Source organism: Nerophis lumbriciformis, linkage group LG28 (genome assembly GCF_033978685.3).
Source record: "Nerophis lumbriciformis linkage group LG28, RoL_Nlum_v2.1, whole genome shotgun sequence".
Taxonomy (NCBI): Eukaryota; Metazoa; Chordata; class Actinopteri; order Syngnathiformes; family Syngnathidae; genus Nerophis; species Nerophis lumbriciformis.
Window position 1 is genome coordinate 13,126,686 of NC_084575.2, and position 72,089 is coordinate 13,198,774.

The following is a 72,089-nucleotide window of genomic DNA, read 5'->3' on the forward strand; positions in this document are numbered from 1 at the left end:
TTACGGTAGACGAAAACGTGACTGCTGTTGTTTTGTGTTGTTACCGCGCTGGGAGGACGTGAATGAAACTACCTAACAATAAACCCACATAAGAAACCAAGAACTCGCCCTCGATCATTCTACAGTTATAACGTGATTGGTCAGGCATGCTGTTTATATCGTGGGAAAGCAGACGTGAATACAGGCTGTCCTCACTCAGATCAGCCTGAATTTCGGGAGATTTTCGGGAGAAAATTTGTCCCGGGAGGTTTTCGGGAGAGGCGCTGAATTTCGGGAGTCTCCTGGAAAATCCAGGAGGCTTGGCAAGTATGCCTAAACTACACATAAAAAATGGCTAATAATGCCTGAAATAAGGCATTCTTGTGAGAACATATGCTTTTTTAAGGCTTGCAAACACAAAAAGTATTTGTTTTCCTCAATATGACAGTAAAGTTCTTAAAATCCTGAGATAATGCGAAATAAGCAAAAACAATGTATTCCATCATAATTCCTACACCAAATAAGCAAAATGTCTAAAAATGCCTGTAATATTGAATCTGTGTGAGTTTTACTAAAATCAGTTGTTTTGGTAAGGTTTACAAATACAAAAATTAGGTTTTACTCTTTATGACTGTTATTTAAACATAACTCCATCCATCCAGCCATCCATTTTCTTCCCCTTATCCGAGGTCGGTTCGCGGGGGCTGCAGCCTAAGCAGGGAAGCCCAGACTTTCCTCTCCCCAGCCACTTCGTCCAGCTCCTCCCGGGGGATCCTGGGGCGTTCCCAGGCCAGCCGGGAGAGATAAGCTTCCCGTTTCCTGGGTCTTCCTGGGCCTCCTACCGGTCGGACGTGCCCGAAACACCTCCCTAGGGAGGCGTTCGGGTGGCATCCTGACCAGATGCCCGAACCACCTCATCTGGCTCCTCTCGAAATGGAGGAGCAATGGCTTTACTTTGAGCTCCTCCCGGATGACAGAGATTCTCACCCTATCTCTAAGGGAGAGCCCCGCCACCCAGCGGAGGAAACTCATTTCGGCCGCTTGTACCCGTGATTTTGTCCTTTTGGCCATGACACAAAGCTCATGACCATAGGTGAGGATGGGAACGTAGATCAACCGGTAAACCGAGAGCTTTTCCTTCCGGCTCAGCTCCTTCTTCACCACAACGGATCAATACAGCGTCCGCATTACTGAAGACGCCGCACCGTTCCGCCTGTCGATCTCACGATCCACTCTTCCCTCACTCGTGAACAAGACTCTGAGGTCCTTGAACTCCTCCACTTGGGGCAAGATCTCCTCCCCAACCCGGAGATGGCACTCCACCCTTTTCCGGGCGAGAACCATGGACTCGGACTTGGAGGTGCTGATTCACATCCCAGTCACTTCACACTCGTCTGCGAACCGATCCAGTGAGGGCTGAAGATCTTGGCCAGATGAAGCCATCAGGACCACATCATCTGCAAATAGCAGAGACCTAATCCTGCAGACACCAAACCGGATCCCCTCAACACCCTGACTGCGCCTAGAAATTCTGTCCATAAAGGTTATGAACAGAATCGGTGACAAAGGGCAGCCTTGGCGGAGTCCAACCCTCACTGGAAACGGGTCCGACTTACTGCCGGCAATGTGGACCAAGCTCTGACTCTTGCAAAGGGAGCGAACCGCCACAATAAGACAGTACGTTACCCCATACTCTCTAAGCACTCCCCACAGGACTTCCAGGGGTAAATGGTCGAATGCCTTCTCCAAGTCCATAAAGCACATGTAGACTGGTTGGGCAAACTCCCATGCACCCTCAAGGACCCTGCCGAGAGTATAAAGCTGGTCCGCAGTTCCACGACCAGGACGTAAACCACACTGTTCCTCCTGAATCCGAGGTTCGACTATCCGGCGTAGCCTCTTCTCCAGTACACATGAATAGACCTTACCGGGAAGACTGAGGAGTGTGATCTCACGATAGTTGAAACACACCCTCTGGTTCCCCTTCTTAAAGAGAGGAACCACCACCCCGGTCTCCCAATCCAGAAGTACCGCCCCCGATGTCCACGCGATGTTGCAGAGTCTTGTCAACCAAGACAGCCCCACAGCATCCAGAGCCTTAAGGAACTCCGGACGGATCTCATCCACCCCCAGGGTGTTGCTATTGAGGAGCTTTTTAACTACCTTGGCATCCTCAGCCCCAGAAATAGGAGAGCCCACCACAGATTCCCCAGGCACTGCTTCCTCATAGGAAGACATGTTGGTGGGATTAAGGAGGTCTTCGAAGTATTCCCTCCACCGATCAATAACAGCTGCAGTAGAGGTCAGCAGCGCACCATCCTCACCATACACGGTGTTACAGTGCACTGCTGCCCCCCCTTGAGCCGGCGGATGGTGGTCCAGAATCGCTTCGAAGCCGTCTGGAAGTCGTTTTCCATGGCTTCTCCAAACTCCTCCCATGTCCGAGTTTTTGCCTCTGCGACCGCTGAAGCCACACTTCGCTTGGCCTGTCGGCTGCCTCTGGAGTCCCAAGAGCCAAAAGGACCCGATAGGCTCTTTCTTCAGCTTGACGGCATCCCTCACTGCTGGTGTCCACCAGCGGGTTCTAGGATTACAGCCACGACAGGCACCAAACTCCTTGCGGCCACAGCTCCAATCAGCCGGCTCGACAAGAGAGGCACGGAACATGGTCCACTCAGACTCAATGTCCAGCGCCTCCCTCGTGACATGTTCAAAGTTCTTCCGGAGGCGTTCCCAGCAAACCCTCACAATGCGTTTGGGCCTGCTAGGTCTGTCAGGCATCCTCCCCCACCATCGCAGCCAACTCACCACCAGGTGGTGATCGGTAGAAAGCTCCGCCCCTCTCTTCACCCGAGTGTCCAAAACATGAGACCGCAAATCCGATGACACAACTACAAAATCGATCATGGAACTGCGGCCTAGGGTGTCCTGGTGCCAAGTGCACATATGGACACCCTTATGTTTGAACTTGGTGTTTGTTATTGACAATCTGTGACGAGCACAAAAGTCCAATAACAAAACACCACTCGGGTTCAGATCCGGGTGGCCATTCTTCCCAATCACGCCTCTCCAGGTTTCACTGTTGTTGCCAAGATGAGCGTTGAAGGCCCCCAGTAAAACGAGGGAATCACCTGGTGGAGCAATTTCCAGTACTCCCTCGAGTGAATCCAAAAAGGGTGGGTACTCTGAGCTGCCGTTTGGCGCGTAAGGCCAAACAACAGTCAGGACCCTTCCCCCTACCCGAAGGCGGAGGAAAGCTACCCACTGGTCCACTGGGTTGAACTCCAACGTGCAGGCTTTGAGCCGGGGGGCAACAAGAATTGCCACCCGAGCCCGTCGCCTCTCAACGCAAGCATTATAACTCCAAAACAACAAATGCTAATAATGCTTGGAAAAATGTATCTTTGTTAGTTTTACTAGAATAATAATCTTTTGTAGGGTTTGAAGACACAAGTTTTTTTTTTTTAACTCAATATGACAGTATAACTGTCATACTAAATATGAAAGTTGTATAAACATATCTCCAAAACCAAACATGCAATCCATCTAAAGATGCCTGTAATATTGAATCTATGAAAAATAGTTTTTTTTACTCAATATGACAGTATAACTGTGATACTAAATCCATCCTTTTTCTTCCGCTTATCCGAGGTCGGGTTGCGGGGTCAGCAGCCTAAGCAGAGAAGCCCCAGCCACTTTGTCCAGCTCTTCTCGGGGGATCCCGAGGCGTTCCCAGCCCAGCCTGAGACATAGTCTTCCCAATGTGTCCTGGGTCTTCCCCGTGGCCTCCTGCCGATCGGACTTGCCCTAACGAAAAAAGCAATAAAAATGTATTCAAACATGTGAAATGTCTAAAAATGCCTGTAATATTGAATCTAAGTGAGTTTTACTAGAATCAGTTGTTTTTGTAAGGTTTGCAAATACAAAATTTGGTTTTACACATAATAACAGTATAACTGCCACATTCATATGACAGTTATTTAAACATATTTCTTAAACCACACATGAAAAATGTCTAATAATGCCTGGAAAAAATAATTTTTGTGAGTTTTACTGGAAAAACATAGTTTGTAATGTTTGTAAAGACACAAGTTAGTTTTACTCAAGATGACAGTATAACTGTCATAATACATATGAAAGTTATATAAACATAATTCCAAAACCAAACATGCATTATGTGTAAAAATACCTGTAAAATTGTATCCATGTGAGTTTTACTAGAATCATTTTTTGTTGTCGTTACTAAATCCATCCATTTTCTTCCGCTTAACCGAGGTCGGGTTGCGGGGGCAGCAGCCTAAACAGAGAAGCCCAGACTTCCCTCTCCCCAGCCACTTCTTCCAGCTCTTCTCGGGGGATCCTGAGGCGTTCCCAGGCCATCCGGGAGACATAATCTTCCCAATGTGTCCTGGGTCTTCCCCGTGGCCTCCTGCCAGTCGGACTTGCCCTAAACACCTCCCTCGGGAGGCGTTCGGGTGGCATCCTGAGCAGATGCCCGAACCACCTCATCTGGCTCCTCTCAATGTGGAGGAGCAGCGCTTTACTCTGAGTTCCTCCCGGATGACAGAGCTTCTTATCCTATCTCTAAGGGAGAGACCCGCCACCCGGCGGAGGAAACTCTTGTCTTTGATCTTGTCTTTTCGGTCATAACCATGACCATAAGTGCAGGATGGGAATGTAGATCGACGGGTAAATTTAAAGCTTTTAATTCTGGCTCAGCTCCTTCTTCACCACAATGGATCGATATAGCGTCCTCATTACTGAAGACGCCGCACCGATCCGCCTGTGGATCTCATGATCCACTCTTCCCTCACTCGTGAACAAGACTCCTAGGTACTTGAACTCCTCCACTTGGGGCCATCTAGTATGTGCCATCGCCTCCTCAACCTGGAAATGGCACCCCCACCCTTTACCGGGCGAGAACCATGGACTCGGACTTGGAGGTGCTGATTCTCATCCCAGTCGCTTCATACTCGGCCATCCAATGAGAGCTGGAGATCCTGGCCAGTTGAAGCCATCAGGACCACATCAACTGCAAAAAGCAGAGACCTAATCCTGCAACCACCAAACCGGATCCCCTCAACGCCATGACTGCAATTCTGTCCATAAAAGTTAACAACAGAATCGGTGACAAAGGGCAGCCTTGGCGAACCAAGGCTGCCCTACACTGATCATACAGGGAGCGACCCGCCACAATCAGACAGTCCGATACCCCATACTCTTGTCTTTGAGCCGGGGGGACAACAAGAATTGCCACCCCAGCCTCTCATTGCTTGCAACGCCATAGTGGAAGAGAGTCCAGCCCCTCTCGAGAGAACAGGTTCCTGTGCGTCGAAGTGAGTCCAACTATATCTAGCCGGAACTTCTCCACCTCGCACACCATCTCAGGCTCCTTCCCTCCCAGCGAGGTGACATTTCACGTCAGAAGAGCTAGCTTATGTAGCCGATGATCGGACCACCAAGTGCCCTGCCTTCGGCTGCCGCTCAGCTCACACTGCACCCGACCTCTATAACCCAGCCCATGAGTGGTGAGCCCATTGGTGGAGGGAACCACGTTGCTTCATTGAGCTGAGCCAGCCAACAGGCGCTCGCCATCGTGCCCCACCTCTGGGCCTGGCTCCACAGGGGAGCCACGGTGACCCGCGTCCGGGCGAGGAAAAATCTAGGACCTCGATTTGTACTTTTCATAAAGGTCTTTGAGCTGCTCTTTGTCTGATCCCTCACCTAGGACCTATTTGTCTTGGGAGAGCCTGTGAGGGGGCATAGAAGCCCACAGACAGCATAGCTCCTAGGATCAGTGGGCCCCGCAAACTCCTCTACCACGATAAGGTGGCGGCTCAGAAAGGAGGTTATATAAACATAACTCCAAAACCAAACATTCATTATGTCTAAAAATGCCTACAATATTGTATCTGTGTGACTTTTACTAGAATGGGTTGTTTTTGTAAGGTTTGTAAATACAAACATTTGGTTTTACTCACTATGGTAATTGGGCTATACTTGTATAGCGCTTTTCTACCTTCAAGGTACACAAAGCGCTTTGACACTATTTTTACATTGATCCATTCACACACACATTCACACACTGATGGCGGAAGCTGGCATGCAAGGCCCTAACCACAACCCATCAGGAGCAAGGGTAAAGTGTCTCCCTCAAGGACACAACGGACGTGACGAGGTTGGTAGAAGGTGGGGATCGAACTAAGAACCCTCAGGTTTCTGGAACGGCCACTCTCCCAACTGCGCCACGCCTTCCCCATGTATCTGTATCTGACAGTTATTTAAACATAATTCCGAAACCACACATGCAAAATGGCTAATAAGAGAAATGTATCTTTGTGAGTTTTACTGGAAAAAAATATTTTGTAAGGTTTGCAAAGACACAAGTCTCTTTTTTTTTTACTTAATATGACAGTATAACTGTCATACTAAATATGAAAAGTTATAAACCTAACTCCAAAACCAAACCTGCATTATGTTTAAAAATGCCTGTAATATTGTATCTTTGTGAATTTTACTAGAATCAGGAGGTTTTAAGGTTTAAAAATACAAAAATTAGGTAACTAACAGCCACACGCAATATGACAGTTATTTAAAAACTCCTAATCCACACAAGCAAAATGGCTATTTATGCCTGAAATAATGCATCCTTAGGAGTTTTCCTCGAAACATATGCTTTTTTAAATCTTGCAAACACAAAAAGTAGTTTTTTACTCAATATGACAGTAATGTTCTTAAAATCCTGAGATAATACGAAAAAAGCAAAAAAAAAATGTATTCCATTATAATTCCTAAACCAAACATGCAAAATGTGTAAAAATGCCTGTAATATTGAATCAATGTATGTTTTACTAGAATCAGTTGTGTTTGAAAGGTTTGCAATTAGAAAAAGTGTTTTTTTTTTACCATGACAATGTACACTCAATATGACAGTAAATTAAACATAACTCCTAAACTACACATACAAATGAGCTAATATTGCCTGAAATAATGCATTCTTGTGAGTTTTACTCGAAACATATGCTTTTTTAAGGCTTGCAAACACAAAAAGTAGTTTTTTACTCAATATGACAGTAATGTTCTTAAAATTCTGAGATAATGCGAAAAAAGCAATAAATGTATTCCAACATAATTCCTAAACCAACAATGCGAAATGTCTAAAAATTTCTGTAATATTATATCCATGTGCGTTTTACTAGAATCAGTTGTTTTAGTAAGGTTTGCCAAAACAAAAATTAGGTTTTACTCTTTAGGAAAGTAAACTGTCACACTCAATATGACATTTTTTTAATCATAACTCCTAAACTACTCATGCAAAATGGCTAATAATGTTTGAAATAATGGATCCTTGGGAGTTTTCCTCGAAACATATGCTTTCTTAAGGCTTGCAAACACAAAAAGTATTTTTTTACTCAATATGACAGTAATGTTCTTCAATTCCTGAGATAATGCGAAAAAAGCCAAAAAAAATCTTCAATCATAATTTCTAAACCAAACATGCAAAATGTGTAAAAATGCCTGTATTATTGAATCCATGTGAGTTTTACTAGAATCAGTTGTTTTAGTAAAGTTTGCAAAAACAAAAATTAAGTTTTACTCTTTATGAAAGTAAACGTCACACTCAATATGACAGTTTTTTAATCATAACTCCTAAACTACTCATGCAAAATGGCTAATAATGTTTGAAATAATGGATCCTTGGGAGTTTTCCTTGAAACATATGCTTTCTTAAGGCTTGCAAACACAAAACGTTTTTTTTTACTCAATATGACAGTAATGTTCTTAAAATTCTGAGATAATGCGAAAAAAGCAATAAAAATGTATTCCAACATAATTCCTAAACCAACAATGCAAAATGTCTAAAAATGCCAGTAATATTATATCCTTGTGAGTTTCACTAGAATCAGTTGTTTTAGTAAGGTTTGCAAAAGCAAAAATTAGGTTTTACTCTTTATGAAAGTAAACTGTCACACTCAATGTGACAATTTTTTAATCATAACTCCTAAACCACTCATGCAAAATGGCTAATAATGTTTGAAATAATGGATCCTTGGGAGTTTTCCTCGAAACATATGCTTTCTTAAGGCTTGCAAACACAAAAAGTATTTTTTTACTCAAAATGACAGTAAAGTTCTTAAAATCCTGAGATAATGCGAAAAAAGCAATAAAAATGTATTCAATCATAATTTCTAAAGTAAACATGCAAAATGTGTAAAAATGCCTGTATTATTGAATCCATGTGAGTTTTACTAGAATCAGTTGTTTTAGTAAAGTTTGCAAAAACAAAAATTAGGTTTTTCTCTTTATGAAAGTAAACTGTCACACTGAATATGACAGTTTTTTAATCATAACTCCTAAACTACTCATGCAAAATGGCTAATAATGTTTGAAATAATGGAGCCTTGGGAGTTTTCCTCGAAACATATGCTTTCTTAAGGCTTGCAGACACAAATAGTAGTTTTTATTCAATATTACAGTAATGTTCTTAAAATTCTGAGATAATGCGAAAAAAGCAATAAAAATGTATTCCAACATAAATCCTAAACCAACAATGCAAAATGTCTAAAAATGCCTGTAATATTAAATCCATGTGAGTTTTACTAGAATTAGTTGTTTTAGTGAAGTTTGCAAAAACAAAAATTAGGTTTTACTCTTTATGAAAGTAAACTGTCACACTCAATATGACATTTATTTAATCATAACTCCTAAACTACACATGCAAAATGTCTAATGATGCCTCAAATAATGCATTCTACGGAGTTTTACTCGAAACATATGCTTTTTCAAATCTTGCAAACAAAAAGTAGCTTTTTACCTTATATGACGGTAATATTCCTAAAATACTGAGATAATGCGAAAAAAGCAATGAAAATATATTCAATCATATTTCCTAAATCAAACATGCAAAATGTGTAAAAATGCCTGTAATATTGAATCCATGTGAGTTTTACTAGATTAGGTTGTGTTTGAAGTTTTTGCAAATACAAAAATTAGGTTTTTTTCACCATGACGATGTACACTCAATATGACGGTAAATTAAACATAACTCCTAAACTACACTTAAAAATTAGCTAATGTTGCCTGAAATAATGCATTCTTGTGAGTTTTACTCGAAACATATGCTTTTTTAAGGCTTGCAAACACAAAAAGTAGTTTTTTACTCAATATGACAGTAATGTTCTTAAAATCCTGAGATAATGCGAAAAAAGCAATAAAAATGTATTCCAACATAATTCCTAAACCAACAATGCAAAATGTCTAAAAATTTCTGTAATATTATATCCATGTGCGTTTTACTAGAATCAGTTGTTTTAGTAAGGTTTGCCAAAACAAAAATTAGGTTTTACTCTTTAGGAAAGTAAACTGTCACAATCATAACTCCTAAACTACTCATGCAAAATGGCTAATAATGTTTGAAATAATGGATCCTTGGGAGTTTTCCTCGAAACATATGCTTTCTTAAGGCTTGCAAACACAAAAAGTATTTTTTTACTCAATATGACAGTAATATTCCTAAAATCCTGAGATAATGCGAAAAAAGCAATGAAAATATATTCAATCATATTTCCTAAATCAAACATGCAAAATGTGGGAAAATGCCTGTAATATTGAATCCATGTGAGTTTTACTAGAATCGGTTGTGTTTGAAATTTTTGCAAATGAAAAAATTAGGTTTTTTTTCACCATGACAATGTACACTCAATATGACAGTAAATAAACATAACCCTAAACTACACATAAAAATGAGCTAATATTGCCTGAAATAATGCATTATTGTGAGTTTTACTCGAAACATATGCTTTTTTTAAGGCTTGCAAACACAAAAAGTAGTTTTTTACTCAATACGACAGTAATATTCCTAAAATCCTGAGATAATGCGAAAAAAGCAATACAAATGTATTCCATCATAATTTCTAAACCAAACAGGCAAAATGTCTAAAAATAACTGTAATATTGAATGCATGTGAATTTTACTAGAATCAGTTGTTTTTGTAAGGTTTGCAAATACAAAAATTTGGTTTTACTCTATATGAGAGTATACTGTTATTTAAACATAACTCCTAAACAACAAATGCAAAATGACTAATAATGCCTGGAGATGTATCTTTGAGTTTTACTAAAATGTTCTTTTGTAAGGTTTGCAAAGACACAAGTTAGTTTTTTTTACTCAATATGATAGTATCACTGTCATACTAAATAAGAAAGTTGTATAAACATAATTTCAAAAATACACATGCAATCCGTCTAAAAATGCCTGTAATATTGAATCTATGTGAGTTTTACCAGAATCAGGTATTTTGGTAAGGTTTACAATTACAAAAATTAGGTTTTACTCATAATGACAGTATAACTGCCACATTCAATATGGCAGTTATTTAAACATAACCCCTAAACCACATGTAAAATGGCTTATAATGCCTGGAGATGTATCTTTGTGAGTTTTACTAGAAAACATATAATTTGTAAGGTTTTTTAAAGACACAAGTTAGTTTTTTTTACTCAATATAATAGTATAACTGTCATACTAAATGTATCCATTTTCTTCCGCTTATCCGAGGTCGGGTTGCGGGGGCAGTAGCCTAAGCAGAGAAGCCCAGACTTCCTTCTCCCCAGCCACTTCGTCCAGCTCTTCTCGGGGGATCCCGAAGCGTTCCCAGGCCAGCCGGCTGACATAGTCTTCCCAATGTGTCCTGGGGCTTCCCCGTGGCCTCCTGCCGGTCGGACTTGCCCTAACGAAAAAAACAATTAAAATGTATTCAAACACAACTCCTAAACCAAACATGTGAAATGTCTAAAATGCCTGCAATATTGAATCTATGTGAGTTTTACTAGAATCAGTTGTTTTTGTAAGGTTTGCAAATACAAAAATTAGGTTTAACACTTAATGACAGTATAACTGCCACACTCAATTTGACAGTTATTAAAACATAACTCCTAAACTACACATGAACATTTTCTAATAATGCATGAAGAAATGTATCTTTTGTGAGTTTTACTAGTAACATTTTCTTTTGTAAGCATTGCAAAGACACAAGTTAGTTTGTTTTACTCACTATGACTTTACTGTCACACTCAATATGACAGTTATTTAAACATAAATCCTAAACCGCACATGCAAAATGGCTAATAATGCCTGTAGAAATGTATCTTTGAGTTTTACTGGGAAAAATATTTTGTAAGGTTTGTAAAGACACAAGTTAGTTTTTTTTTTACTCAATATGACAGTATTACTGTAATACTAAATATGAAAGTTATATAAACACAACTCCAAAACCAAACATGCATTATGTCTAAAAATGCCTGTGATATTGTATCTATGAGTTTTACTAGAATCAATTGTTTTTGTAAGGTTTGCAAATAGATTAAATAAATTTAGGTTTTACTCACTATGACAGTTATTTAAACATAAATCCTAAACAACAAATGCAAATAGCTAATAATGCTTGGAGAACTGTATCTTTGTTATAGAGAGCCTGCTGACCAACAGCATCTCTGTCTGGACTGGAGCCTGCAGTGCCTCAGACTGGAAGTCTCTCCAGAGAGTGGTGAGGACGGCGGAAAATATCTTCAGGAATCCTCTTCCTCCTATCCAGGAGATCGCAAAAAGCGCTGCCTGACCAGGGCTCAGAAATTTTGCAAAGACTCCTCCCACCCCCACCAAGGACTGTTTTCACTGCTGGACTCTAAGAGGTTCCGCAGCCTCCGAAGCAGAACCTCCAGCTTCTTCCCTCAGGCCGTAAGACTCTTGAACGCATTATAATTAAATTATCCCCTCAACTCCCCTCAAAATGGATTAACTCGCTGGAATAAAAAAAAAAACAATATAACATACACCCATGGGCGCATGTGGAAAAAGTGCAATATATTTATCTGCACAGTAATCTTTTTATTTATTTATATATATTTAAGTATATTTATTTATTTTATATGTATATTTATATATTATTTATATTTATTTATTTATATATGCACCTTATTGCTTTTTTATCCTGCACTACCATGAGCTTATGTAACGAAATTATGTTATCTATGCTGTAAAGTTCAAATTTGAATGACAATAAAAAGAAAGTCTTTTTGTGAGTTTTACTAGAAAAAAATATATTGTGTAGGTTTGTAAAGACACAAGTTAGTTTTTTTTACTCAATATAACAGTATACCTGTTATACTATATATAAATAAATAAATAAATAAATGGGTTGTACTTGTATAGCGCTTTTCTACCTTCAAGGTACTCAAAGTGCTTTGACACTACTTCCACATTTACCCATCACACACTGATGGAGGGAGCTGCCATGCAAGGCGCTAAACAGCACCCATCAGGAGCAAGGGTGAAGTGTCTTGCTCAGGACACAACGGACATGACGAGGTTGGTACTAGGTGGGGATTGAACCAGGGACCCTCGGGTCGCGCACGGCCATTCTTCCACTGCGCCAAACATTACTCCAAAACCAAACATGTATTGTGTCTAAAAATGCCTGTAATATTGTATCTGTGTGAGTTTTACTAGAATCAGTTGTTTTTGTAAGGTTTTCAAATACCAAAATTAGGTTTTATTTACTTTGACAGTTATTTAAACATAACTCCTAAACAACAAATGCAAAATAGCTATTAATGCTTGGAGAGATGTATCGTTGTTATAGCGAGCCTGCTGACCAACAGCATCTCTGTCTGGACTGGAGCCTGCAGTGCCTCAGACTGGAAGTATCTCCAGAGAGTGGTGAGGACGGCGGAAAAGATCATCAGGACTCCTCTTCCTCCTATCCAGGAGATCGCAAAAAGTGCTGCCTGACCAGGGCTCAGAAAATTTGCAAAGACTCCTCCCACCCCCACCAAGGACAGTTTTCACTGCTGGACTCTAGAAAGATGTTCCGCAGCCTCCGAAGCTTCTGTAGCAGCTTCTTCCCTCAGGCCGTAAGACTCTTGAACGCATCATAATTAAATTATCTCCTCAACTCCCCTCAAAATGAATTAACTCGCTGGAATGAAATAAACAATATAACATACACCCATAAACGTGGGCGCATGTGGAAAAAGTGCAATATATTTATCTGCACATTAATCTATTTATCTATTTTTTTATATATTTATATATATTTATTTATTATATATATATATATATATGTATATATATATATATATATATATTTATATATATATATATATATATATATATATATATATATGTATATATATAGTATTTATATATTATTTATATATATTTATGTATCGAAATATGCACCTTATTGCTTTTTTATCCTGCACTACGACATTTCGTTCTTATCTGTGCTGTAAAGTTCAAATTTGAATGACAATAAAAAGAAAGTCTAAGTCTAAGTCTAAGTCTTTACTAGAATAACGATCTTTTGTAAGGTTTGCAAAGACACAAGTTAGGTTTTTTTTTTACTCAATGGTAATATACAGTATAACTGTCATACTAAATATGAAAGTTGTATAATCAAAACTCCAAAACCAAATATGCAATCCGTCTAAAAATGCATGTAATATTGAATCTATGTGAGTTTTACCAGAATCAGGTATTTTGGTAAGGTTTACAATTACAAACATTAGGTTTCACTCATAATGACAGTATAACTGCCACATTCAATTTGAAATCTATTTAAACATAACTCCTAAACCACACATGCACAACGGCTATCAATGCCTGGAGAAATGTCTCTTTGTGAGTTTTACTGGAAAAAAATTTTTTCGTAATGTTTGTACCGACACAAGTTAGTTTTTTTTACTCAATATGACAGTGTTACTGTCATACTAAACATGAAAGTTATATAAACATAACTCCAAAACCAAACATGCATTATCTCTAAAAATGCCTGTAATTTTGTATCCATGTGAGTTTTACTAGAATCAGTTGTTTTTGTAAGGTTTGCAAATACAAAATATGGGTTTTACTCACAGTATACTGTCACACTCAATCTGACAGTTATTTAAACATAACTTCTAAACCACACATGCCAAATGGCTAATAATGCCTGGAGAAATGTCTCTTTGTGAGTTTTTCAGGAAAAAAAATATTTTGTAAGGTTTGTAAAGACACAAGTTAGTTTTTATTACTCAATATGACAGTATTACTGTAATACTAAATATGAAAGTTATATAAACACAACTCCAAAATCAAACATGCATCATGTCTAAAAATGCCTGCAATATTGCATCCATGTGAGTTTTACTAGAATCAGTTGTTTTTGTAAGGTTTTTGCAAATACAAAAATTAGGTTTTACTCACTATGACAGTTATTTAAACATAACTCCTAAACAACAAATGCAAAATGACTAATAATGCTTGGAGAAATGTATCTTTGTTAGATTTACTAGAAAAAATATATTTTGTAAGTTAGTTTTTTTTACTTAATATGACAGTATAACTGTCATACTAAATCCATCCATTTTCTTCCGCTTATCCGAGGTCCGGTTGCAGGGGCAGCAGCCTAAGCAGAGAAGCCCGGACTTCCCTATCCCCAACCACTTCGTCCAGCTCTTCTCGGGGGATCCCGAGGCGTTCGACAGCCCAGCCGGGAGACATAGTCTTCCCAATGTGTCCTGGGTCTTCCCCGCGGCCTCCTGCCCGTCGGACTTGCCCTAATGAAAAAAGCAATACAAATGTATTCAAACACAACTCTAAACCAAACATGTAAAATGTCTAAAAATGCCTGTAAAATTGAATCTATGTTTTACTAGAATCAGTTGTTTTTATAAGGTTTGCAAATACAAAATTAGGTTTTACACATAATGACAGTATAACTGCCACACTCAATATGACAGTTATTTAAACATAACTCCTAAACCACACATGAAAAATGTCTAATAATGCGTGAAGAAATGTATCTTTGTGATTTTTATTAGAAACGTTTTCTTTTGTGAGGTTTGCAAAGACACAAGTTAGTTTTTTTTACTCAATATGACAATTTGACACTCACTATGACAGTTATTTAAACATAACTCCTAAACTCATACTTGCCAACATTGAGACCTCCGATTTCAGGAGGTGGGGGTGGCGAAGGAATGGTCTGGGGTGGGGTGGGGGCGTGGTTGAGGGTGTGGTTAAGAGGGGAGGAGTATATTTAGAGCTAGAATTCACCAAGTCAAGTATTTCATATATATATATATATATATATATATATATATATATATATATATATATATATATATATGTGTGGGGAAAAAAATCACAAGACTACTTCATCTCTACAGGCCTGTTTCATGAGGGGTTCCCTCAATCATCAGGAGACATAAGACATATATATATATATATATATATATATATATATATATATTTAAAAAATAAAGACTTGAATTTCAGTTTTCATTTATTTACACATATACACACACATAACACTCATCTACTCATTGTTGAGTTAAGGGTTGAATTGTCCATCCTTGTTCTATTCTCTGTCACTATTTTTATAACCATGCTGAACACCCTCTCTGATGATGCATTGCTGTGTGGCACGCACAAAAGTGCTTTCATCAAATGCACGAGAGACTGGAATTTTCCATCCCTCCCGAGCATGGCCAAAAACCGGTCAATCTTTGCTTCCTGAGGAAGATCTTCACTGCCAAGCACTTGGTATTCCACTACTTCTTCCCGGAGGCTATCCAGGTCCAATCGCAGCCCGGCTTGGAACTTATAAGCGTGTTTCTTCATCTTACTCATCGTCGGCGTCGCCATGGCTGTATCTTCCGCGTTCTTCTGCTTCGTCTCGTTGTTGTGTGCGCAGTTGTGCACTGCACTCTCTAAAAGCCCTGGATGTTATTGTTACATATGCATGTACAGTAGATGGCAGTATTGCCCTGTTTAAAGTGTGTCACAACATTGCTGTTTACGGCAGACAAACTGCTTTACGGTAGACGAAAACGTGACTGCTGTTGTTTTGTGTTGTTACCGCGCTGGGAGGACGTTAATGAAACTACCTAACAATAAACCCACATAAGAAACCAAGAACTCACCCTCGATCATTCTACAGTTATAACGTGATTGGGCAGGCAGGCTGTTTATATCGTGGGAAAGCAGACGTGAATACAGGCTGTCCTCACTCAGATCAGCCTGAATTTCGGGAGATTTTCGGGAGAAAATTTGTCCCGGGAGGTTTTCGGGAGAGGCGCTGAATTTCAGGAGTCTCCTGGAAAATCCAGGAGGCTTGGCAAGTATGCCTAAACTACACATAAAAAATGGCTAATAATGCCTGAAATAAGGCATTCTTGTGAGTTTTACTCGAAACATATGCTTTTTGTAAGGATTGCAAACACAAAAAGTATTTGTTTTCCTCAATATGACAGTAAAGTTCTTAAAATCCTGAGATAATGCGAAATAAGCAAAAACAATGTATTCCATCATAATTCCTGGGGCGTTCTCAGGCCAGCCGGGAGAGATAAGCTTCCCGTTTCCTGGGTCTTCCTGGGCCTCCTACCGGTCGGACGTGCCCGAAACACCTCCCAAGGGAGGCGTTCGGGTGGCATCCTGACCAGATGCCCGAACCACCTCATCTGGCTCCTCTCGAAATGGAGGAGCAATGGCTTTACTTTGAGCTCCTCCCGGATGACAGAGCTTCTCACCCTATCTCTAAGGGAGAGCCCCGCCACCCGGCGGAGGATACTCATTTCGGCCGCTTGTACCCGTGATTTTGTCCTTTCGGCCATGACACAAAGCTCATGACCATAGGTGAGGATGGGAACGTAGATCGACCGGTAAATCGAGAGCTTTGCCTTCCGGCTCAGCTCCTTCTTCACCACAACGGATCAATACAGCGTCCGCATTACTGAAGACGCCGCACCGTTCCGCCTGTCGATCTCACGATCCACTCTTCCCTCACTCGTGAACAAGACTCTGAGGTCCTTGAACTCCTCCACTTGGGGCAAGATCTCCTCCCCAACCCGGAGATGGCACTCCACCCTTTTCCGGGCGAGAACCATGGACTCGGACTTGGAGGTGCTGATTCACATCCCAGTCACTTCACACTCGTCTGCGAACCGATCCAGTGAGGGCTGAAGATCTTGGCCAGATGAAACCATCAGGACCACATCATCTGCAAATAGCAGAGACCTAATCCTGCAGACACCAAACCGGATCCCCTCAACGCCCTGACTGCGCCTAGAAATTCTGTCCATAAAGGTTATGAACAGAATCGGTGACAAAGGGCAGCCTTGGCGGAGTCCAACCCTCACTGGAAATGGGTCCGACTTACTGCCGGCAATGCGGACCAAGCTCTGACTCTTGCAAAGGGAGCGAACCGCCACAATAAGACAGTCCGTTACCCCATACTCTCTAAGCACTCCCCACAGGACTTCCAGGGGTAAATGGTCGAATGCCTTCTCCAAGTCCATAAAGCACATGTAGACTGGTTGGGCAAACTCACATGCACCCTCAAGGACCCTGCCGAGAGTATAAAGCTGGTCCGCAGTTCCACGACCAGGACATAAACCACACTGTTCCTCCTGAATCCGAGGTTCGACTATCCGGCGTAGCCTCTTCTCCAGTACACATGAATAGACCTTACCGGGAAGACTGAGGAGTGTGATCTCACGATAGTTGAAACACACCTTCTGGTTCCCCTTCTTAAAGAGAGGAACCACCACCCCGGTCTCCCAATCCAGAAGTACCGCCCCCGATGTCCACGCGATGTTGCAGAGTCTTGTCAACCAAGACAGCCCCACAGCATCCAGAGCCTTAAGGAACTCCGGACGGATCTCATCCACCCCCAGGGCGTTGCCATTGAGGAGCTTTTTAACTACCTTGGCATCCTCAGCCCCAGAAATAGGAGAGCCCACCACAGATTCCCCAGGCACTGCTTCCTCATAGGAAGACATGTTGGTGGGATTAAGGAGGTCTTCGAAGTATTCCCTCCACCGATCAATAACAGCTGCAGTAGAGGTCAGCAGCGCACCATCCTCACCATACACGGTGTTACAGTGCACTGCTGCCCCCCCTTGAGCCGGCGGATGGTGGTCCAGAATCGCTTCGAAGCCGTCTGGAAGTCGTTTTCCATGGCTTCTCCAAACTCCTCCCATGTCCGTGTTTTTGCCTCTGCGACCGCTGAAGCTGCACTTCGCTTGGTCTGTCGGCTGCCTCTGGAGTCCCATGAGCCAAAAGGACCCGATAGGCTCTTTCTTCAGCTTGACGGCATCCCTCACTGCTGGTGTCCACCAGCGGGTTCTAGGATTACCGCCACGACAGGCACCAAACTCCTTGCGGCCACAGCTCCAATCAGCCGGCTCGACAAGAGAGGCACGGAACATGGTCCACTCAGACTCAATGTCCAGCGCCTCCCTCGTGACATGTTCAAAGTTCTTCCAGAGGCGTTCCCAGCAAACCCTCACAATGCGTTTGGGCCTGCCAGGTCTGTCAGGCATCCTCCCCCACCATCGCAGCCAACTCACCACCAGGTGGTGATCGGTAGAAAGCTCCGCCCCTCTCTTCACCCGAGTGTCCAAAACATGAGACCGCAAATCCGATGACACAACTACAAAATCGATCATGGAACTGCGGCCTAGGGTGTCCTGGTGCCAAGTGCACATATGGACACCCTTATGTTTGAACTTGGTGTTTGTTATTGACAATCTGTGACGAGCACAAAAGTCCAATAACAAAACACCACTCGGGTTCAGATCCGGGCGGCCATTCTTCCCAATCACGCCTCTCCAGGTTTCACTGTTGTTGCCAAGATGAGCGTTGAAGGCCCCCAGTAGAACGAGGGAATCACCCGGTGGAGCACTTTCCAGTACTCCCTCGAGTGAATCCAAAAAGGGTGGGTACTCTGAGCTGCCGTTTGGCGCGTAAGGCCAAACAACAGTCAGGACCTGTCCCCCCACCCGAAGGCGGAGGAAAGCTACCCACTGGTCCACTGGGTTGAACTCCAATGTGCAGGCTTTGAGCCGGGGGGCAGCAAGAATTGCCACCCGAGCCCGTCGCCTCTCAACGCAAGCATTATAACTCCACAACAACAAATGCTAATAATGCTTGGAAAAATGTATCTTTGTTAGTTTTACTAGAATAATAATCTTTTGTAAGGTTTGCAGACACTAGTTGTTGTTTTTTTACTCAATATGACAGTATAACTGTCATACTAAATATGAAAGTTGTATAAACATATCTCCAAAACCAAACATGCAATCCATCTAAAGATGCCTGTAATATTGAATCTATGAAAAATAGTTTTTTTTACTCAATATGACAGTATAACTGTCATACTAAATCCATCCATTTTCTTCCGCTTATCCGAGGTCGGGTTGCGGGGGCAGCAGCCTAAGCAGAGAAGCCCAGACTTCCCTCTCCCCAGCCACTTTGTCCAGCTCTTCTCGGGGGATCCCGAGGCGTTCCCAGGCCAGCCTGAGACATAGTCTTCCCAATGTGTCCTGGGTCTTCCCCGTGGCCTCCTGCCGATCGGACTTGCCCTAACGAAAAAAGCAATAAAAATGTATTCAAACATGTGAAATGTCTAAAAATGCCTGTAATATTGAATCTATGTGAGTTTTACTAGAATCAGTTGTTTTTGTAAGGTTTGCAAATACAAAAATTTGGTTTTACACATAACAGTATAACTGCCACATTCAATATGACAGTTATTTAAACATATTTCCTAAACCACACATGAAAAATGTCTAATAATGCCTGGAAAAAATATTTTTGTGAGTTTTACTGGAAAAACATAGTTTGTAATGTTTGTAAAGACACAAGTTAGTTTTACTCAAGATGACAGTATAACTGTCATAATACATATGAAAGTTATATAAACATAATTCCAAAACCAAACATGCATTATGTCTAAAAATACCTGTAAAATTGTATCCATGTGAGTTTTACTAGAATCATTTTTTTGCGATGAGGTGGCGACTTGTCCGGGGTGTACACCGCCTTCCGCCCGATTGTAGCTGAGATAGGCTCCAGCGCCCCCTGCCACCCCAAAAGGGAATAAGCGGTAGAAAATGGATGGATGGGCATTTTTTGTTGTCGTTACTAAATCCATCCAATTTCTTCCGCTTAACGGAGGTCGGGTTGCGGGGGCAGCAGCCTAAACAGAGAAGCCCAGACTTCCCTCTCCCCAGCCACTTCTTCCAGCTCTTCTCGGGGGATCCTGAGGCGTTCCCAGGCCAGCCGGGAGACATAATCTTCCCAATGTGTCCTGGGTCTTCCCCGTGGCCTCCTGCCGGTCGGACTTGCCCTAAACACCTCCCTCGGGAGGCGTTCGGGTGGCATCCTGAGCACATGCCCGAACCACCTCACCTGGCTCCTCTCAATGTGGAGGAGCAGCGCTTTACTCTGAGTTCCTCCCGGATGACAGAGCTTCTTATCCTATCTCTAAGGGAGAGACCCGCCACCCGGCGGAGGAAACTCAATTTGGCCGCTTGTCTTTGATCTTGTCTTTTCGGTCATAACCATGACCATGGGTGCAGGATGGGAATGTAGATCGACCGGTAAATATAGAGCTTTTAATTCTGGCTCAGCTCCTTCTTCACCACAATGGATCGATATAGCGTCCTCATTACTGAAGACGCCGCACCGATCCGCCTGTGGATCTCATGATCCACTCTTCCCTCACTCGTGAACAAGACTCCTAGGTACTTGAACTCCTCCACTTGGGGCCATCTAGTATGTGCCATCGCCTCCTCAACCTGGAAATGGCACCTCACCCTTTACCGGGCGAGAACCATGGACTCGGACTTGGAGGTGCTGATTATCATCCCAGTCGCTTCATACTCGGCCATCCAATGAGAGCTGGAGATCCTGGCCAGTTGAAGCCATCAGGACCACATCAACTGCAAAAAGCAGAGACCTAATCCTGCAACCACCAAACCGGATCCCCTCAACGCCATGACTGCAATTCTGTCCATAAAAGTTAACAACAGAATCGGTGACAAAGGGCAGCCTTGGCGGACCAAGGCTGCCCTACACTGATCATACAGGGAGCGACCCGCCACAATCAGACAGTCCGATACCCCATACTCTTGTCTTTGAGCCGGGGGGACAACAAGAATTGCCACCCCAGCCTCTCATTGCTTGCAACGCCATAGTGGAAGAGAGTCCAGCCCCTCTCGAGAGAACAGGTTCCTGTGCGTCGAAGTGAGTCCAACTATATCTAGCCGGAACTTCTCCACCTTGCACACCAGCTCAGGCTCCTTCCCTCCCAGCGAGGTGACATTTCACGTCAGAAGAGCTAGCTTATGTAGACGATGATCGGACCGCCAAGTGCCCTGCCTTCGGCTGCCGCTCAGCTCACACAGCACCCGACCTCTATAACCCAGCCCATGAGTGGTGAGCCCATTGGAGGAGGGAACCACGTTGCTTCATTGAGCTGAGCCAGCCAACAGGCGCTCGCCATCGTGCCCCACCTCTGGGCCTGGCTCCACAGGGGAGCCACGGTGACCCGCGTCCGGGCGAGGAAAAATCTAGGACCTCGATTTGTGCTTTTCGTAAAGGTCTTTGAGCTGCTCTTTGTCTGATCCCTCACCTAGGACCTATTTGTCTTGGGAGAGCCTGTGACGGGGCATAGAAGCCCACAGACAGCATAGCTCCTAGGATCAGTGGGCCCCGCAAACTCCTCTATCACGATAAGGTGGCGCCTCAGAAAGGAGGTTATACAAACATAACTCCAAAACCAAACATGCATTATGTCTAAAAATGCCTACAATATTGTATCTGTGTGACTTTTACTAGAATGGGTTGTTTTTGTAAGGTTTGTAAATACAAACATTTGGTTTTACTCACTATGGTAAATGGGCTATACTTGTCTAGCGCTTTTCTACCTTCAAGGTACACAAAGCGCTTTGACACTATTTTTACATTCATCCATTCACACACACATTCACACACTGATGGTGGAAGCTGGCATGCAAGGCCCTAACCACAACCCATCAGGAGCAAGGGTAAAGTGTCTCCCTCAAGGACACAACGGACGTAACAAGGTTGATAGAAGGTGGGGATCGAAATAAGAACCCTCAGGTTGCTGGAACGGCCACTCTCCCAACTGCGCCACGCCTTCCCCATGTATACTGTCTCTGTCTCTGTATCTGACAGTTATTTAAACATAATTCCGAAACCACACATGCAAAATGGCTAAAAAGAGAAATGTATCTTTGTGAGTTTTACTGGAAAAAAATATTTTGTAAGGTTTGCAAAGACACAAGCCTTTTTTTTTTTTACTAATATGACAGTATAACTGTCATACTAAATATGAAAAGTTATAAACCTAACTCCAAAACCAAACCTGCATTATGTCTAAACATGCCTGTAATATTGTATCTTTGTGAATTTTACTAGAATCAGGAGGTTTTAAGGTTTAAAAATACAAAAATTAGGTTTTACTCATAATGACAGTATAACTGCCACACGCAATATGACAGTTATTTAAAAACTCCTAATCCACACAAGCAAAATGGCTATTGATGCCTGAAATAATGCATCCTTAGGAGTTTTCCTCGAAACATATGCTTTTTTAAATCTTGCAAACACAAAAAGTAGTTTTTTACTCAATATGACAGTAATGTTCTTAAAATCCTGAGATAATACGAAAAAAGCAAAAAAAAAATGTATTCCAACATAATTCCTAAACCAAACATGCAAAATGTGTAAAAATGCCTGTATTATTGAATCCATGTGAGTTTTACTAGAATCAGTTGTTTTAGTGAAGTTCGCAAAAACAAAAATTAGGTTTTACTCTTTATGAAAGTAAACTGTCACACTCAATATGACAGTTTTTTAATCATAACTCCTAAACTACTCATGCAAAATGGCTGATAATGTTTGAAATAATGGATTATTGGGAGTTTTCCTCGAAACATATGCTTTCTTAAGGCTTGCAAACACAAAAATATTTTTTTTACTCAATATGACAGTAATGTTCTTAAAATTCTGAGATAATGCGAAAAAAGCAATAAAATGTATTCCAACATAATTCCTAAACCAACAATGCAAAATGTCTAAAAATGCCAGTAATATTAAATCCATGTGAGTTTCACTAGAATCAGTTGTTTTAGTAAGGTTTGCAAAAGCAAAAATTAGGTTTTACTCTTTATGAAAGTAAACTGTCACACTCAATATGACAATTTTTAAATCATAACTCCTAAACCTCTCATGCAAAATGGCTAATAATGTTTGAAATAATGGATCCTTGGGAGTTTTCCTCGAAACATATGCTTTCTTAAGGCTTGCAAACACAAAAAGTATTTTTTTACTCAATATGACAGTAATGTTCTTAAAATCCTGAGATAATGCGAAAAAAGCCATAAAAATGTATTTAATCATAATTTCTAAACTAAACATGCAAAATCTGTAAAAATGTCTGTATTATTGAATCCATGTGAGTTTTACTAGAATCAGTTGTTTTAATGAAGTTTGCAAAAACAAAAATTAGGTTTTACTCTTTATGAAAGTAAACTGTCACACTCAATATGACAGTTTTTTAATCATAACTCCTAAACTACTCATGTAAAATGGCTAATAATGTTTGAAATAATGGATTATTGGGAGTTTTCCTCGAAACATATGCTTTCTTAAGGCTTGCAAACACAAAAAGAATTTTTTTTACTCAATATGACAGTAATGTTCTTAAAATTCTGAGATAATGCGAAAAAAGCAATAAAAATGTATTCCAACATAATTCCTAAACCAACAATGCAAAATGTCTAAAAATGCCAGTAATATTAAATCCATGTGAGTTTCACTAGAATCAGTTGTTTTAGTAAGGTTTGCAAAAGCAAAAATTAGGTTTTACTCTTTATGAAAGTAAACTGTCACACTCAATATGACAGTTTTTTAATCATAACTCCTAAACCACTAATGCAAAATGGCTAATAATGTTTGAAATAATGGATCCTTGAGAGTTTTCCTCGAAACATAGGCTTTCATAAGGCTTGCAAACACAAAAAGTATTTTTTTACTCAATATGACAGAAATGTTCTTAAAATCCTGAGATAATGCGAAAAAAGCAATAAAAATGTATTCAATCATAATTTCTAAACTAAACATGCAAAATGTGTAAAAATGCCTGTAATATTGAAACCATGTGAGTTTTACTAGATTAGATTGTGTTTGAAATTTTTGCAAATACAAAAATTGGGTTTTTTTCACCATGACAATGTACACTCAATATGACAGCAAATTAAACATAACTCCTAAACTACACTTAAAAATGAGCTAATATTGCCTGAAATAATGCATCCTTGTGAGTTTTACTCGAAACATATGTTTTTTAAGGCTTGCAAACACAAAATGTAGTTTTTTACTCAATATGACAGTAATGTTCTTAAAATTCTGAGATAATGCGAAAAAAGCCATAAAAATGTATTCCAACATAATTCCTAAACCAACAATGCAAAATGTCTAAAAATTTCTGTAATATTATATCCATGTGAGTTTTACTCGAATCAGTTGTTTTAGTAAGGTTTGCAAAAACAAAAATTAGGTTTTACTCTTTAGGAAAGTAAACTGTCACACTCAATATGACAGTTTTTTAATCATAACTCCTAAACTACTCATGCAAAATGGCTAATAATGTTTGGAATAATGGATCCTTGGGAGTTTTCCTTGAAACATATGCTTTCTTAAGGCTTGCAAACACAAAAAGTATTTTTTTTACTCAATATGACAGTAATGTTCTTAAAATTCTGAGATAATGCGAAAAAAGCAATAAAAATGTATTCCAACATAATTCCTAAACCAACAATGCAAAATGTCTAAAAATGCCAGTAATATTATATCCTTGTGAGTTTCACTAGAATCAGTTGTTTCAGTAAGGTTTGCAAAAGCAAAAATTAGGTTTTACTCTTTATGAAAGTAAACTGTCACACTCAATATGACAATTTTTTAATCATAACTCCTAAACCACTCATGCAAAATGGCTAATGATGTTTGAAATAATGGATCCTTGGGAGTTTTCCTCGAAACATATGCTTTCTTAAGGCTTGCAAACACAAAAAGTATTTTTTTACTCAATATGACAGTAATGTTCTTAAAATCCTGAGATAATGCGAAAAAAGCAGTAAAAATGTATTCAATCATAATTTCTAAAATAAACATGCAAAATGTGTAAAAATGCCTGTATTATTGAATCCATGTGAGTTTTACTAGAATCAGTTGTTTTAGTGAAGTTTGCAAAAACAAAAATTAGGTTTTACTCTTTATGAAAGTAAACTGTCACACTCAATATGACAGTTTTTTAATCATAACTCCTAAACTACTCATGCAAAATGGCTAATAATGTTTGAAATAATGGATTATTGTGAGTTTTCCTCGAAACATATGCTTTCTTAAGGCTTGCAAACACAAAAATATTTTTTTTTTTACTCAATATGACAGTAATGTTCTTAAAATTCTGAGATAATGCGAAAAAAGCAATAAAAATGTATTCCAACATAATTCCTAAACCAACAATGCAAAATGTCTAAAAATGCCAGTAATATTAAATCCATGTGAGTTTCACTAGAATCAGTTGTTTTAGTAAGGTTTGCAAAAGCAAAAATTAGGTTTTACTCTTTATGAAAGTAAACTGTCACACAATATGACAATTTTTAAATCATAACTCCTAAACCACTCATGCAAAATGGCTAATAATGTTTGAAATAATGGATTCTTGGGAGTTTTCCTCGAAACATATGCTTTCTTAAGGCTTGCAAACACAAAAAGTATTTTTTTACTCAATATGACAGTAATGTTCTTAAAATCCTGAGATAATGCGAAAAAAGCAATAAAAATGTATTCAATCATAATTTCTAAACTAAACATGCAAAATGTGTAAAAATGCCTGTAATTGAAACCATGTGAGTTTTACTAGATTAGGTTGTGTTTGAAATTTTTGCAAATACAAAAATTAGGTTTTTTTTTCACCATGACGATGTACACTCAATATGACAGTAAATTAAACATAACCCCTAAACTACACTTAAAAATGAGCTAATGTTGCCTGAAATAATGCATTCTTGTGAGTTTTACTCGAAACATATGCTTTTTTAAGGCTTGCAAACACAAATAGTAGTTTTTATTCAATATGACAGTAATGTTCTTAAAATTCTGAGATAATGCGAAAAAAGCAATAAAAATGTATTCCAACATAAATCCTAAACCAACAATGCAAAATGTCTAAAAATGCCTGTAATATTAAATCCATGTAAGTTTTATTAGAATCAGTTGTTTTAGTGAAGTTTGCAAAAACAAAAATTAGGTTTTACTCTTTATGAAAGTAAACTGTCACACTGAATATTTTTAATCATAACTCCTAAACTACTCATGCAAAATGGCTAATAATGTTTGAAATAATGGATTATTGGGAGTTTTCCTCGAAACATATGCTTTCTTAAGGCTTGCAAACACAAAAAGTATTTTTTTACTCAATATGACAGTAATGTTCTTAAAATCCTGAGATAATGCGAAAAAAGCAATAAAAATGTATTCAATCATAATTTCTAAACTAAACATGCAAAATGTGTAAAAATGCCTGTAATTGAAACCATGTGAGTTTTACTAGATTAGGTTGTGTTTGAAATTTTTGCAAATACAAAAATTAGGTTTTTTTTTCACCATGACGATGTACACTCAATATGACAGTAAATTAAACATAACCCCTAAACTACACTTAAAAATGAGCTAATGTTGCCTGAAATAATGCATTCTTGTGAGTTTTACTCGAAACATATGCTTTTTTAAGGCTTGCAAACACAAATAGTAGTTTTTATTCAATATGACAGTAATGTTCTTAAAATTCTGAGATAATGCGAAAAAAGCAATAAAAATGTATTCCAACATAAATCCTAAACCAACAATGCAAAATGTCTAAAAATGCCTGTAATATTAAATCCATGTAAGTTTTATTAGAATCAGTTGTTTTAGTGAAGTTTGCAAAAACAAAAATTAGGTTTTACTCTTTATGAAAGTAAACTGTCACACTGAATATTTTTAATCATAACTCCTAAACTACTCATGCAAAATGGCTAATAATGTTTGAAATAATGGATTATTGGGAGTTTTCCTCGAAACATATGCTTTCTTAAGGCTTGCAAACACAAAAAGTATTTTTTTACTCAATATGACAGTAATGTTCTTAAAATCCTGAGATAATGCGAAAAAAGCAATACAAATGTATTCAATCATAACTTCTAAACCAAACAGGCAAAATGTCTAAAAATGACTGTAATATTGAATTCATGTGAGTTTTACTAGAATCAGTTGTTTTTGTAAGACTTGCAAACACAAAAAGTAGTTTTTGACTCAATATGACAGTAATGTTCTTAAAATCCTGAGATAATGCGAAAAAAGCAATAAAAATGTATTCCAACATAATTCCTAAACCAACAATGCAAAATGTCTAAAAATGCCTTTAATATTACATCCATGTAAGTTTTACTAGAATCAGTTGTTTTTATAAGGTTTGCAAATACAAAAATTAAGTTTTACTCACTATGACAGTATACTGTCACACTCAATATGACAGTTATTTAAAAATAACTCCTAACTACACATGCAAAATGGCTAATGATGCCTCAAATAATGCATTCTACAGAGTTTTACTCGAAACATATGCTTTTTCAAATCTTGCAAACACAAAAAGTAGTTTTTTACTCAATATGACAGTAATATTCCTAAAATCCTGAGAAAATGCGAAAAAAGCAATGAAAATATATTCAATCATATTTCCTAAATCAAACATGCAAAATGTGTAAAAATGCCTGTAATATTGAATCCATGTGAGTTTTACTAGAATCGGTTGTGTTTGAAATTTTTGCAAATGAAAAAAATTAGGTTTTTTTCACCATGACAATGTACACTCAATATGACAGTAAATAAACATAACTCCTAAACTACACATAAAAATGAGATAATATTGCCTGAAATAATGCATTATTGTGAGTTTTACTCGAAACATATGCTTTTTTAAGGCTTGCAAACACAAAAAGTAGTTTTTTACTCAATATGACGGTAATATTCCTAAAATCCTGAGATAATGCGAAAAAAGCAATAAAAATGTATTCCATCATAATTTCTAAACCAAACAGGCAAAATGTCTAAAAATAATTGTAATATTGAATTCATGTGAGTTTTACTAGAATCAGTTGTTTTTGTAAGGTTTGCAAATACAAAAATTAGGTTTTACTCTATATGAGAGTATACTTTTACATTTAATATGACAGTTATTTAAATATAACTCTATCTTTGTGAGTTTTACTAGAAAAAATATATTTTTAATGTTTACAAAAACAAAAGTTAGTTTTTTTTTTACTCAATATGATAGTATAACTGTCATACTAAATCCATCCATTTTCTTCCGCTTATCCGAGGTCGTGTTGCGGGGGCTGCAGCCTAAGCAGAGAAGCCCAGCTCCCAGGCCAACCAGCTGATATAATCTTCCCAATGTGTCCTGTGTCTTCCCCGTGGCTTCCTGCCGTTTGGACTTGCCTTAACGAAAAAAGCAATACTAATGTATTCAAACACAACTCCTAAACAAAACATGTAAAATGTCTAAAATGCCTTTAATATGGAATCTATGTGAGTTTTACAAGAAACAGTTGTTTTTGTAAGGTTTGCAAATACAAAAATTAGGTTTTACACTTAACTTTATAACTCAATATGTGTGGCAGTTATACTACCACACTCAAAATGACAGTTATTTAAACATAACTCCTAAACTACACATGACCATTTTCTAATAATGCATGAAGAAATGTATCTTTGTGAGTTTTACTAGTAACATTTTCTTTTGTAAGGTTTGCAAAGACACGAGTTAGTTTTTTATTTACTCACCTTGACAGTATACTGTCACACTCAATTTCAGTTATTTAAACATAACTCCTAAACCACACATACAAAATGGCTAATAATGCCTGTAGAAATGTATCTTTGTGAGTTTTACTGGGAAACAATATTTTGTAAGGTTTGTAAAGACACAAGTTAGTTTTTTTTACTCAATATAACAGTATAACTGTCATACTATATATGGAAGTTATATTAACATAACTTCAAATCTACACATGAACATTTTCTAATAATGCATGAAGAAATGTATCTTTGTGAGTTTTATTAAAATGTTCTTTTGTAAGGTTTGCAAAGACACAAGTTAGTTTTTTTTACTCAATATGATAGTATCACTGTCATACTAAATAAGAAAGTTGTATAAACATAATTTCAAAACTACACATGCAATCCGTCTAAAAATGCCTGTAATATTGAATCTATGTGAGTTTTACCAGAATCAGGTATTTTGGTAAGGTTTACAATTACAAAAATTAGGTTTTACTCATAATGACAGTATAACTGCCACATTCAATATGGCAGTTATGTAAACATAACCCCTAAACCACATGCAAAATGGCTTATAATGCCTGGAGATGTATCTTTGTGAGTTTTACTAGAAAACATATAATTTGTAAGGTTTTTAAAGACACAAGTTAGTTTTTTTTACTCAATATAATAGTATAACTGTCATACTAAATGTATCCATTTTCTTCCGCTTATCCGAGGTCGGGTTGCGGGGGCAGCAGCCTAAGCAGAGAAGCCCAGACTTCCCTCTCCCCAGCCACTTCGTCCAGCTCTTCTCGGGAGATCCCGAAGCGTTCCCAGGCCAGCCGGCTGACATAGTCTTCCCAATGTGTCCTGGGGCTTCCCCGTGGCCTCCTGCCGGTTGAACTTGCCCTAACGAAAAAAGCAATTAAAATGTATTCAAACACAACTCATAAACCAAACATGTGAAATGTCTAAAATGCCTGCAATATTGAATCTATGTGAGTTTTACTAGAATCAGTTGTTTTGTAAGGTTTGCAAATACAAAAATTAGGTTTAACACTTAATGACAGTATAACTGCCACGCTCAATTTGACAGTTATTAAAACATAACTCCTAAACTACACATGAACATTTTCTAATAATGCATGAAGAAATGTATCTTTTGTGAGTTTTACTAGTAACATTTTCTTTTGTAAGCATTGCAAAGACACAAGTTAGTTTGTTTTACTCACTATGACTTTACTGTCACACTCAGTATGACAGTTATTTAAACATAAATCCTAAACCGCACATGCAAAATGGCTAATAATGCCTGTAGACATGTATCTTTGAGTTTTACTTGGAAAAATATTTTGTAAGGTTTGTAAAGACACAAGTTAGTTTTTTTTTTTTTTACTCAATATGACAGTATTACTGTAATACTAAATATGAAAGTTATATAAACACAACTCCAAAACCAAACATGCATTATGTCTAAAAAATGACTGTGATATTGTATCTGTGAGTTTTACTAGAATCAATTGTTTTTGTAAGGTTTGCAAATACAAAATTTAGGTTTTACTCACTATGACAGTTATTTAAACATAAATCCTAAACCCATCCATCCATCCATTTTCTACCGCTTATTCCCTTTGGGGTCGCGGGGGGCGCTGGAGCCTATCTCAGCTACAATCGGGCAGAAGGCGGGGTACACCCTGGACAAGTCGCCATCTCATCACAGGGCCAACACAGATAGACAGACAACATTCACACTCACATTCACACCCTAGGGCCAATTTAGTGTTGCCAATCAACTTATCCCCAGGTGCATGTCTTTGGAATTGGGAGGAAGCCGGAGTACCCGGAGGGAACCCACGCAGTCACGGGGAGAACATGCAAACTCCACACAGAAAGATCCCGAGCCCGGGATTGAGCCCAAGACTACTCAGGACCTTCGTATTGTGAGGCAGATGCACTAACCCCTCTGCCACCGTGAAGCCATAAACAACAAATGCAAATAGCTAATAATGTTTGGAGAACTGTATCTTTGTTATAGAGAGCCTGCTGACCAACAGCATCTCTGTCTGGACTGAACCTGCAGTGCCTCAGACTGGAAGTCTCTCCAGAGAGTGGTGAGGACGGCGGAAAAGATCTTCAGGAATCCTCTTCCTCCTATCCAGGAGATCGCAAAAAGCGCTGCCTGACCAGGGCTCAGAAAATTTGCAAAGACTCCTCCCACCCCCACCAAGGACTGTTTTCACTGCTGGACTCTAGAAAGAGGTTCCGCAGCCTCCGAAGCAGAACCTCCAGCTTCTTCCCTCAGGCCGTAAGACTCTTGAACGCATTATAATTAAATTATCCCCTCAACTCCCCTCAAAATGGATTAACTCGCTGGAATAAAAAAAACCGCAATATAACATACACCCATAAACGTGGGCGCATGTGGAAAAAGTGCAATATATTTATCTGCACAGTAATCTTTTTATTTATTTATATATATTTAGTATATTTATTTATTTTATATATATATTTATTTATTATTTATTTTTATTTATATATGCACCTTATTGCTTTTTTATCCTGCACTACCATGAGCTTATGTAACGAAATTGTGTTATCTGTGCTGTAAAGTTCAAATTTGAATGACAATAAAAAGAAAGTCTAAGTCTTTACCAGAATAATGATCTTTTGTAAGGTTTGCAAAGACGCAAGTTAGTTGTTTTTTTCTCAATATGACAGTATAACTGTCATACTAAATATGAAAGTTGTAAAAACATAACTCCAAAACCAAACAAGCAATCCGTCTAAAAATGCATGTAATATTGAATCTATGTGAGTTTTACCAGAATCAGGTATTTTGGTAAGGTTTACAATTACAAAAATTTGGTTTTACTCATGACAGTATACCTGCCACATTCAATTTGACATTTATTTAAACATAACTCCTAAACCACACATGCACAATGGCTAATAATACCTGGGGAAATGTCTCCTTGTGAGTTTTACTAGAAAAAATATATTGTGTAAGGTTTGTAAAGACACAAGTTAGTTTTTTTTTACTCAATATAACAGTATAGCTGTCTTACTAGATATAAATAAATAAATAAATGGGTTGTACTTGTATAGCGCTTTTCTACCTTCAAGGTACTCAAAGTGCTTTGACACTACTTCCACATTTACCCATTCACACACTGATGGAGGGAGCTGCCATGCAAGGCGCTAACCAGCACCCATCAGGAGCAAGGGTGAAGTGTCTTGCTCAGGACACAACAGACATGACGAGGTTGGCACTAGGTGGGGATTGAACCAGGGACCCTCGGGTCGCGCATGGCCATTCTTCCACTGCGCCAAACATTACTCCAAAACCAAACATGTATTATGTCTAAAAATGCCTGTAATATTGTATCTGTGTGAGTTTTACTAGAATCAGTTGTTTTTGTAAGGTTTTCAAATACCAAAATTAGGTTTTATTTACTTTGACAGTTATTTAAACATAACTCCTAACCAACAAATGCAAAATGGCTAATAATGCTTGGAGAAATGTATCTTTGTTTGTTTTACTAGAATGATTATATTTTGTAAAGTTTGCAAAGACACAAGTTAGTTTGTTTTACTCACTATGACTTTACGGTCACACTCCATATGACAGTTATTTAAACATAACTTCTAAACCACACATGCAAAATGGCTAATAATGACTGTTGAAATGTATCTTTGTGAGTTTTACTGGGAAAACTATATTTTGTAAGGTTTGTAAAGACACAAGTTAGTGTTTTTTTTATTAAATATAACAGTATAGCTGTCATACATATGAAAGTTATAGAAACATAACTCCAAAACCAAACATGCATTATGTCTAAAAATGCCTGCAATATTGTATCTGTGTGAGTTTTACTAGAATCAGTTGTTTTTGAAAGGTTTGCAAATACAAAATTTAGGTTTTACTCACTATGACAGTTATTTGAACATAACTCCTAAACAACAAATGCAAAATAGCTAATAATGCTTGGAGAGATGTATCTTTGTTATAGCGAGCCTGCTGACCAACAGCATCTCTGTCTGGACTGGAGCCTGCAGTGCCTCAGACTGGAAGTATCTCCAGAGAGTGGTGAGGACGGCGGAAAAGATCATCAGGACTCCTCTTCCTCCTATCCAGGAGATCGCAAAAAGTGCTGCCTGACCAGGGCTCAGAAAATTTGCAAAGACTCCTCCCACCCCCACCAAGGACAGTTTTCACTTCTGGACTCTAGAAAGAGGTTCCGCAGCCTCCGAAGCAGAACCTCCAGCTTCTGTAACAGCTTCTTCCCTCAGGCCGTAAGACTCTTGAACGCATCATAATTAAATTATCTCCTCAACTCCCCTCAAAATTAATTAATTCGCTGGAATGAAAAAAAAAACAATATAACATACACCCATAAACGTGGGCGCATGTGGAAAAAGTGCAATATATTTATCTGCACAGTAATCTATTTATCTATTTATATATATTTATTTATTATATATATATATATATATATATATATATATATATATATATATATATATATATATATATATATATATATATATATATATATATATATATATATATATATATATAAATAAATGATAAATGGGTTGTACTTGTATAGCGCTTTTCTACCTTCAAGGTACTCAAAGCGCTTTGACACTACTTCCACATTTACCCATTCACACACACATTCACACACTGATGGAGGGAGCTGCCATGCAAGGCGCTAACCAGCACCCATCAGGAGCAAGGGTGAAGTGTCTTGCTCAGGACACAACGGACATGACGAGGTTGGTACTAGGTGGGGATTGAACCACTCTCCCACTGCGCCACGCCGTCCCATATATAGTATTTATATATTTATTTATCGAAATATGCACCTTATTGCTTTTTTATCCTGCACTACGACATTTCGTTCTTATCTGTGCTGTAAAGTTCAAATTTGAATGACAATAAAAAGAAAGTCTAAGTCTAAGTCTAAGTCTTTACTAGAATAACGATCTTTTGTAAGGTTTGCAAAGACACAATTTAGGTTTTTTTTTACTCAATGGTAATATACAGTATAACTGTCATACTAAATATGAAAGGTGTATAATCATAACTCCAAAACCAAACATGCAATCCGTCTAAAAATGCATGTAATATTGAATCTATGTGAGTTTTACCAGAATCAGGTATTTTGGTAAGGTTTACAATTACAAAAATTAGGTTTCACTCACAATGTGTCCTGGGTCTTCCCCGCGGTCTCCTGCCCGTCGGACTTGCCCTAATGAAAAAAGCAATAAAAATGTATTCAAACACAACTCTAAACCAAACATGTAAAATGTCTAAAAATGCCTGTAATATTGAATCTATGTGAGTTTTACCAGAATCAGGTATTGTGGTATGGTTAACATTTACAAAAATTAGGTTTTACTCATAATAACAGTATACTGCCACATTCAATTTGACATTTATTTAAACATAACTCCTAAACCACACGTGCACAATGGCTAATAATTCCTGGAGAAATATCTCTTTGTGAGTTTTACTGGAAATTTTTTTTTTTTTTATGGTTTGTACAGATACAAGTTAGTTTTTTTTATTCAATATGACAGTATTACTGTCATACAAAATATGAAAGTTATATAAACATTACTCCAAAACCAAACATGCATTATGTCTAAAAATGCCTGTAATATTGTATCCATGTGAGTTTTAGTAGAATCATTTGTTTTCATAAGGTTTGCAATTACAAAATATGGGTTTTACTCACTATGACAGTATACTGTCACACTCAATCTGACGATTATTTAAACATAAGTCCTAAACCACACATGCAAAATGACTTATAATGCCTTGAGTTATGTATATTTGTGAGTTTTACTAGAAAAAATATAATTTGTAATGTTTGCAAAGACCCAAGTTAGTTTTTTACTTAATATGACAGTATAACTGTCATACTAAATCCATCCATTTTCTTCCTGCTTATCCGAGGTCAGGTTGCGGGGGCAGCAGCCTAAGCAGAGAAGCCCAGACTTTCCTCTCCCCAGCCACTTTGTCCAGCTCTTCTCGGGGGATCCCGAGGCATTTACAGGCCAGCCAGGAGACATAAATAGATAGATACATAGATAGTACTTTATTGATTCCTTCAGGAGAGTTCCCTCAGGAAAATTTAAATTCCAGCAGTAGTGTACAAAATTGTAAAAAGTGAAAAGTAAATAATGGGGGTATAAATTGAAACAAAATAGAAACATATTACAATAGAATACAAATAAAAAGCAACAATGAGAATAAAAATATAACAGTAAAATAAGAATATAACAAGAGAAACTAGGCAGTAGTGACCATGTTTTGAAAAAATATTGCACTCTTATTGATTTGCATCCCCTGTCATCCTAGTAGCCCCCCTCCCCCCAGAGAAGAGTTGTACAGTCTAATGGCGTGTGGGACAAAGGACAGCCGCCTCAGGAAGTACAGCTCTGTCCTTTCCTGTACAAGTGGTCTGTGTTAACAGTCAAGTCCAGCTTATTGTCCACCAACACCCCAAGGTACTTGAATGATAGTCTTCCCAATGTGTCCTGGGTCTTCCCCGTGGCCTCCTGCCGGTCGGCCTTGCCCTAACGAAAATAGCAATAAAAAATGTATTCAAACACAACTCCTAAACCAAACATGTAAAATGTCTAAAAATGCCTGTAAAATTGAATCTATGTTTTACTAGAATCAGTTGTTTTTATAAGGTTTGCAAATACAAAATTAGGTTTTACCCATAATGACAGTATAACTGCCAAACTCAATATGACAGTTATTTAAACATAACTCCTAAACCACACATGAAAAATGTCTAATAATGCGTGAAGAAATGTATCTTTGTGATTTTTATTAGAAACGTTTTCTTTTGTGAGGTTTGCAAAGACACAAGTTAGTTTTTTTTACTCAATATGACAGTGTAGCTGCCACACTCACTATGACAGTTATTTAAACATAACTCCTAAACTCATACTTGCCAACATTGAGACCTCCGATTTCAGGAGGTGGGGGTGGGGTGGGGGCGTGGTTAAGAGGGGAGGAGTATATTTAGAGCTAGAATTCACTAAGTCAAGTATTTCTTATTTATATATATATATATATATATACACACATATATAAAAAAAACTTGACTTTCAGTGAATTCTAGCTATATATATATATATATATATATATGAATATATATATATGTATGTGTGGGGAAAAAATCACAAGACTACTTCATCTCTACAGGCCTGTTTCATGAGGGGTTCCCTCAATCATCAGGAGATATAAGACATACATATATATATATATATATATATATATATATATATATATATATATATATATATATATATATACATATATATATATATATATATATATATATATATATATATATATATATATATATATAAAATAAATACTTGAATTTCAGTTTTCATTTATTTACACATATACACACACATAACACTCATCTACTCATTGTTGAGTTAAGGGTTGAATTGTCCATCCTTGTTCTGTTCTCTGTCACTATTTTTATAACCATGCTGAACACCCTCTCTGATGATGTATTGCTGTGTGGCACGCACAAAAGTGCTTTCATCAAATGCACGAGAGTCTGGAATTTTCCGTCCCTCCCGAGCATGGCCAAAAACCGGTCAATCTTTGCTTCCTGAGGAAGATCTTCACTGCCAAGCACTTGGTATTCCACTACTTCTTCCCGGAGGCTATCTAGGTCCAATCGCAGCTGCGGCTTGGAACTTATAAGCGTGTTTCTTCATCTTACTCGTCGTCGGCGTCGCCATGGCTGTATCTTCCGCGTTCTTCTGCTTTGTCTCCTTGTTGTGTGCGCAGTTGTGCACTGCACTCTCTAAAAGCCCTGGATGTTATTGTCACATATGCATGTACAGTAGATGGCAGTATTGCCCTGTTTAAAGAGTGTCACAACATTGCTGTTTACGGCAGACGAACTGCTTTACGGTACACGAAAACGTGACTGCTGTTGTTTTGTGTTGTTACCGCGCTGGGAGGACGTGAATGAAACTACCTAACAATAAACCCACATAAGAAACCAAGAACTCGCCCTCGATCATTCTACAGTTATAACGTGATTGGTCAGGCATGCTGTTTATATCGTGGGAAAGCAGACGTGAATACAGGCTGTCCTCACTCAGATCAGCCTGAATTTCGGGAGATTTTCGGGAGAAAATTTGTCCCGGGAGGTTTTCGGGAGAGGCGCTGAATTTCGGGAGTCTCCTGGAAAATCCAGGAGGCTTGGCAAGTATGCCTAAACTACACATAAAAAATGGCTAATAATGCCTGAAATAAGGCATTCTTGTGAGAACATATGCTTTTTTAAGGCTTGCAAACACAAAAAGTATTTGTTTTCCTCAATATGACAGTAAAGTTCTTAAAATCCTGAGATAATGCGAAATAAGCAAAAACAATGTATTCCATCATAATTCCTACACCAAATAAGCAAAATGTCTAAAAATGCCTGTAATATTGAATCTGTGTGAGTTTTACTAAAATCAGTTGTTTTGGTAAGGTTTACAAATACAAAAATTAGGTTTTACTCTTTATGACTGTTATTTAAACATAACTCCATCCATCCAGCCATCCATTTTCTTCCGCTTATCCGAGGTCGGGTCGCGGGGGCTGCAGCCTAAGCAGGGAAGCCCAGACTTTCCTCTCCCCAGCCACTTCGTCCAGCTCCTCCCGGGGGATCCTGGGGCGTTCCCAGGCCAGCCGGGAGAGATAAGCTTCCCGTTTCCTGGGTCTTCCTGGGCCTCCTACCGGTCGGACGTGCCCGAAACACCTCCCTAGGGAGGCGTTCGGGTGGCATCCTGACCAGATGCCCGAACCACCTCATCTGGCTTCTCTCGAAATGGAGGAGCAATGGCTTTACTTTGAGCTCCTCCCGGATGACAGAGCTTCTCACCCTATCTCTAAGGGAGAGCCCCGCCACCCGGCGGAGGATACTCATTTCGGCCGCTTGTACCCGTGATTTTGTCCTTTCGGCCATGACACAAAGCTCATGACCATAGGTGAGGATGGGAACGTAGATCGACCGGTAAATCGAGAGCTTTGCCTTCCGGCTCAGCTCCTTCTTCACCACAACTGATCAATACAGCGTCCGCATTACTGAAGACGCCGCACCGTTCCGCCTGTCGATCTCACGATCCACTCTTCCCTCACTCGTGAACAAGACTCTGAGGTCCTTGAACTCCTCCACTTGGGACAAGATCTCCTCCCCAACCCGGAGATGGCACTCCACCCTTTTCCGGGCGAGAACCATGGACTCGGACTTGGAGGTGCTGATTCACATCCCAGTCACTTCACACTCGTCTGCGAACCGATCCAGTGAGGGCTGAAGATCTTGGCCAGATGAAGCCATCAGGACCATATCATCTGCAAATAGCAGAGACCTAATCCTGCAGACACCAAACCGGATCCCCTCAACGCCCTGACTGCGCCTAGAAATTCTGTCCATAAAGGTTATGAACAGAATCGGTGACAAAGGGCAGCCTTGGCGGAGTCCAACCCTCACTGGAAACGGGTCCGACTTACTGCCGGCAATGCGGACCAAGCTCTGACTCTTGCAAAGGGAGCGAACCGCCACAATAAGACAGTCCGTTACCCCATACTCTCTAAGCACTCTCCACAGGACTTCCAGGGGTAAATGGTCGAATGCCTTCTCCAAGTCCATAAAGCACATGTAGACTGGTTGGGCAAACTCACATGCACCCTCAAGGACCCTGCCGAGAGTATAAAGCTGGTCCGCAGTTCCACGACCAGGACGTAAACCACACTGTTCCTCCTGAATCCGAGGTTCGACTATCCGGCGTAGCCTCTTCTCCAGTACACATGAATAGACCTTACCGGGAAGACTGAGGAGTGTGATCTCACGTTAGTTGAAACACACCCTCTGGTTCCCCTTCTTAAAGAGAGGAACCACCACCCCGGTCTCCCAATCCAGAAGTACCGCCCCCGATGTCCACGCGATGTTGCAGAGTCTTGTCAACCAAGACAGCCCCACAGCATCCAGAGCCTTAAGGAACTCCGGACGGATCTCATCCACCCCCAGGGCGTTGCCATTGAGGAGCTTTTTAACTACCTTGGCATCCTCAGCCCCAGAAATAGGAGAGCCCACCACAGATTCCCCAGGCACTGCTTCCTCATAGGAAGACATGTTGGTGGGATTAAGGAGGTCTTCGAAGTATTCCCTCCACCGATCAATAACAGCTGCAGTAGAGGTCAGCAGCGCACCATCCTCACCATACACGGTGTTACAGTGCACTGCTGCCCCCCCTTGAGCCGGCGGATGGTGGTCCAGAATCGCTTCGAAGCCGTCTGGAAGTCGTTTTCCATGGCTTCTCCAAACTCCTCCCATGTCCGAGTTTTTGCCTCTGCGACCGCTGAAGCCGCACTTCGCTTGGTCTGTCGGCTGCCTCTGGAGTCCCATGAGCCAAAAGGACCCGATAGGCTCTTTCTTCAGCTTGACGGCATCCCTCACTGCTGGTGTCCACCAGCGGGTTCTAGGATTACCGCCACGACAGGCACCAAACTCCTTGCGGCCACAGCTCCAATCAGCCGGCTCGACAAGAGAGGCACGGAACATGGTCCACTCAGACTCAATGTCCAGCGCCTCCCTCGTGACATGTTCAAAGTTCTTCCGGGGGCGTTCCCAGCAAACCCTCACAATGCGTTTGGGCCTGCCAGGTCTGTCAGGCATCCTCCCCCACCATCGCAGCCAACTCACCACCAGGTGGTGATCGGTAGAAAGCTCCGCCCCTCTCTTCACCCGAGTGTCCAAAACATGGGACCGCAAATCCGATGACACAACTACAAAATCGATCATGGAACTGCGGCCTAGGGTGTCCTGGTGCCAAGTGCACATATGGACACCCTTATGTTTGAACTTGGGGTTTGTTATTGACAATCTGTGACGAGCACAAAAGTCCAATAACAAAACACCACTCGGGTTCAGATCCGGGCGGCCATTCTTCCCAATCACGCCTCTCCAGGTTTCACTGTTGTTGCCAAGATGAGCGTTGAAGGCCCCCAGTAGAACGAGGGAATCACCCGGTGGAGCACTTTCCAGTACTCCCTCGAGTGAATCCAAAAAGGGTGGGTACTCTGAGCTGCCGTTTGGCGCGTAAGGCCAAACAACAGTCAGGACCTGTCCCCCCACCCGAAGGCGGAGGAAAGCTACCCACTGGTCCACTGGGTTGAACTCCAATGTGCAGGCTTTGAGCCGGGGGGCAACAAGAATTGCCACCCGAGCCCGTCGCCTCTCAACGCAAGCATTATAACTCCAAAACAACAAATGCTAATAATGCTTGGAAAAATGTATCTTTGTTAGTTTTACTAGAATAATAATCTTTTGTAAGGTTTGCAGACACAAGTTGTTTTTTTTTTACTCAATATGACAGTATAACTGTCATACTAAATATGAAAGTTGTATAAACATATCTCCAAAACCAAACATGCAATCCATCTAAAGATGCCTGTAATATTGAATCTATGAAAAATAGTTTTTTTACTCAATATGACAGTATAACTGTCATACTAAATCCATCCATTTTCTTCCGCTTATCCGAGGTCGGGTTGCGGGGGCAGCAGCCTAAGCAGAGAAGCCCAGACTTCCCTCTCCCCAGCCACTGTGTCCAGCTCTTCTCGGGGGATCCCGAGGCGTTCCCAGGCCAGCCTGAGACATAGTCTTCCCAATGTGTCCTGGGTCTTCCCCGTGGCCTCCTGCCGATCGGACTTGCCCTAACGAAAAAAGCAATAAAAATGTATTCAAACATGTGAAATGTCTAAAAATGCCTGTAATATTGAATCTATGTGAGTTTTACTAGAATCAGTTGTTTTTGTAAGGTTTGCAAATACAAAAATTTGGTTTTACACATAACAGTATAACTGCCACATTCAATATGACAGTTATTTAAACATATTTCCTAAACCACACATGAAAAATGTCTAATAATGCCTGGAAAAAATCTTTTTGTGAGTTTTACTGGAAAAACATAGTTTGTAATGTTTGTAAAGACACAAGTTAGTTTTACTCAAGATGACAGCATAACTGTCATAATACATATGAAAGTTATATAAACATAATTCCAAAACCAAACATGCATTATGTCTAAAAATACCTGTAAAATTGTATCCATGTGAGTTTTACTAGAATCATTTTTTTGCGATGAGGTGGCGACTTGTCCGGGGTGTACACCGCCTTCCGCCCGATTGTAGCTGAGATAGGCTCCAGCGCCCCCTGCCACCCCAAAAGGGAATAAGCGGTAGAAAATGGATGGATGGGCATTTTTTGTTGTCGTTACTAAATCCATCCATTTTCTTCCGCTTAACGGAGGTCGGGTTGCGGGGGCAGCAGCCTAAACAGAGAAGCCCAGACTTCCCTCTCCCCAGCCACTTCTTCCAGCTCTTCTCGGGGGATCCTGAGGCGTTCCCAGGCCAGCCGGGAGACATAATCTTCCCAATGTGTCCTGGGTCTTCCCTGTGGCCTCCTGCCGGTCGGACTTGCCCTAAACACCTCCCTCAGGAGGCGTTCGGGTGGCATCCTGAGCACATGCCCGAACCACCTCACCTGGCTCCTCTCAATGTGGAGGAGCAGCGCTTTACTCTGAGTTCCTCCCGGATGACAGAGCTTCTTATCCTATCTCTAAGGGAGAGACCCGCCACCCGGCGGAGGAAACTCAATTTGGCCGCTTGTCTTTGATATTGTCTTTTCGGTCATAACCATGACCATGGGTGCAGGATGGGAATGTAGATCGACCGGTAAATATAGAGCTTTTAATTCTGGCTCAGCTCCTTCTTCACCACAATGGATCGATATAGCGTCCTCATTACTGAAGACGCCGCACCGATCCGCCTGTAGATCTCATGATCCACTCTTCCCTCACTCGTGAACAAGACTCCTAGGTACTTGAACTCCTCCACTTGGGGCCATCTAGTATGTGCCATCGCCTCCTCAACCTGGAAATGGCACCCCACCCTTTACCGGGCGAGAACCATGGACTCGGACTTGGAGGTGCTGATTATCATCCCAGTCGCTTCATACTCGGCCATCCAATGAGAGCTGGAGATCCTGGCCAGTTGAAGCCATCAGGACCACATCAACTGCAAAAAGCAGAGACATAATCCTGCAACCACCAAACCGGATCCCCTCAACGCCATGACTGCAATTCTGTCCATAAAAGTTAACAACAGAATCGGTGACAAAGGGCAGCCTTGGCGGACCAAGGCTGCCCTACACTGATCATACAGGGAGTGACCCGCAACAATCAGACAGTCCGATACCCCATACTCTTGTCTTTGAGCCGGGGGGACAACAAGAATTGCCACCCCAGCCTCTCATTGCTTGCAACGCCATAGTGGAAGAGAGTCCAGCCCCTCTCGAGAGAACAGGTTCCTGTGCGCCGAAGTGAGTCCAACTATATCTAGCCGGAACTTCTCCACCTCGCACACCAGCTCAGGCTCCTTCCCTCCCAGCGAGGTGACATTTCACGTCAGAAGAGCTAGCTTATGTAGCCGATGATCGGACCGCCAAGTGCCCTGCCTTCGGCTGCCGCTCAGCTCACACTGCACCCGACCTCTATAACCCAGCCCATGAGTGGTGAGCCCATTGGAGGAGGGAACCACGTTGCTTCATTGAGCTGAGCCAGCCAACAGGCGCTCGCCATCGTGCCCCACCTCTGGGCCTGGCTCCACAGGGGAGCCACGGTGACCCGCGTCCGGGCGAGGAAAAATCTAGGACCTCAATTTGTGCTTTTCGTAAAGGTCTTTGAGCTGCTCTTTGTCTGATCCCTCACCCAAGGCCTATTTGTCTTGGGAGAGCCTGTGAGGGGGCATAGAAGCCCACAGACAGCATAGCTCCTAGGATCAGTGGGCCCCGCAAACTCCTCTACCACGATAAGGTGGCGGCTCAGAAAGGAGGTTATATAAACATAACTCCAAAACCAAACATGCATTATGTCTAAAAATGCCTACAATATTGTATCTGTGTGACTTTTACTAGAATGGGTTGTTTTTTTAAGGTTTGTAAATACAAACATTTGGTTTTACTCACTATGGTAAATGGGCTATACTTGTATAGCGCTTTTCTACCTTCAAGGTACACAAAGCGCTTTGACACTATTTTTACATTCATCCATTCACACACACATTCACACACTGACGCCTTCCCCATGTATACTGTCTCTGTCTCTGTATCTGACAGTTATTTAAACATAATTCCGAAACCACACATGCAAAATGGCTAATAAGAGAAATGTATCTTTGTGAGTTTTACTGGAAAAAAATATTTTGTAAGGTTTGCAAAGACACAAGTCTTTTTTTTTTTTTTTTTACTTAATATGACAGTATAACTGTCTTACTAAATATGAAAAGTTATAAACCTAACTCCAAAACCAAACCTGCATTATGTCTAAACATGCCTGTAATATTGTATCTTTGTGAATTTTACTAGAATCAGGAGGTTTTAAGGTTTAAAAATACAAAAATTAGGTTTTACTCATAATGACAGTATAACTGCCACACGCAATATGACAGTTATTTAAAAACTCCTAATCCACACAAGCAAAATGGCTATTGATGCCTGAAATAATGCATCCTTAGGAGTTTTCCTCGAAACATATGCTTTTTTAAATCTTGCAAACAGAAAAAGTAGTTTTTTACTCAATATGACAGTAATGTTCTTAAAATCCTGAGATAATACGAAAAAAGCAAAAAAAAATGTATTCCAACATAATTCCTAAACCAAACATGCAAAATGTGTAAAAATGCCTGTAATATTGAATCAATGTATGTTTTACTAGAATCAGTTGTGTTTGAAAGGTTTGCAATTAGAAAATTTAGGTTTTTTTCACCATGACAATGTACACTCAATATGACAGTAAATTAAACATAACTCCTAAACTACACATAAAAATGAGCTAATATTGCCTGAAATAATGCATTCTTGTGAGTTTTACTCGAAACATGCTTTTTTAAGGCTTGCAAACACAAAAAGTAGTTTTTTACTCAATATGACAGTAATGTTCTTAAAATTCTGAGATAATGCGAAAAAAGCAATAAATGTATTCCAACATAATTCCTAAACCAACAATGCAAAATGTCAAAAAATTTCTGTAATATTATATCCATGTGAGTTTTACTAGAATCAGTTGTTATAGTAAGGTTTGCAAAAACAAAAATTAGGTTTTACTCTTTAGGAAAGTAAACTGTCACACTCAATATGACAGTTTTTTAATCATAACTCCTAAACTACTCATGCAAAATGGCTAATAATGTTTGAAATAATGGATCCTTGGGAGTTTTCCTTGAAACATATGCTTTCTTAAGGCTTGCAAACACAAAAAGTATTTTTTTTACTCAATATGACAGTAATGTTCTTAAAATTCTGAGATAATGCGAAAAAAGCAATAAAAATGTATTCCTACATAATTCCTAAACCAATAATGCAAAATGTCTAAAAATGCCAGTAATATTATATCCTTGTGAGTTTCACTAGAATCAGTTGTTTTAGTAAGGTTTGCAAAAGCAAAAATTAGCTTTTACTCTTTATGAAAGTAAACTGTCACACTCAATATGACAATTTTTTAATCATAACTCCTAAACCACTCATGCAAAATGGCTAATGATGTTTGAAATAATGGATCCTTGGGAGTTTTCCTCGAAACATATGCTTTCTTAAGGCTTGCAAACACAAAAAGTATTTTTTTTACTCTATATGACAGTAATGTTCTTAAAATCCTGAGATAATGCGAAAAAAGCAATAAAAATGTATTCAATCATAATTTCTAAACTAAACATGCAAAATGTGTAAAAATGCCTGTATTATTGAATCCATGTGAGTTTTACTAGAATCAGTTGTTTTAGTGAAGTTTGCAAAAACAAAAATTAGGTTTTACTCTTTATGAAAGTAAACTGTCACACTCAATATGACAGTTTTTTAATCATAAGTCCTAAACTACGCATGCAAAATGGCTAATAATGTTTGAAATAATGGATTATTGGGAGTTTTCCTCGAAACATATGCTTTCTTAAGGCTTGCAAACACAAAAGTATTTTTTTTTACTCAATATGACAGTAATGTTCTTAAAATTCTGAGATAATGCGAAAAAAGCAATAAAAATGTATTCCAACATAAATCCTAAACCAACAACGCAAAATGTCTAAAAATGCCAGTAATATTAAATCCATGTGAGTTTCACTAGAATCAGTTGTTTTAGTAAGGTTTGCAAAAGCAAAAATTAGGTTTTACTCTTTATAAAAGTAAACTGTCACACTCAATATGACAATTTTTAAATCATAACTCCTAAACCACTCATGCAAAATGGCTAATAATGTTTGAAATAATGGATCCTTGGGAGTTTTCCTCGAAACATATGCTTTCTTAAGGCTTGCAAACACAAAAAGTATTTTTTACTCAATATGACAGTAATGTTCTTAAAATCCTGAGATAATGCGAAAAAAGCAATAAAAATGTATTCAATCATAATTTCTAAACTAAACATGCAAAATGTGTAAAAATGCCTGTATTATTGAATCCATGTGAGTTTTACTAGAATCAGTTGTTTTAGTGAAGTTTGCAAAAACAAAAATTAGGTTTTACTCTTTATGAAAGTAAACTGTCACACTCAATATGACTGTTTTTAATCATAACTCCTAAACTACTCATGCAAAATGGCTAATAATGTTTGAAATAATGGATTCTTGGGAGTTTTCCTCGAAACATATGCTTTCTTAAGCCTTGCAAACACAAAAAGTAGTTTTTTTACTCAATATGACAGTAATGTTCTTAAAATCCTGAGATAATGCGAAAAAAGCCATAAAAATGTGTTCAATCATAATTTCTAAACTAAACATGCAAAATGTGTAAAAATGCCTGCATTATTGAATCTTTGTGAGTTTTACTAGAATCAGTTGTTTTGTGAAGTTTGCAAAAAAAAAAAGGTTTTACTCTTTATGAAAGTAAACTGTCACACTCAATATGACAGTTTTTTAATCATAACTCCTAAACTACTCATACAAAATGGCTAATAATGTTTGAAATAATGGATCCTTGGGAGTTTTCCTCGAAACATATGCTTTCTTAAGGCTTGCAAACACAAAAAGTAGTTTTTTACTCAATATGACAGTAATGTTCTTAAAATTCTGAGATAATGCAAAAAAAAGCAATAAATGTATTCCAACATAATTCCTAAACCAACAATGCAAAATGTCTAAAAATGTCTGTAATATTATATCCATGTAAGTTTTACTAGAATCAGTTGTTTTAGTAAGGTTTGCAAAAACAAAAATTAGGTTTTACTCTTTAGGAAAGTAAACTGTCACACTCAATATGACAGTTTTTTAATCATAACTCCTAAACTACTCATGCAAAATGGCTAATAATGTTTGAAATAATGGATCCTTGGGAGTTTTCCTCGAAACATATGCTTTCTTAAGGCTTGCAAACACAAAAAGTATTTTTTTTACTCAATATGACAGTAATGTTCTTAAAATCCTGAGATAATGCGAAAAAAGCCATAAAAATGTATTCAATCATAATTTCTAAACTAAACATGCAAAATGTGTAAAAATGCCTGTATTATTGAATCCATGTGAGTTTTACTAGAATCAGTTGTTTTGTGAAGTTTGCAAAAAAAAAAAGGTTTTACTCTTTATGAAAGTAAACTGTCACACTCAATATGACTGTTTTTAATCATAACTCCTAAACTACTCATGCAAAATGGCTAATAATGTTTGAAATAATGGATCCTTGGGAGTTTTCCTTGAAACATATGCTTTCTTAAGGCTTGCAAACACAAAAAGTAGTTTTTTACTCAATATGACAGTAATGTTCTTAAAATTCTGAGATAATGCAAAAAAAAGCAATAAATGTATTCCAACATAATTCCTAAACCAACAATGCAAAATGTCTAAAAATGCCAGTAATATTAAATCCATGTGAGTTTCACTAGAATCAGTTGTTTTAGTAAGGTTTGCAAAAGCAAAAATTAGGTTTTACTCTTTATGAAAGTAAACTGTCACACTCAATATGACAATTTTTTAATCATAACTCCTAAACCACTCATGCAAAATGGCTAATGATGTTTGAAATAATGGATCCTTGGGAGTTTTCCTCGAAACATATGCTTTCTTAAGGCTTGCAAACACAAAAAGTAGTTTTTTACTCAATATGACAGTAATGTTCTTAAAATCCTGAGATAATGCGAAAAAAGCAATAAAAATGTATTCAATCATAATTTCTAAACTAAACATGCAAAATGTGTAAAAATGCCTGTATTATTGAATCCATGTGAGTTTTACTAGAATCAGTTGTTTTAGTGAAGTTCGCAAAAACAAAAATTAGGTTTTACTCTTTATGAAAGTAAACGTCACACTCAATATGACAGTTTTTTAATCATAACTCCTAAACTACTCATGCAAAATGGCTAATAATGTTTGAAATAATGGATTGTTGGGAGTTTTCCTCGAAACATATGCTTTCTTAAGGCTTGCAAACACAAAAAGTATTTTTTTTTACTCAATATGACAGTAATGTTCTTAAAATTCTGAGATAATGCGAAAAAAGCAAAAAAAATGTATTCCAACATAATTCCTAAACCAACAATGCAAAATGTCTAAAAATGCCAGTAATATTAAATCCATGTGAGTTTCACTAGAATCAGTTGTTTTAGTAAGGTTTGCAAAAGCAAAAATTAGGTTTTACTCTTTATGAAAGTAAACTGTCACACTCAATTGACAATTTTTAAATCATAACTCCTAAACCACTCATGCAAAATGGCTAATAATGTTTGAAATAATGGATCCTTGGGAGTTTTCCTCGAAACATATGCTTTCTTAAGGCTTGCAAACACAAAAAGTATTTTTTTACTCAATATGACAGTAATGTTCTTAAAATCCTGAGATAATGCGAAAAAAGCAATAAAAATGTATTCAATCATAATTTCTAAAGTAAACGTGCAAAATGTGTAAAAATGCCTGTAATATTGAATCCATGTGAGTTTTACTAGATTAGGTTGTGTTTGAAATTTTTGCAAATACAAAAATTAGGTTTTTTTCACCATGACAATGTACACTCAATATGACAGCAAATTAAACATAACTCCTAAACTACACTTAAAAATGAGCTAATATTGCCTGAAATAATGCATCCTTGTGAGTTTTACTCGAAACATATGTTTTTTAAGGCTTGCAAACACAAAATGTAGTTTTTTACTCAATATGACAGTAATGTTCTTAAAATCCTGAGATAATGCGAAAAAAGCCATAAAAATGTATTTAATCATAATTTCTAAACTAAACATGCAAAATGTGTAAAAATGCCTGTATTATTGAATCCATGTGAGTTTTACTAGAATCAGTTGTTTTAGTGAAGTTTGCAAAAACAAAAATTAGGTTTTACTCTTTATGAAAGTAAACTGTCACACTCAATATGACAGTTTTTTAATCATAACTCCTAAACTACTCATGCAAAATGGCTAATAATGTTTGAAATAATGGATTCTTGGGAGTTTTCCTCGAAACATATGCTTTCTTAAGCCTTGCAAACACAAAAAGTATTTTTTTTTACTCAATATGACAGTAATGTTCTTAAAATCCTGAGATAATGCGAAAAAAGCAATAAAAATGTATTCAATCATAATTTCTAAACTAAACATGCAAAATGTGTAAAAATGCCTGCATTATTGAATCCTTGTGAGTTTTACTAGAATCAGTTGTTTTGTGAAGTTTGCAAAAAAAAAAAAAAGGTTTTACTCTTTATGAAAGTAAACTGTCACACTCAATATGACAGTTTTTTAATCATAACTCCTAAACTACTCATGCAAAATGGCTAATAATGTTTGAAATAATGGATCCTTGGGAGTATTCCTCGAAAGATATGCTTTCTTAAGGCTTGCAAACACAAAAAGTATTTATTTACTCAATATGACAGTAATATTCCTAAAATCCTGAGATAATGCGAAAAAAGCAATAAAAATGTATTCCATCATAATTTCTAAACCAAACAGGCAAAATGTCTAAAAATAACTGTAATATTGAATTCATGTGAGTTTTACTAGAATCAGTTGTTTTTGTAAGGTTTGCAAATACAAAAATTAGGTTTTACTCTATATGAGAGTATACTGTTACATTTAATATGACAGTTATTTAAACATAACTCCTAAACTACAAATGCTAAATGGCTAATGATGCCTGAAATAATGCATCCTTAGGAGTTTTACTCGAAAAATGTGCTTTTTTTAAACCTTGCAAACACAGAAAGTAGTTTTTACTCAATGTGACAGTAATATTCTTAAAATCCTGAGATAATGCGAAAAAAGCAATAAAAATGTGTTCCATCATAATTTCTAAACCAAACATGCAAAATGTGTAAAAATGCCTGTAATATTGAATCCATGTGAGTTTTACTAGAATCAGTTGTTTTTGTAAGGTTTGAATTACTATGACAGTTATTTAAACTCTATGTATCTTTGTGAGTTTTACTAGAAAAAATATATTTTGAATGTTTACAAAAACAAAAGTTAGTTTTTTTTTACTCAATATGATAGTATAACTGTCATACCAAATCCATCCATTTTCTTCCGCTTATCCGAGGTCGTGTTGCGGGGGCTGCAGCCTAAGCAGTGAAGCCCAGCTACTTCGTCCAGCTCTGCTCGGGGGATCCCGAGGCGTTCCCAGGCCAGCCAGCTGATATAATCTTCCCAATGTGTCCTGTGTCTTCCCCGTGGCTTCCTGCCGTTTGACTTGCCTTAACGAAAAAAGCAATACTAATGTATTCAAACACAACTCCTAAACAAAACATGTAAAATGTCTAAAATGCCTTTAATATTGAATCTATGTGAGTTTTACAAGAATCAGTTGTTTTTGTTAGGTTTGCAAATACAAAAATTAGGTTTTACACTTAACTTTATAACTCAATATGTGTGGCAGTTATACTACCACACTCAAAATGACAGTTATTTAAACATAACTCCTAACTACACATGACCATTTTCTAATAATGCATGAAGAAATGTATCTTTGTGAGTTTTACTAGTAACATTTTCTTTTGTAAGGTTTGCAAAGACACGAGTTAGTTGTTTTTTTACTCACCTTGACAGTATACTGTCACACTCAATTTCAGTTATTTAAACATAACTCCTAAACCACACATACAAAATGGCTAATAATGCCTGTAGAAATGTATCTTTGTGAGTTTTACTGGGAAACAATATTTTGTAAGGTTTGTAAAGACACAAGTTAGGTTTTTTTTACTCAATATAACAGTATAACTGTCATACTATATATGGAAGTTATATAAACATAACTTCAAAACTACACATGAACATTTTCTAATAATGCATGAAGAAATGTATCTTTGTGAGTTTTACTAAAATGTTCTTTTGTAAGGTTTGCAAAGACACAAGTTAGTTTTTTTTACTCAATATGATAGTATCACTGTCATACTAAATAAGAAAGTTGTATAAACATAATTTCAAAACTACACATGCAATCCGTCTAAAAATGCCTGTAATATTGAATCTATGTGAGTTTTACCAGAATCAGGTATTTTGGTAAGGTTTACAATTACAAAAATTAGGTTTTACTCATAATGACAGTATAACTGCCACATTCAATATGGCAGTTATTTAAACATAACCCCTAAACCACATGCAAAATGGCTTATAATGCCTGGAGATGTATCTTTGTGAGTTTTACTAGAAAACATATAATTTGTAAGGTTTTTAAAGACACAAGTTAGTTTTTTTTACTCAATATAATAGTATAACTGTCATACTAAATGTATCCATTTTCTTCCGCTTATCCGAGGTCGGGTTGCGGGGGCAGCAGCCTTAGCAGAGAAGCCCAGACTTCCCTCTCCCCAGCCACTTCGTCCAGCTCTTCTCGGGAGATCCCGAAGCGTTCCCAGGCCAGCCGGCTGACATAGTCTTCCCAATGTGTCCTGGGGCTTCCCCGTGGCCTCCTGCCGGTTGAACTTGCCCTAACGAAAAACAGCAATTAAAATGTATTCAAACACAACTCATAAACCAAACATGTGAAATGTCTAAAATGCCTGCAATATTGAATCTATGTGAGTTTTACTAGAATCAGTTGTTTTGTAAGGTTTGCAAATACAAAAATTAGGTTTAACACTTAATGACAGTATAACTGCCACGCTCAATTTGACAGTTATTAAAACATAACTCCTAAACTACACATGAACATTTTCTAATAATGCATGAAGAAATGTATCTTTTGTGAGTTTTACTAGTAACATTTTCTTTTGTAAGCATTGCAAAGACACACGTTAGTTTGTTTTACTCACTATGACTTTACTGTCACACTCAATATGACAGTTATTTAAACATAAATCCTAAACCGCACATGCAAAATGGCTAATAATGCCTGTAGAAATGTATCTTTGAGTTTTACTGGGAAAAATATTTTGTAAGGTTTGTAAAGACACAAGTTAGTTGTTTTTTTTTTACTCAATATGACAGTATTACTGTAATACTAAATATGAAAGTTATATAAACACAACTCCAAAACCAAACATGCATTATGTCTAAAAAATGACTGTGATATTGTATCTGTGAGTTTTACTAGAATCAATTGTTTTTGTAAGGTTTGCAAATACAAAATTTAGGTTTTACTCACTATGACAGTTATTTAAACATAAATCCTAAACCCATCCATCCATCCATTTTCTACCGCTTATTCCCTTTGGGGTCGCGGGGGGCGCTGGAGCCTATCTCAGCTACAATCGGGCGGAAGGCGGGGTACACCCTGGACAAGTCGCTATCTCATCACAGGGCCAACACAGATAGACAGACAACATTCACACTCACATCCACACCCTAGGGCCAATTTAGTGTTGCCAATCAACTTATCCCCAGGTGCATGTCTTTGGAAGTGGGAGGAAGCCGGAGTACACGGAGAGAACCCACGCAGTCACGGGGAGAACATGCAAACTCCACACAGAAAGATCCCGAGCCCGGGATTGAACCCAAGACTACTCAGGACCTTCGTATTGTGAGGCAGATGCACTAACCCCTCTGCCACCGTGAAGCCATAAACAACAAATGCAAATAGCTAATAATGTTTGGAGAACTGTATCTTTGTTATAGAGAGCCTGCTGACCAACAGCATCTCTGTCTGGACTGAAGCCTGCAGTGCCTCAGACTGGAAGTCTCTCCAGAGAGTGGTGAGGACGGCGGAAAAGATCTTCAGGAATCCTCTTCCTCCTATCCAGGAGATCGCAAAAAGCGCTGCCTGACCAGGGCTCAGAAAATTTGCAAAGACTCCTCCCACCCCCACCAAGGACTGTTTTCACTGCTGGACTCTAGAAAGAGGTTCCGCAGCCTCCGAAGCAGAACCTCCAGCTTCTTCCCTCAGGCCGTAAGACTCTTGAACGCATTATAATTAAATTATCCCCTCAACTCCCCTCAAAATGGATTAACTCGCTGGAATAAAAAAAAACCCCAATATAACATACACCCATAAACGTGGGCGCATGTGGAAAAAGTGCAATATATTTATCTGCACAGTAATCTATTTATCTATTTATATATATTTATTTATTATATATATATATATATATATATATATATATATATATATATATATATATATATATATATATATATATATATATATATATATAAATGATAAATGGGTTGTACTTGTATAGCGCTTTTCTACCTTCAAGGTACTCAAAGCGCTTTGACACTACTTCCACATTTACCCATTCACACACACATTCACACACACATTCACACACTGCCATGCAAGGCGCTAACCGGCACCCATCAGGAGCAAGGGTGAAGTGTCTTGCTCAGGACACAACAGACATGACGAGGTTGGTACTAGGTGGGGATTGAACCAGGGACCCTCGGGTCGCGCACGGCCACTCTCGCACCGCGCCACGCCGTCCCATATATAGTATTTATATATTTATTTATCGAAATATGCACCTTATTGCTTTTTTATCCTGCACTACGACATTTCGTTCTTATCTGTGCTGTAAAGTTCAAATTTGAATGACAATAAAAAGAAAGTCTAAGTCTAAGTCTAAGTCTTTACTAGAATAACGATCTTTTGTAAGGTTTGCAAAGACACAAGTTAGGTTTTTTTTTACTCAATGGTAATATACAGTATAACTGTCATACTAAATATGAAAGGTGTATAATCATAACTCCAAAACCAAACATTCAATCCGTCTAAAAATGCATGTAATATTGAATCTATGTGATTTTTACCAGAATCAGGTATTTTGGTAAGGTTTACAATTACAAAAATTAGGCTTCACTCACAATGTGTCCTGGGTCTTCCCCGCGGCCTCCTGCCCGTCGGACTTGCCCTAATGAAAAAAGCAATAAAAATGTATTCAAACACAACTCTAAACCAAACATGTAAAATGTCTAAAAATGCCTGTAATATTGAATCTATGTGAGTTTTACCAGAATCAGGTATTGTGGTATGGTTAACATTTACAAAAATTAGGTTTTACTCATAATAACAGTATAACTGCCACATTCAATTTGACATTTATTTAAACATAACTCCTAAACCACACGTGCACAATGGCTAATAATTCCTGGAGAAATGTCTCTTTGTGAGTTTTACTGGGAAAAAAAATATTTTTTTTGGTTTGTACAGATACAAGTTAGTTTTTTTTATTCAATATGACAGTATTACTGTCATACAAAATATGAAAGTTATATAAACATTACTCCAAAACCAAACATGCATTATGTCTAAAAATGCCTGTAATATTGTATCCATGTGAGTTTTAGTAGAATCATTTGTTTTCATAAGGTTTGCAATTACAAAATATGGGTTTTACTCACTATGACAGTATACTGTCACACTCAATCTGACGATTATTTAAACATAAGTCCTAAACCACACATGCAAAATGGCTTATAATGCCTTGAGTTATGTATATGTGTGAGTTTTACTAGAAAAAATATAATTTGTAATGTTTGCAAAGACCCAAGTTAGTTTTTTACTTAATATGACAGTATAACTGTCATACTAAATCCATCCATTTTCTTCCTGCTTATCCGAGGTCAGGTTGCGGGGGCAGCAGCCTAAGCAGAGAAGCCCAGACTTTCCTCTCCCCAGCCACTTTGTCCAGCTCTTCTTGGGGGATCCCGAGGCATTTACAGGCCAGCCAGGAGACATAAATAGATAGATACATAGATAGTACTTTATTGATTCCTTCAGGAGAGTTCCCTCAGGAAAATTTAAATTCCAGCAGTAGTGTACAAAATTGTAAAAAGTGAAAAGTAAATAATGGGGGTATAAATTGAAACAAAATAGAAACATATTACAATAGAATAAAAATAAAAAGCAACAATGAGAATAAAAATATAACAGTAAAATAAGAATATAACAAGAGAAACTAGGCAGTAGTGACCATGTTTTGAAAAAATATTGCACTCTTATTGATTTGCATCCCCTGTCATCCTAGTAGCCCCCCTCCCCCCAGAGAAGAGTTGTACAGTCTAATGGCGTGTGGGACAAAGGACAGCCGCCTCAGGAAGTACAGCTCTGTCCTTTCCTGTACAAGTGGTCTGTGTTAACAGTCAAGTCCAGCTTATTGTCCACCCACACCCCAAGGTACTTGAATGATAGTCTTCCTAATGTGTCCTGGGTCTTCCCCGTGGCCTCCTGCCGGTCGGCCTTGCCCTAACGAAAATAGCAATAAAAAATGTATTCAAACACAACTCCTAAACCAAACATGTAAAATGTCTAAAAATGCCTGTAAAATTGAATCTATGTTTTACTAGAATCAGTTGTTTTTATAAGGTTTGCAAATACAAAATTAGGTTTTACACATAATGACAGTATAACTGCCACACTCAATATGACAGTTATTTAAACATAACTCCTAAACCACACATGAAAAATGTCTAATAATGCGTGAAGAAATGTATCTTTGTGATTTTTATTAGAAACGTTTTCTTTTGTGAGGTTTGCAAAGACACAAGTTAGTTTTTTTTACTCAATATGACAGTGTAGCTGCCACACTCACTATGACAGTTATTTAAACATAACTCCTAAACTCATACTTGCCAACATTGAGACCTCCGATTTCAGGAGGTGGGGGTGGGGAAGGTTTGGTCGGGGGTGGGGTGGGGGCGTGGTTAAGAGGGGAGGAGTATATTTAGAGCTAGAATTCACTAAGTCAAGTATTTCATATATATATATATATATATATATATATATATATATACACACATATATAAAAAAAAACTTGACTTTCAGTGAATTCTAGCTATATATATATATATATATATATATATATATATATATATATATATATATATATATATGTATATATATATATATATATATATATATATATATATATATATATATATATGTATATATATATATATATATATATATATATATATATATATATATATATATATATATATATATATATATATATATATGAATGTGTGGGGAAAAAATCACAAGACTACTTCATCTCTACAGGCCTGTTTCATGAGGGGTTCCCTCAATCATCAGGAGATATAAGACATACATATATATATATATATATATATATATATATATATATATATATATATATATATATATATATATATATATATATATATATATATATATATATATATATATATATATATATATATATATAAATAAAATAAATACTTGAATTTCAGTTTTCATTTATTTACACATATACACACACATAACACTCATCTACTCATTGTTGAGTTAAGGGTTGAATTGTCCATCCTTGTTCTATTCTCTGTCACTATTTTTATAACCATGCTGAACACCCTCTCTGATGATGCATTGCTGTGTGGCACGCACAAAAGTGCTTTCATCAAATGCACGAGAGTCTGGAATTTTCCATCCCTCCCGAGCATGGCCAAAAACCGGTCAATCTTTGCTTCCTGAGGAAGATCTTCACTGCCAAGCACTTGGTATTCCACTACTTCTTCCCGGAGGCTATCTAGGTCCAATCGCAGCTGCGGCTTGGAACTTATAAGCGTGTTTCTTCATCTTACTCGTCGTCGGCGTCGCCATGGCTGTATCTTCCGCGTTCTTCTGCTTCGTCTCCTTGTTGTGTGCGCAGTTGTGCACTGCACTCTCTAAAAGCCCTGGATGTTATTGTCACATATGCATGTACAGTAGATGGCAGTATTGCCCTGTTTAAAGAGTGTCACAACATTGCTGTTTACGGCAGACGAACTGCTTTACGGTACACGAAAACGTGACTGCTGTTGTTTTGTGTTGTTACCGCGCTGGGAGGACGTGAATGAAACTACCTAACAATAAACCCACATAAGAAACCAAGAACTCGCCCTCGATCATTCTACAGTTATAACGTGATTGGTCAGGCATGCTGTTTATATCGTGGGAAAGCAGACGTGAATACAGGCTGTCCTCACTCAGATCAGCCTGAATTTCGGGAGATTTTCGGGAGAAAATTTGTCCCGGGAGGTTTTCGGGAGAGGCGCTGAATTTCGGGAGTCTCCTGGAAAATCCAGGAGGCTTGGCAAGTATGCCTAAACTACACATACAAAATGGCTAATAATGCCTGAAATAAGGCATTCTTGTGAGAACAAATGCTTTTTTAAGGCTTGCAAACACAAAAAGTATTTGTTTTCCTCAATATGACAGTAAAGTTCTTAAAATCCTGAGATAATGCGAAATAAGCAAAAACAATGTATTCCATCATAATTCCTACACCAAATAAGCAAAATGTCTAAAAATGCCTGTAATATTGAATCTGTGTGAGTTTTACTAAAATCAGTTGTTTTGGTAAGGTTTACAAATACAAAAATTAGGTTTTACTCTTTATGACTGTTATTTAAACATAACTCCATCCATCCAGCCATCCATTTTCTTCCGCTTATCCGAGGTCGGGTCGCGGGGGCTGCAGCCTAAGCAGGGAAGCCCAGACTTTCCTCTCCCCAGCCACTTCGTCCAGCTCCTCCCGGGGGATCCTGGGGCGTTCCCAGGCCAGCCGGGAGAGATAAGCTTCCCGTTTCCTGGGTCTTCTTGGGCCTCCTACCGGTCGGACGTGCCCGAAACACCTCCCTAGGGAGGCGTTCGGGTGGCATCCTGACCAGATGCCCGAACCACCTCATCTGGCTCCTCTCGAAATGGAAGAGCAATGGCTTTAGTTTGAGCTCCTCCCGGATGACAGAGATTCTCACCCTATCTCTAAGGGAGAGCCCCGCCACCCAGCGGAGGAAACTCATTTCGGCCGCTTGTACCCGTGATTTTGTCCTTTTGGCCATGACACAAAGCTCATGACCATAGGTGAGGATGGGAACGTAGATCAACCGGTAAATCGAGAGCTTTGCCTTCCGGCTCAGCTCCTTCTTCACCACAACGGATCAATACAGCGTCCGCATTACTGAAGACGCCGCACCGTTCCGCCTGTCGATCTCACGATCCACTCTTCCCTCACTCGTGAACAAGACTCTGAGGTCCTTGAACTCCTCCACTTGGGGCAAGATCTCCTCCCCAACCCGGAGATGGCACTCCACCCTTTTCCGGGCGAGAACCATGGACTCGGACTTGGAGGTGCTGATTCACATCCCAGTCACTTCACACTCGTCTGCGAACCGATCCAGTGAGGGCTGAAGATCTTGGCCAGATGAAGCCATCAGGACCACATCATCTGCAAATAGCAGAGACCTAATCCTGCAGACACCAAACCGGATCCCCTCAACGCCCTGACTGCGCCTAGAAATTCTGTCCATAAAGGTTATGAACAGAATCGGTGACAAAGGGCAGCCTTGGCGGAGTCCAACCCTCACTGGAAACGGGTCCGACTTACTGCCGGCAATGCGGACCAAGCTCTGACTCTTGCAAAGGGAGCGAACCGCCACAATAAGACAGTCCGTTACACCATACTCTCTAAGCACTCCCCACAGGACTTCCAGGGGTAAATGGTCGAATGCCTTCTCCAAGTCCATAAAGCACATGTAGACTGGTTGGGCAAACTCCCATGCACCCTCAAGGACCCTGCCGAGAGTATAAAGCTGGTCCGCAGTTCCACGACCAGGACGTAAACCATACTGTTCCTCCTGAATCCGAGGTTCGACTATCCGGCGTAGCCTCTTCTCCAGTACACATGAATAGACCTTACCGGGAAGACTGAGGAGTGTGATCTCACGATAGTTGAAACACACCCTCTGGTTCCCCTTCTTAAAGAGAGGAACCACCACCCCGGTCTCCCAATCCAGAAGTACCGCCCCCGATGTCCACGCGATGTTGCAGAGTCTTGTCAACCAAGACAGCCCCACAGCATCCAGAGCCTTAAGGAACTCCGGACGGATCTCATCCACCCCCAGGGCGTTGCCATTGAGGAGCTTTTTAACTACCTTGGCATCCTCAGCCCCAGAAATAGGAGAGCCCACCACAGATTCCCCAGGCACTGCTTCCTCATAGGAAGACATGTTGGTGGGATTAAGGAGGTCTTCGAAGTATTCCCTCCACCGATCAATAACAGCTGCAGTAGAGGTCAGCAGCGCACCATCCTCACCATACACGGTGTTACAGTGCACTGCTGCCCCCCCTTGAGCCGGCGGATGGTGGTCCAGAATCGCTTCGAAGCCGTCTGGAAGTCGTTTTCCATGGCTTCTCCAAACTCCTCCCATGTCCGAGTTTTTGCCTCTGCGACCGCTGAAGCCGCACTTCGCTTGGCCTGTCGGCTGCCTCTGGAGTCCCATGAGCCAAAAGGACCCGATAGGCTCTTTCTTCAGCTTGACGGCATCCCTCACTGCTGGTGTCCACCAGCGGGTTCTAGGATTACCGCCACGACAGGCACCAAACTCCTTGCGGCCACAGCTCCAATCAGCCGGCTCGACAAGAGAGACATGGAACATGGTCCACTCAGACTCAATGTCCAGCGCCTCCCTCGTGACATGTTCAAAGTTCTTCCGGAGGCGTTCCCAGCAAACCCTCACAATGCGTTTGGGCCTGCCAGGTCTGTCAGGCATCCTCCCCCACCATCGCAGCCAACTCACCACCAGGTGGTGATCGGTAGAAAGCTCCGCCCCTCTCTTCACCCGAGTGTCCAAAACATGAGACCGCAAATCCGATGACACAACTACAAAATCGATCATGGAACTGCGGCCTAGGGTGTCCTGGTGCCAAGTGCACATATGGACACCCTTATGTTTGAACTTGGTGTTTGTTATTGACAATCTGTGACGAGCACAAAAGTCCAATAACAAAACACCACTCGGGTTCAGATCCGGGCGGCCAGTCTTCCCAATCACGCCTCTCCAGGTTTCACTGTTGTTGCCAAGATGAGCGTTGAAGGCCCCCAGTAGAACGAGGGAATCACCCGGTGGAGCACTTTCCAGTACTCCCTCGAGTGAATCCAAAAAGGGTGGGTACTCTGAGCTGCCGTTTGGCACGTAAGGCCAAACAACAGTCAGGACCTGTCCCCCCACCCGAAGGCGGAGGAAAGCTACCCACTGGTCCACTGGGTTGAACTCCAATGTGCAGGCTTTGAGCCGGGGAGCAACAAGAATTGCCACCCGAGCCCGTCGCCTCTCAACGCAAGCATTATAACTCCAAAACAACAAATGCTAATAATGCTTGGAAAAATGTATCTTTGTTAGTTTTACTAGAATAATAATCTTTTGTAAGGTTTGCAGACACAAGTTGTTGTTTTTTTACTCAATATGACAGTATAACTGTCATACTAAATATGAAAGTTGTATAAACATATCTCCAAAACCAAACATGCAATCCATCTAAAGATGCCTGTAATATTGAATCTATGAAAAATAGTTTTTTTTACTCAATATGACAGTATAACTGTCATACTAAATCCATCCATTTTCTTCCGCTTATCCGAGGTCGGGTTGCGGGGGCAGCAGCCTAAGCAGAGAAGCCCAGACTTCCCTCTCCCCAGCCACTTTGTCCAGCTCTTCTCGGGGGATCCCGAGGCGTTCCCAGGCCCGCCTGAGACATAGTCTTCCCAATGTGTCCTGGGTCTTCCCCGTGGCCTCCTGCCGATCGGACTTGCCCTAACGAAAAAAGCAATAAAAATGTATTCAAACATGTGAAATGTCTAAAAATGCCTGTAATATTGAATCTATGTGAGTTTTACTAGAATCAGTTGTTTTTGTAAGGTTTGCAAATACAAAAATTTGGTTTTACACATAACAGTATAACTGCCACATTCAATATGACAGTTATTTAAACATATTTCCTAAACCACACATGAAAAATGTCTAATAATGCCTGGAAAAAATCTTTTTGTGAGTTTTACTGGAAAAACATAGTTTGTAATGTTTGTAAAGACACAAGTTAGTTTTACTCAAGTGACAGTATAACTGTCATAATACATATGAAAGTTATATAAACATAATTCCAAAACCAAACATGCATTATGTCTAAAAATACCTGTAAAATTGTATCCATGTAAGTTTTACTAGAATCATTTTTTTGCGATGAGGTGGCGACTTGTCCGGGGTGTACACCGCCTTCCGCCCGATTGTAGCTGAGATAGGCTCCAGCGCCCCCTGCCACCCCAAAAGGGAATAAGCGGTAGAAAATGGATGGATGGGCATTTGTTGTTGTCGTTACTAAATCCCTCCATTTTCTTCCGCTTAACGGAGGTCGGGTTGCGGGGGCAGCAGCCTAAACAGAGAAGCCCAGACTTCCCTCTCCCCAGCCACTTCTTCCAGCTCTTCTCGGGGGATCCTGAGGCGTTCCCAGGCCAGCCGGGAGACATAATCTTCCCAATGTGTCCTGGGTCTTCCCCGTGGCCTCCTGCCGGTCGGACTTGCCCTAAACACCTCCCTCGGGAGGCGTTCGGGTGGCATCCTGAGCACATGCCCGAACCACCTCACCTGGCTCCTCTCAATGTGGAGGAGCAGCGCTTTACTCTGAGTTCCTCCCGGATGACAGAGCTTCTTATCCTATCTCTAAGGGAGAGACCCGCCACCCGGCGGAGGAAACTCAATTTGGCCGCTTGTCTTTGATCTTGTCTTTTCGGTCATAACCATGACCATGGGTGCAGGATGGGAATGTAGATCGACCGGTAAATATAGAGCTTTTAATTCTGGCTCAGCTCCTTCTTCACCACAATGGATCGATATAGCGTCCTCATTACTGAAGACGCCGCACCAATCCGCCTGTGGATCTCATGATCCACTCTTCCCTCACTCGTGAACAAGACTCCTAGGTACTTGAACTCCTCCACTTGGGGCCATCTAGTATGTGCCATCGCCTCCTCAACCTGGAAATGGCACCCCACCCTTTACCGGGCGAGAACCATGGACTCGGACTTGGAGGTGCTGATTCTCATCCCAGTCGCTTCATACTCGGCCATCCAATGAGAGCTGGAGATCCTGGCCAGTTGAAGCCATCAGGACCACATCAACTGCAAAAAGCAGAGACATAATCCTGCAACCACCAAACCGGATCCCCTCAACGCCATGACTGCAATTCTGTCCATAAAAGTTAACAACAGAATCGGTGACAAAGGGCAGCCTTGGCGGACCAAGGCTGCCCTACACTGATCATACAGGGAGCGACCCGCCACAATCAGACAGTCCGATACCCCATACTCTTGTCTTTGAGCCGGGGGGACAACAAGAATTGCCACCCCAGCCTCTCATTGCTTGCAACGCCATAGTGGAAGAGAGTCCAGCCCCTCTCGAGAGAACAGGTTCCTGTGCGTCGAAGTGAGTCCAACTATATCTAGCCGGAACTTCTCCACCTCGCACACCAGCTCAGGCTCCTTCCCTCCCAGCGAGGTGACATTTCACGTCAGAAGAGCTAGCTTATGTAGCCGATGATCGGACCGCCAAGTGCCCTGCCTTCGGCTGCCGCTCAGCTCACACTGCACCCGACCTCTATAACCCAGCCCATGAGTGGTGAGCCCATTGGAGGAGGGAACCACGTTGCTTCATTGAGCTGAGCCAGCCAACAGGCGCTCGCCATCGTGCACCACCTCTGGGCCTGGCTCCACAGGGGAGCCACGGTGACCCGCGTCCGGGCGAGGAAAAATCTAGGACCTCAATTTATGCTTTTCGTAAAGGTCTTTGAGCTGCTCTTTGTCTGATCCCTCACCTAGGACCTATTTGTCTTGGGAGAGCCTGTGAGGGGGCATAGAAGCCCACAGACAGCATAGCTCCTAGGATCAGTGGGCCCCGCAAACTCCTCTACCACGATAAGGTGGCGGCTCAGAAAGGAGGTTATATAAACATAACTCCAAAACCAAACATGCATTATGTCTAAAAATGCCTACAATATTGTATCTGTGTGACTTTTACTAGAATGGGTTGTTTTTGTAAGGTTTGTAAATACAAACATTTGGTTTTACTCACTATGGTAAATGGGCTATACTTGTATAGCGCTTTTCTACCTTCAAGGTACACAAAGTGCTTTGACACTATTTTTACATTCATCCATTCACACACACATTCACACACTGACGCCTTCCCCATGTATACTGTCTCTGTCTCTGTATCTGACAGTTATTTAAACATAATTCCGAAACCACACATGCAAAATGGCTAATAAGAGAAATGTATCTTTGTGAGTTTTACTGGAAAAAAATATTTTGTAAGGTTTGCAAAGACACAAGTCTTTTTTTTTTTTTTTTACTTAATATGACAGTATAACTGTCATACTAAATATGAAAAGTTATAAACCTAACTCCAAAACCAAACCTGCATTATGTCTAAACATGCCTGTAATATTGTATCTTTGTGAATTTTACTAGAATCAGGAGGTTTTAAGGTTTAAAAATACAAAAATTAGGTTTTACTCATAATGACAGTATAACTGCCACACGCAATATGACAGTTATTTAAAAACTCCTAATCCACACAAGCAAAATGGCTATTGATGCCTGAAATAATGCATCCTTAGGAGTTTTCCTCGAAATATATGCTTTTTTAAATCTTGCAAACACAAAAAGTAGTTTTTTACTCAATATGACAGTAATGTTCTTAAAATCCTGAGATAATACGAAAAAAGCAAAAAAAAATGTATTCCAACATAATTCCTAAACCAAACATGCAAAATGTGTAAAAATGCCTGTAATATTGAATCAATGTATGTTTTACTAGAATCAGTTGTGTTTGAAAGGTTTGCAATTAGAAAATTTAGGTTTTTTTCACCATGACAATGTACACTCAATATGACAGTAAATTAAACATAACTCCTAAACTACACATAAAAATGAGCTAATATTGCCTGAAATAATGCATTCTTGTGAGTTTTACTCGAAACATATGCTTTTTTAAAGCTTGCAAACACAAAAAGTAGTTTTTTACTCAATATGACAGTAATGTTCTTAAAATTCTGAGATAATGCGAAAAAAGCAATAAATGTATTCCAACATAATTCCTAAACCAACAATGCAAAATGTCTAAAAATGTCTGTAATATTATATACATGTGAGTTTTACTAGAATCAGTTGTTTTAGTAAGGTTTGCAAAAACAAAAATTAGGTTTTACTTTTTAGGAAAGTAAACTGTCACACTCAATATGACAGTTTTTTAATCATAACTCCTAAACTACTCATGCAAAATGGCTAATAATGTTTGAAATAATGGATCCTTGGGAGTTTTCCTTGAAACATATGCTTTCTTAAGGCTTGCAAACACAAAAAGTATTTTTTTTACTCAATGTGACAGTAATGTTCTTAAAATTCTGAGATAATGCGAAAAAAGCAATAAAAATTTATTCCAACATAATTCCTAAACCAATAATGCAAAATGTCTAAAAATGCCAGTAATATTATATCCTTGTGAGTTTCACTAGAATCAGTTGTTTTAGTAAGGTTTGCAAAAGCAAAAATTAGGTTTTACTCTTTATGAAAGTAAACTGTCACACTCAATATGACAATTTTTTATTCATAACTCCTAAACCACTCATGCAAAATGGCTAATGATGTTTGAAATAATGGATCCTTGGGAGTTTTCCTCGAACCATATGCTTTCTTAAGGCTTGCAAACACAAAAAGTATTTTTTTACTCAATATGACAGTAATGTTCTTAAAATCCTGAGATAATGCGAAAAAAGCAATAAAAATGTATTCAATCATAATTTCTAAACTAAACATGCAAAATGTGTAAAAATGCCTGTATTATTGAATCCATGTGAGTTTTACTAGAATCAGTTGTTTTAGTGAAGTTCGCAAAAACAAAAATTAGGTTTTACTCTTTATGAAAGTAAACTGTCACACTCAATATGACAGTTTTTTAATCATAAGTCCTAAACTACTCATGCAAAATGGCTAATGATGTTTGAAATAATGGATTATTGGGAGTTTTCCTCGAAACATATGCTTTCTTAAGGCTTGCAAACACAAAAAGTAGTTTTTTTTACTCAATATGACAGTAATGTTCTTAAAATTCTGAGATAATGCGAAAAAAGCAATAAAAATGTATTCCAACATAATTCCTAAACCAACAATGCAAAATGTCTAAAAATGCCAGTAATATTAAATCCATGTGAGTTTCACTAGAATCAGTTGTTTTAGTAAGGTTTGCAAAAGCAAAAATTAGGTTTTACTCTTTATGAAAGCAAACTGTCACACTCAATATGACAATTTTTAAATCATAACTCCTAAACCACTCATGCAAAATGGCTAATAATGTTTAAAATAATGGATCCTTGGGAGTTTTCCTCGAAACATATGCTTTCTTAAGGCTTGCAAACACAAAAAGTATTTTTTACTCAATATGACAGTAATGTTCTTAAAATCCTGAGATAATGCGAAAAAAGCAATAAAAATGTATTCAATCATAATTTCTAAACTAAACATGCAAAATGTGTAAAAATGCCTGTATTATTGAATCCATGTGAGTTTTACTAGAATCAGTTGTTTTAGTGAAGTTTGCAAAAACAAAAATTAGGTTTTACTCTTTATGAAAGTAAACTGTCACACTCAATATGACTGTTTTTAATCATAACTCCTAAACTACTCATGCAAAATGGCTAATAATGTTTGAAATAATGGATTCTTGGGAGTTTTCCTCGAAACATATGCTTTCTTAAGCCTTGCAAACACAAAAAGTATTTTTTTTACTCAACTTGACAGTACTGTTCTTAAAATCCTGAGATAATGCGAAAAAAGCCATAAAAATGTATTCAATCATAATTTCTAAACTAAACATGCAAAATGTGTAAAAATGCCTGCATTATTGAATCCTTGTGAGTTTTACTAGAATCAGTTGTTTTGTGAAATTTGCAAAAAAAAAAAAGGTTTTACTCTTTATGAAAGTAAACTGTCACACTCAATATGACAGTTTTTTAATCATAACTCCTAAACTACTCATGCAAAATGGCTAATAATGTTTGAAATAATGGATCCTTGGGAGTTTTCCTCGAAACATATGCTTTCTTAAGGCTTGCAAACACAAAAAGTAGTTTTTTACTCAATATGACAGTAATGTTCTTAAAATTCTGAGATAATGCAAAAAAAAGCAATAAATGTATTCCAACATAATTCCTAAACCAACAATGCAAAATGTCTAAAAATGTCTGTAATATTATATCCATGTAAGTTTCACTAGAATCAGTTGTTTTAGTAAGGTTTGCAAAAACAAAAATTAGGTTTTACTCTTTAGGAAAGTAAACTGTCACACTCAATATGACAGTTTCTTTAATCATAACTCCTAAACTACTCATGCAAAATGGCTAATAATGTTTGAAATAATGGATCTTTGGGAGTTTTCCTCGAAACATATGCTTTCTTAAGGCTTGCAAACACAAAAAGTATTTTTTTTTACTCAATATGACAGTAATGTTCTTAAAATTCTGAGATAATGCGAAAAAAGCAATAAAAATGTATTCCAACATAATTCCTAAACCAACAATGCAAAATGTCTAAAAATGCCAGTAATATTAAATCCATGTGAGTTTCACTAGAAACAGTTGTTTTAGTAAGGTTGCAAAAGCAAAAATTTGGTTTTACTCTTTATGAAAGTAAACTGTCACACTCAATATGACAATTTTTTAATCATAACTCCTAAACCACTCATGCAAAACGGCTAATGATGTTTGAAATAATGGATCCTTGGGAGTTTTCCTCGAAACATATGCTTTCTTAAGGCTTGCAAACACAAAAAGTATTTTTTTACTCAATATGACAGTAATGTTCTTAAAATCCTGAGATAATGCGAAAAAAGCAATAAAAATGTATTCAATCATAATTTCTAAACTAAACATGCAAAATGTGTAAAAATGCCTGTATTATTGAATCCATGTGAGTTTTACTAGAATCAGTTGTTTTAGTGAAGTTCGGAAACACAAAAATTAGGTTTTACTCTTTATGAAAGTAAACGTCACACTCAGTTCTTTAATCATAACTCCTAAACCACTCATGCAAAATGGCTAATAATGTTTGAAATAATGGATCCTTGGGAGTTTTCCTCGAAACATATGCTTTCTTAAGGCTTGCAAACACAAAAAGTATTTTTTTACTCAATATGACAGTAATGTTCTTAAAATCCTGAGATAATGCGAAAAAAGCCATAAAAATGTATTCAATCATAATTTCTAAACTAAACATGCAAAATGTGTAAAAATGCCTGTAATATTGAATCCATGTGAGTTTTACTAGATTAGGTTGTGTTTGAAATTTTTGCAAATACAAAAATTAGGTTTTTTTCACCATGACAATGTACACTCAATATGACAGCAAATTAAACATAACTCCTAAACTACACTTAAAAATGAGCTAATATTGCCTGAAATAATGCATCCTTGTGAGTTTTACTCGAAACATATGTTTTTTAAGGCTTGCAAACACAAAATGTAGTTTTTTACTCAATATGACAGTAATGTTCTTAAAATCCTGAGATAATGCGAAAAAAGCCATAAAAATGTATTTAATCATAATTTCTAAACTAAACATGCAAAATGTGTAAAAATGCCTGTATTATTGAATCCATGTGAGTTTTACTAGAATCAGTTGTTTTAGTGAAGTTTGCAAAAACAAAAATTAGGTTTTACTCTTTATGAAAGTAAACTGTCACACTCAATATGACAGTTTTTTAATCATAACTCCTAAACTACTCATGCAAAATGGCTAATAATGTTTGAAATAATGGATTCTTGGGAGTTTTCCTCGAAACATATGCTTTCTTAAGCCTTGCAAACACAAAAAGTATTTTTTTTTACACAATATGACAGTAATGTTCTTAAAATCCTGAGATAATGCGAAAAAAGCCATAAAAATGTATTCAATCATAATTTCTAAACTAAACATGCAAAATGTGTAAAAATGCCTGGATTATTGAATCCTTGTGAGTTTTACTAGAATCAGTTGTTTTGTGAAGTTTGCAAAAAAAAAAAGGTTTTACTCTTTATGAAAGTAAACTGTCACACTCAATATGACTGTTTTTTAAACATAACTCCTAAACTACTTATGCAAAATGGCTAATATTGTTTGAAATAATGGATCCTTGGGAGTTTTCCTCGAAACATATGCTTTCTTAAGGCTTGCAAACACAAAAAGTATTTATTTACTCAATATGACAGTAATGTTCTTAAAATCCTGAGATAATGCGAAAAAAGCCATAAAAATGTATTCAGTCATAATTTCTTAACTAAACATACAAAATAAGTAAAAATGCCTGTATTATTGAATCCATGTGAGTTTAACTAGAATCAGTGGTTTTAGTAAGGTTTGCAAAAACAAAAATTAGGTTTTACTCTTTATGAAAGTACTGTCACACTCAATATGACATTTATTTAATCATAACTCCTAAATTACACATGCAAAATGTCTAATGATGCCTCAAATAATGCATTCTAAGGAGTTTTACTCGAAACATATGCTTTTTCAAATCTTGCAAACAAAAAGTAACTTTTTACTCAATATGACGGTAATATTCCTAAAATCCTGAGATAATGCGAAAAAAGCAATGAAAATATAAATCAAACATGCAAAATGTGTAAAAATGCCTGTAAAATTGAATCAATGTGAGTTTTACTAGAATCGGTTGTGTTTGAAATTTTTGCAAATGAAAAAAATTACCGGTAGGTTTTTTTCACCATGACAATGTACACTCAATATGAGAGTAAATAAACATAACTCCTAAACTACACATAAAAATGAGATAATATTGCCTGAAATAATGCATTATTGTGAGTTTTACTCGAAACATATGCTTTTTTAAGGCTTGCAAACACAAAAAGTAGTTTTTTACTCAATATGACAGTAATATTCCTAAAATCCTGAGATAATGCGAAAAAAGCAATAAAAATGTATTCCATCATAATTTCTAAACCAAACAGGCAAAATGTCTAAAAATAACTGTAATATTGAATTCATGTGAGTTTTACTAGAATCAGTTGTTTTTGTAAGGTTTGCAAATACAAAAATTAGGTTTTACTCTTTATGAGAGTATACTGTTACATTTAATATGACAGTTATTTAAACATAACTCCTAAACTACAAATGCTAAATGGCTAATGATGCCTGAAATAATGCATCCTTAGGAGTTTTACTCGAAAAATGTGCTTTTTTTAAACTTTGCAAACACAGAAAGTAGTTTTTACTCAATGTGACAGTAATATTCTTAAAATCCTGAGATAATGCGAAAAAAGCAATAAAAATGTGTTCCATCATAATTTCTAAACCAAACATGCAAAATGTGTAAAAATGCCTGTAATATTGAATCCATGTGAGTTTTACTAGAATCAGTTGTTTTTGTAAGGTTTTACTTACTATGACAGTTATTTAAACTCTATGTATCTTTGTGAGTTTTACTAGAAAAAATATATTTTGAATGTTTACAAAAACAAAAGTTAGTTTTTTTTTTTACTCAATATGATAGTATAACTGTCATACTAAATCCATCCATTTTCTTCCGCTTATCCGAGGTCGTGTTGCGGGGGCTGCAGCCTAAGCAGTGAAGCCCAGCTACTTCGTCCAGCTCTGCTCGGGGGATCCCGAGGCGTTCCCAGGCCAGCCAGCTGATATAATCTTCCCAATGTGTCCTGTGTCTTCCCCGTGGCTTCCTGCCGTTTGGACTTGCCTTAACGAAAAAAGCAATACTAATGTATTCAAACACAACTCCTAAACAAAACATGTAAAATGTCTAAAATGCCTTTAATATTGAATCTATGTGAGTTTTACAAGAATCAGTTGTTTTTGTAAGGTTTGCAAATACAAAAATTAGGTTTTACACTTAACTTTATAACTCAATATGTGTGGCATTTATACTACCACACTCAAAATGACAGTTATTTAAACATAACTCCTAACTACACATGACCATTTTCTAATAATGCATGAAGAAACGTATCTTTGTGAGTTTTACTAGTAACATTTTCTTTTGTAAGGTTTGCAAAGACACGAGTTAGTTTTTTTTTTACTCACCTTGACAGTATACTGTCACACTCAATTTCAGTTATTTAAACATAACTCCTAAACCACACATACAAAATGGCTAATAATGCCTGTAGGAATGTATCTTTGTGAGTTTTACTGGGAAACAATATTTTGTAAGGTTTGTAAAGACACAAGTTAGTTTTTTTTACTCAATATGATAGTATCACTGTCATACTAAATAAGAAAGTTGTATAAACATAATTTCAAAACTACACATGCAATCCGTCTAAAAATGCCTGTAATATTGAATCTATGTGAGTTTTACCAGAATCAGGTATTTTGGTAAGGTTTACAATTACAAAAATTAGGTTTTACTCATAATGACAGTATAACTGCCACATTCAATATGGCAGTTATTTAAACATAACCCCTAAACCACATGCAAAATGGCTTATAATGCCTGGAGATGTATCTTTGTGAGTTTTACTAGAAAACATATAATTTGTAAGGTTTTTAAAGACACAAGTTAGTTTTCTTTACTCAATATAATAGTATAACTGTCATACTAAATGTATCCATTTTCTTCCGCTTATCCGAGGTCGGGTTGCGGGGGCAGCAGCCTAAGCAGAGAAGCCCAGACTTCCCTCTCCCCAGGCACTTCGTCCAACTCTTCTCGGGAGATCCCGAAGCGTTCCCAGGCCAGCCGGCTGACATAGTCTTCCCAATGTGTCCTGGGGCTTCCCCGTGGCCTCCTGCCGGTTGAACTTGCCCTAACGAAAAAAAGCAATTAAAATGTATTCAAACACAACTCATAAACCAAACATGTGAAATGTCTAAAATGCCTGCAATATTGAATCTATGTGAGTTTTACTAGAATCAGTTGTTTTGTAAGGTTTGCAAATACAAAAATTAGGTTTAACACTTAATGACAGTATAACTGCCACGCTCAATTTGACAGTTATTAAAACATAACTCCTAAACTACACATGAACATTTTCTAATAATGCATGAAGAAATGTATCTTTTGTGAGTTTTACTAGTAACATTTTCTTTTGTAAGCATTGCAAAGACACAAGTTAGTTTGTTTTACTCACTATGACTTTACTGTCACACTCAATATGACAGTTATTTAAACATAAATCCTAAACCGCATATGCAAAATGGCTAATAATGCCTGTAGAAATGTATCTTTGAGTTTTACTGGGAAAAATATTTTGTAAGGTTTGTAAAGACACAAGTTAGTTGTTGTTTTTTTTTACTCAATATGACAGTATTACTGTAATACTAAATATGAAAGTTATATAAACACAACTCCAAAACCAAACATGCATTATGTCTAAAAAAATGACTGTGATATTGTATCTGTGAGTTTTACTAGAATCAATTGTTTTTGTAAGGTTTGCAAATACAAAATTTAGGTTTTACTCACTATGACAGTTATTTAAACATAAATCCTAAACCCATCCATCCATCCATTTCCTACCGCTTATTCCCTTTGGGGTCGCGGGGGGCGCTGGAGCCTATCTCAGCTACAATCGGGCGGAAGGCGGGGTACACCCTGGACAAGTCGCCATCTCATCACAGGGCCAACACAGATAGACAGACAACATTCACACTCACATCCACACCCTAGGGCCAATTTAGTGTTGCCAATCAACTTATCCCCAGGTGCATGTCTTTGGAAGTGGGAGGAAGCCGGAGTACCCGGAGAGAACCCACGCAGTCACGGGGAGAACATGCAAACTCCACACAGAAAGATCCCGAGCCCGGGATTGAACCCAAGACTACTCAGGACCTTCGTATTGTGAGGCAGATGCACTAACCCCTCTGCCACCGTGAAGCCATAAACAACAAATGTTTGGAGAACTGTATCTTTGTTATAGAGAGCCTGCTGACCAACAGCATCTCTGTCTGGACTGAAGCCTGCAGTGCCTCAGACTGGAAGTCTCTCCAGAGAGTGGTGAGGACGGCGGAAAAGATCTTCAGGAATCCTCTTCCTCCTATCCAGGAGATCGCAAAAAGCGCTGCCTGACCAGGGCTCAGAAAATTTGCAAAGACTCCTCCCACCCCCACCAAGGACTGTTTTCACTGCTGGACTCTAGAAAGAGGTTCCGCAGCCTCCGAAGCAGAACCTCCAGCTTCTTCCCTCAGGCCGTAAGACTCTTGAACGCATTATAATTAAATTATCCCCTCAACTCCCCTCAAAATGGATTAACTCGCTGGAGTAAAAAAAAAACCCAATATAACATACACCCATAAACGTGGGCGCATGTGGAAAAAGTGCAATATATTTATCTGCACAGTAATCTATTTATCTATTTATATATATTTATATATATATATATATATATATATATATATATATATATAAATGATAAATGGGTTGTACTTGTATAGCGCTTTTCTACCTTCAAGGTACTCAAAGCGCTTTGACACTACTTCCACATTTACCCATTCACACACACATTCACACACACATTCACACACTGCCATGCAAGGCGCTAACCAGCACCCATCAGGAGCAAGGGTGAAGTGTCTTGCTCAGGACACAACAGACATGACGAGGTTGGTACTAGGTGGGGATTGAACCAGGGACCCTCGGGTCGCGCACGGCCACTCTCGCACCGCGCCACGCCGTCCCATATATAGTATTTATATATTTATTTATCGAAATATGCACCTTATTGCTTTTTTATCCTGCACTACGACATTTCGTTCTTATCTGTGCTGTAAAGTTCAAATTTGAATGACAATAAAAAGAAAGTCTAAGTCTAAGTCTAAGTCTTTACTAGAATAACGATCTTTTGTAAGGTTTGCAAAGACACAAGTTAGGTTTTTTTTTACTCAATGGTAATATACAGTATAACTGTCTTACTAAATATGAAAGGTGTATAATCATAACTCCAAAACCAAACATGCAATCCGTCTAAAAATGCATGTAATATTGAATCTATGTGAGTTTTACCAGAATCAGGTATTTTGGTAAGGTTTACAATTACAAAAATTAGGTTTCACTCACAATGTGTCCTGGGTCTTCCCCGCGGCCTCCTGCCCGTCGGACTTGCCCTAATGAAAAAAGC